Source organism: Coregonus clupeaformis, chromosome 20 (assembly GCF_020615455.1).
Source record: "Coregonus clupeaformis isolate EN_2021a chromosome 20, ASM2061545v1, whole genome shotgun sequence".
In the NCBI taxonomy this organism is placed as follows: domain Eukaryota; kingdom Metazoa; phylum Chordata; class Actinopteri; order Salmoniformes; family Salmonidae; genus Coregonus; species Coregonus clupeaformis.
In genome coordinates, this window is record NC_059211.1 from 62,223,791 (window position 1) to 62,295,879 (window position 72,089).

Consider the following 72,089-nt stretch of genomic DNA (forward strand, 5'->3'; position numbering starts at 1 on the left):
ATCAGAGGATAGCTGTTTGGCTGTCTAGGTTGGCCATCAGAGGGTAGCTGTTTGGCTGTCTAGGTTGGCCATCAGAGGGTAGCTGTTTGGCTGTCTAGGCTGGCCATCAGAGGGTAGCTGTTTGGCTGTCTAGGTTGGCCATCAGAGGGTAGCTGTTTGGCTGTCTAGGTTGGCCATCAGAGGATAGCTGTTTGGCTGTCTAGGTTGGCCATCAGAGGGTAGCTGTTTGGCTGTCTAGGTTGGCCATCAGAGGGTAGCTGTTTGGCTGTCTAGGTTGGCCATCAGAGGGTAGCTGTTTGGCTGTCTAGGTTGGCCATCAGAGGGTAGCTGTTTGGCTGTCTAGGTTGGCCATCAGAGGGTAGCTGTTTGGCTGTCTAGGTTGGCCATCAGAGGATAGCTGTTTGGCTGTCTAGGTTGGCCATCAGAGGGTAGCTGTTTGGCTGTCTAGGTTGGCCATCAGAGGGTAGCTGTTTGGCTGTCTAGGTTGGCCATCAGAGGGTAGCTGTTTGGCTGTCTAGGTTGGCCATCAGAGGATAGCTGTTTGGCTGTCTAGGTTGGCCATCAGAGGGTAGCTGTTTGGCTGTCTAGGTTGGCCATCAGAGGATAGCTGTTTGGCTGTCTAGGTTGGCCATCAGAGGGTAGCTGTTTGGCTGTCTAGGTTGGCCATCAGAGGATAGCTGTTTGGCTGTCTAGGTTGGCCATCAGAGGGTAGCTGTTTGGCTGTCTAGGCTGGCCATCAGAGGGTAGCTGTTTGGCTGTCTAGGCTGGCCATCAGAGGGTAGCTGTTTGGCTGTCTAGGTTGGCCATCAGAGGGTAGCTGTTTGGCTGTCTAGGTTGGCCATCAGAGGGTAGCTGTTTGGCTGTCTAGGCTGGCCATCAGAGGGTAGCTGTTTGGCTGTCTAGGCTGGCCATCAGAGGGTAGCTGTTTGGCTGTCTAGGCTGGCCATCAGAGGGTAGCTGTTTGGCTGTCTAGGTTGGCCATCAGAGGGTAGCTGTTTGGCTGTCTAGGCTGGCCATCAGAGGGTAGCTGTTTGGCTGTCTAGGTTGGCCATCAGAGGGTAGCTGTTTGGCTGTCTGGGTTGGCCATCAGAGGGTAGCTGTTTGGCTGTCTAGGTTGGCCATCAGAGGGTAGCTGTTTGGCTGTCTAGGCTGGCCATCAGAGGGTAGCTGTTTGGCTGTGTAGGTTGGCCATCAGAGGGTAGGTGTTTGGCTGTCTAGGCTGGCCATCAGAGGGTAGCTGTTTGGCTGTCTAGGTTGGCCATCAGAGGGTAGCTGTTTGGCTGTCTAGGCTGGCCATCAGAGGGTAGCTGTTTGGCTGTCTAGGTTGGCCATCAGAGGGTAGCTGTTTGGCTGTCTAGGTTGGCCATCAGAGGGTAGCTGTTTGGCTGTCTAGGCTGGCCATCAGAGGGTAGCTGTTTAGCTGTCTAGGCTGGCCATCAGAGGGTAGCTGTTTGGCTGTCTAGGTTGGCCATCAGAGGGTAGCTGTTTAGCTGTCTAGGCTGGCCATCAGAGGGTAGCTGTTTGGCTGTCTAGGTTGGCCATCAGAGGGTAGCTGTTTAGCTGTCTAGGCTGGCCATCAGAGGGTAGCTGTTTGGCTGTCTAGGCTGGCCATCAGAGGGTAGCTGTTTAGCTGTCTAGGTTGGCCATCAGAGGGTAGCTGTTTGGCTGTCTGGGTTGGCCATCAGAGGGTAGCTGTTTGGCTGTCTAGGTTGGCCATCAGAGGGTAGCTGTTTGGCTGTCTAGGTTGGCCATCAGAGGGTAGCTGTTTGGCTGTCTGGGTTGGCCATCAGAGGGTAGCTGTTTGGCTGTCTAGGTTGGCCATCAGAGGGTAGCTGTTTGGCTGTCTAGGTTGGCCATCAGAGGGTAGCTGTTTGGCTGTCTAGGTTGGCCATCAGAGGGTAGCTGTTTGGCTGTCTAGGTTGGCCATCAGAGGATAGCTGTTTGGCTGTCTAGGCTGGCCATCAGAGGGTAGCTGTTTGGCTGTCTAGGCTGGCCATCAGAGGGTAGCTGTTTGGCTGTCTAGGCTGGCCATCAGAGGGTAGCTGTTTGGCTGTCTAGGCTGGCCATCAGAGGGTAGCTGTTTGGCTGTCTAGGCTGGCCATCAGAGGGTAGCTGTTTGGCTGTCTAGGTTGGCCATCAGAGGGTAGCTGTTTGGCTGTCTGGGTTGGCCATCAGAGGGTAGCTGTTTGGCTGTCTAGGCTGGCCATCAGAGGGTAGCTGTTTGGCTGTCTAGGTTGGCCATCAGAGGGTAGCTGTTTGGCTGTCTAGGCTGGCCATCAGAGGGTAGCTGTTTGGCTGTCTGGGTTGTTTTGATTTTTGCTTTTGTTCCCCATGTTGTGTTTGTAATCCAGGGGTTTCCCACTTCTATGAGTGATTTGGAGTCTTCTTTATGAGCTATTGCTGTTTGGATCGGGATATTAAGAATTGTTCATTCAATTTCTTTCCAGTTTGAGTTATATTCCGGGTTACACCCACAGATCAGTGTCTGTAGGTTTGATGAGCAGTAGTAGTGTTAGTTCCTCTGTGGAGATGGGAGAACCTTCCAGAAGGACAACCGTCTCTGCAGCACTACACCAATCAGGCCTTTATGGTAGAGTGGCCAGACGGAAACCCCTCCTCAGTAAAAGGGCACGACAGCCCGCTTGGACTTTGCCAAAAGGCACGTAAAGGACTCTCAGACCATGAGAAACAAGATTCTCTGGTCTGATGAAACCAAGATTGAACTCTTACAGGGTCCTGAAAAAGGGACATTCCTTTTTTTGCTGAGTTTAGATACCGTCTTTTATTGAGGGATCTAGTCTAGATTAAACCTCATAGGAAGACAGTCTCATGGCACTTATCGCAAGAGTTGGGGTGTTAACGCTTGTGTCCTGGCTACATTTCCATTCATCCCCTCTCCTCCCCCTGTAACTATTCCCCAGGTTGTTGCTGTAAATGAGAATATGTTCTCAGTCAACTTACCTGGTAAATTTTTTTATTTTTATTTTTTTTATTTTTTATTTCACCTTTATTTAACCAGGTAAGCCAGTTGAGAACAGGTTCTCATTTACAACTGCGACCTGGCCAAGATAAAGCAAAGTAGTGCAATAAAAAAACAACACAGAGTTACATATGGGGTAAAAAACATAAAGTCAGAAATACAACAGAAAATATATATACAGTGTGTGCAAATGAAGCAAGTTATGGAGGTAAGGCAATAAATAGGCTATAGTGCAGAATAATTACAATAGTATTAACACTGGAATGCTAGATGTGCAAGAGATGATGTGCAAATAGAGATACTGGGGTGCAAAAGAGCAAAATAAATAACAATATAGGGATGAGGTAGTTGGGTGGGCTAATTTCAGATGGGCTGTGTACAGGTGCAGTGATCGGTAAGGTGCTCTGACAACTGATGCTTAAAGTTATTGAGGGAGATAAGAGTCTCCAGCTTCAGAGATTTTTGCAGTTCGTTCCAGTCATTGGCAGCAGAGAACTGGAAGGAATGGCGGCCAAAGGAGGTGTTGGCTTTGGGAATGACCAGCGAGATATACCTGCTGGAGCGCAGACTACGGGTGGGTGCTGCTATGGTGACCAATGAGCTAAGATAAGGCGGGGATTTGCCTAGCAGTGATTTATAGATGGCCTGGAGCCAGTGGGTTTGACGACGAACATGTAGTGAGGACCAGCCAACAAGAGCGTACAGGTCACAGTGGTGGGTAGTGTATGGGGCTTTGGAGACAAAACGGATGGCACTGTGATAGACTACATCCAATTTGCTGAGTAGAGTGTTGGAGGCTATTTTGTAAATGACATCGCCGAAGTCAAGGATCGGTAGGATAGTCAGTTTTACGAGGGCATGTTTGGCAGCATGAGTGAAGGAGGCTTTGTTGCGAAATAGGAAGCCGATTCTAGATTTAACTTTGGATTGGAGATTCTTTATGTGAGTCTGGACGTTGAGTTTACAGTCTAACCAGACACCTAGGTATTTGTAGTTGTCCACATACTCTAGGTCAGACCCGTCGAGAGTAGTGATTCTAGTCGGGTGGGCGGGTGCCAGCAGCGTTCGATTGAAGAGCATGCATTTAGTTTTACTAGTGTTTAAGAGCAGTTGGAGGCTACTGAAGGAGTGTTGTATGGCATTGAAGCTCGTTTGGAGGTTTGTTAACACAGTGTCCAATGAAGGGCCAGATGTATACAAAATGGTGTCGTCTGCGTAGAGGTGGATCTGAGAGTCACCAGCAGCAAGAGCGACATCATTGATATACACGGAGAAAAGTGTCGGCCCAAGAATTGAACCCTGTGGCACCCCCATAGAGACTGCCATAGGTCCAGACAAAATAAGGGTAAAATAACTACAGTTTTTTCATTCCGGTCTCTCTGTTTAACCAATACTCTTTTTGTTTGTCTTTGACAGGAGACATACCAGACTCCCACTCTGACAGTGGGAAGAGTCCTTCAGAGGATCCAGACCAAGAGACGTCCAAACCAGGAAGACAACACCACTACTGCCACTGTGGAAAGAGTTTTTGGTGGTTAGGGCACTTTAGAGACCATAAGAGAATACACATAGGGGAGAAGCCTTACCAATGCTCCCAGTGTGAAAAAAGTTTTGGCCACTTATGGAGCCTGAAATTGCATAAGAGAATACACACAGGAGAGAAGCCTTTCCACTGCTCCCTGTGTGGAAACGGTTTTACCCACTTAAGGGCCCTGAAAAGACATGAAAGGATACACACAGGAGATAAGCCTCATCACTGCTCCCAGTGTGGAAAGAGTTTTACCCTGTTAGGGAGCCTGAAACGACATGAGAGAATACACTCTGGAGAGAAGCCTCACCACTGTTCTCAGTGTGTAAAGAGTTTCAGCTGGTTAACCAGCTTGAAAATACATGAGAAAACTCATACAGGGGAGAAGCCTTTCCACTGCTCCCAGTGTGGAAAGAGATTTTCCCAGTTAGGGGACCTAAAAGGACATAAGAGAACGCACACTGGAGAGAAGCCTTACCACTGCTCCCAGTGTGGGAAGAGATTCACCCGGTCAGGAAACCTGAAAAATCATGAGCTAACACACTCTGTATATAAGCCTTATCACTGCTCCCAGTGTGTAAATAATTTTTTTTCATCAAATGCCCTGAAACAACATGAGTTAACGCACTCTGAAGAGAAACCTTTCCACTGTTCCAAGTGTGGAAAGCAGTTTTTCTTATCAGGGCACCTGAAAAGACATGAGCTAACACACTCTGTGGAGAAGCCTTTCCACTGTTCTTATTGTGAAAAAAGTTTTAAGAGTTTATGGAACATGAAAGTGCATCAGAAAAGACACACTACGGAGAAGCCTTCCACTGCTCCCCCTGTGGAATGAAATGTACATGGTTTCATCAACTGAAAGAGCATGTAGGAATCGTTATCAGTGGTCCCAGTGTGGAAAGGGATATAGTACAACACATGGGGTTAGAGACATTTGTGAAAGAAAATCTATTGAAGATAGTTTGGTTTATTTATTGTGTATAAACATTTTATGAAAACTATTTATGCGGAAAATCCTTTTACTCTCCTCCTAGAATTGTATTTAAAGGTTTGCAACTAAGATGGCGTGAGTGAACAGGTGTATGTAGTCTGCTGTCAGGTAGATGCCGAATTAAGGTCGTTTTCAACTGTTCTTTTCTATTATTTATACCGTTACATTTAATCATTTTGGTGCCTTTTACCTTTTACTATCCACATCAATTGGAACCTGTCTGTGTAAACTGGAAAACGAAATGTCCCTCATCACTCATCAACAAGGAACTGTGTGACAAACCTGTACATTCTTTTTGTGAGCAGCCGACAATAAATATGATTTTGTTGAGGACAATGTTGGGGTCATTCTCTCTATAAACCAGGATAAGAGCGTCTGCTAAATGACGTAAATGTAAATGACACATGGCAGACTGGGTACACATGGACTTAATGTTCATGAAGTTCAAGAACACACACAGTGCTCCCATTGGCTGATATTTCGACTGAGAATGTGTTCTTTTTTTATGCCACGTTAAATCAAATTGTAGAAAATCAAAGTGACTCAAAAACATTCGCATGTTTTGTACTTTTTTGTACATTAATTGAACATGGAGTGAGTAAAAGTTTGAATATAGAGTATCAGTTGAATGAAAAGTATGTCAGTTTCAATCTATCTGTTTATCTGCTCTGTAATTAATTAAATGATCATCATCGTGCGACGCAGACCAGGTGGAGAGCGCGCTGAAACAGTGAAGAAATTCTGTTCTGCTGAGTTTTGATGCAGTCTTTTCCCCCGTCAAAGTTAATACCCGGTGAGAGATTTTGTCCCGAACCCATTACGGTGTTTCAGGTGCCAAGTTTATGGTCATGTTGCAGCAGTGTGTAGGAGGGAGATTCCTAGATGTGAGAAGTGTGCAGGAGGGCATGGGACACAGGATTGTGTAGTAGCGTGTGTGTAAACTGTAGGGGTACCCCATGGTCCTGGAGATCAGAGGTGTCCGGTGAGAGAAAGGCAGGTTGTGGTTTCCAGGATCAGAGTAGTACAGAAGGTGTCCTATGCTGAGGCAGTGGAGAGAGTAGTAGAGGAAGGTGAGTACAGGGTGAGAGATCCTAAGAGGATCCCTGTGAGTCGGCCCGAGGCCATTAGAGAGTGATGGGAATAACATGGACTTCAGTGGTTGGAATTCTTAGCGTTCGTTGCCATGGTTATCAACTAACCGCAGAAATGGAACGTAAATCACAGAGAATAGCTGTGGTGGTGGCAGCTGCGGAGAAGCACTTGGGTGTATGAGATTTTACTGCACAAGCTGTGTTGAGCGATAGTGTCACTGTACCGTCACGGGTTGCGATCCACCAATAGAAAAATAAGACCTTTCCATTATGCAGCGCCTCAGACTTGTTTACGTGAGACAACACTCGCCAATGTTACGTTGACAGAAAAACTTGGTTCCTAAGCCCTTTATGGAGTGGCCACTTGCTGATGTGTTGGATAGTGATCACTCCAGTCTGCCTGTTTTGGGCAAAATTAGAATTGAGTCGATCAGAATGCACATGTATACCAACTGCAACTTGTCAATATTCCAAAACCTCTTGTGTCCCCCACGACCTGTTTTGCAACATGATTGTCTATGAAACACTGCCAGACAGACTCCCACTCTGTTAATAGATATAGTGAGAAAGTTGTAAAAACTAAATGGCACCGAAGCCAGTGACTTGATAAGCTGATTGTTGCATGGCTGCTCAATGTGTCTACCTACTTTCTAACTTAATTGACAAACAAAATTGGAACTTAGCCAACTAGTTTGACAGCTTGCAGATGATGTTGAAGTTGTAGACATGTTCTTGTTTTCAGAAATCAGTCCTGAGCACGCAGCCAGACATACCTGACTCGATAGACGGTATGCACTTACTAGTCTTTCATGCATTTTTTGTTGTTGTTTTTTAAATACTGCATTACAGACATTAACTAGATGTAAAATTGCGCAACTAAGATCTCCTCGGCAAAAACGTCTAAATTAATTACATATTTCTTGATTTATCTTAGATTAATGCCGACTATTTTGGAAGTGCAATTGTCATTTTAAAGGGTTACATCTAAGATGGCGTGATTGAACGTTGATTTGAACAGGTGTATGTAGCCTGCTAGATAGATGCCGAGTTAATATAGTTTTCAACGGTTCTTTTACCGTTCTTTATTCCAAAACCTCTTGTGTCCCCCACGACCTGTTTTGCAACATGATTGTCTATGAAACACTGCCAGACAGACTCTCACTCTGTTAATAGATATAGTGAGAAAGTTGTAAAAACTAAATGGCACCGAAGCCAGTGACCTGATAAGCTGATTGTTGTATGGCTGAGTATTCTTTTACCGTTCTTTATACCGTTACATTTCAGCCATTTTAGCTTGATCGTTGTTGTACCTTTTACCCTCCATATCAACTGGAACCAGTCTAGCCATTCTGGAAACCATGATTTACTTCACCACTCATCAACAAGGAACTGTGACACAAACCTGGACGTTCTTTAAAAGAAGTGATCATTTTACAATGTTGGAACTTTGTTTGAAGCCACATCACATGGACATGGAGAACACACACAGTGCTCCCATTGGCTGATATCTTTGACTGAGAATGTTTTTTGTTGTTGTGCCACATTAAATACAACTGTACAAAGAGTACTCCAAAAAACAATTTGTTATGTATTTTTTTTTTCATTTTAAAACATGAATTGAACATGGTGTGAGTAATTTTGTTTGAATATAGAGTGTTAGTTTGAATGAAGAGTATGTCAGTTTCAATCGATCTGTTTATCTTAAGTTGTGTCTACAAAACACTATTTGGATCAAAACATTTTTTTACCCTTAAGTGTTTAAATATAGCTGGAGTGGGCCTTTAATTATTTATTCATAAAGGTAGACCTAGGTAATATTATATGATATGTTGCAGGTACACTGGACCAAACGTTTATAAAGGTAGCCCTAGGTAATATTATATGATATGTTGCAGGTACACTGGACCAAACGTTTATAAAGGTAGCCCTAGGTAATATTATATGATATGTTGCAGGTACACTGGACCAAACGTTTATAAAGGTAGCCCTAGGTAATATTATATGATATGTTGCAGGTACACTGGACCAAACGTTTATAAAGGTAGCCCTAGGTAATATTATATGACGTTGCCTGTCGGCCTCACCATATATCAGCATTTAATTGAATTTCTTTGGGTGGCACTTAAATGTATTAATTTAAATTTAAATTTTGTTCTCCATATGAAATCCAATTGGATAAAAGCGGATTCAAAAAAATACATGTACATGCTCGCTTTAAAAAAATCTCAAGACCATTGAATATGGAGTATGTCAGTTTGAATGAAGGGTACATCATATTCAATGTACTCGTGATAAATTGTCCTTTTTTAAACTTTGGCTCTGTGTGTGTCTGTTGTTAATAAAGTGCTATTTCCATGTGATGCATAATACAGTCCCTCCAGGATTCTGTGATTGAAATCAAATCATCAAATATTTTTGCTAAATCAACAATTTCCCACATATTATCATTATTACCGCATAAAACAGTCCGATCACCGCACTGCAAAAAGAGGACTCGCAATTTTAACCAATCACAGCAATTTTTTCACCGAAAATGGTTCAATCAAGCAACACGTTGACAAACCTTTTTCCTCATCAGCGCATTTGTGAGAAATTTGACAAAATCATTGCAAATTTCCGCAAAATCTGTAGGCCCACCGCGGAGAGAACAGCAGAATGTGTAGGTCTACTGCAGAGAGAACAGCAGAATGTGTAGGTCTACTGCAGAGAGAACAGCAGAATGTATAGGTCTACTGCAGAGAGAACAGCAGAATGTGTAGGTCTACTTCAGAGAGAACAGCAGAATATGTAGGTCTACTGCAGAGAGAACAGCAGAATTGTAGGTCTACTTCAGAGAGAACAGCAGAATGTGTAGGTCTACTGCAGAGAGAACAGCAGAATGTGTAGGTCTACTTCAGAGAGAACAGCAGAATGTGTAGGTCTATTGCAGAGAGAACAGCAGAGAGAACAGCAGAATGTGTAGGTCTACTGCAGAGAGAACAGCAGAGAGAACAGCAGAATGTGTAGGTCTACTGCAGAGAGAACAGCAGGATGTGTAGGTCTACTTCAGAGAGAACAGCAGAATGTGTAGGTCTACTGCAGAGAGAACAGCAGAATGTGTAGGTCTACTGCAGAGAGAACAGCAGAGAGAACAGCAGGATGTGTAGGTCTACTGCAGAGAGAACAGCAGAATGTGTAGGTCTACTGCAGAGAGAACAGCAGAATGTGTAGGTCTACTTCAGAGAGAACAGCAGAATGTATAGGTCTACTGCAGAGAGAACAGCAGAATGTGTAGGTCTACTTCAGAGAGAACAGCAGAATGTGTAGGCCCACCACGGAGAGAACAGCAGAATGTGTAGGTCTACTGCAGAGAGAACAGCAGAGAGAACAGCAGAATGTGTAGGTCTACTGCAGAGAGAACAGCAGAATGTGTAGGCCTACTGCAGAGAGAACAGCAAAATGTGTAGGTCTACTTCAGAGAGAACAGCAGAATGTGTAGGTCTACTGCAGAGAGAACAGCAGAATGTGTAGGTCTACTGCAGAGAGAACAGCAGAATGTGTAGGTCTACTTCAGAGAGAAGAGCAGAATGTGTAGGCCTACTGCAGAGAGAACAGCAGAATGTGTAGGTCTACTTCAGAGAGAACAGCAGAATGTGTAGGCCCACCACGGAGAGAACAGCAGAATGTGTAGGTCTACTGCAGAGAGAACGGCAGAGAGAACGGCAGAGAGAACAGCAGAATGTGTAGGTCTACTGCAGAGAGAAGAGCAGAATGTGTAGGTCTACTTCAGAGAGAAGAGCAGAATGTGTAGGTCTACTGCAGAGAGAACAGCAGAATGTGTAGGTCTACTGCAGAGAGAACAGCAGAATGTGTAGGTCTACTTCAGAGAGAACAGCAGAATGTGTAGGCCCACCACGGAGAGAACAGCAGAATGTGTAGGTCTACTGCAGAGAGAACAGCAGAGAGAACAGCAGAATGTGTAGGTTTACTGCAGAGAGAACAGCAGAATGTGTAGGTCTACTTCAGAGAGAACAGCAGAATGTATAGGTCTACTGCAGAGAGAACAGCAGAATGTGTAGGTCTACTGCAGAGAGAACAGCAGAATGTGTAGGTCTACTTCAGAGAGAACAGCAGAATGTGTAGGCCCACCACGGAGAGAACAGCAGAATGTGTAGGTCTACTGCAGAGAGAACAGCAGAATGTGTAGGTCTACTGCAGAGAGAACAGCAGAGAGAACAGCAGAATGTGTAGGTCTACTGCAGAGAGAACAGCAGAATGTGTAGGTCTACTTCAGAGAGAACAGCAGAGAGAACAGCAGAATGTGTAGGTCTACTTCAGAGAGAACAGCAGAATGTGTAGGTCTATTGCAGAGAGAACAGCAGAGAGAACAGCAGAATGTGTAGGTCTACTGCAGAGAGAACAGCAGAGAGAACAGCAGAATGTGTAGGTCTACTTCAGAGAGAACAGCAGAGAGAACAGCAGAATGTGTAGGTCTACTTCAGAGAGAACAGCAGAGAGAACAGCAGGATGTGTAGGTCTACTGCAGAGATAACAGAAGAATGTGTAGGTCTACTGCAGAGAGAACAGCAGAATGTGTAGGCCTATTGCAGAGAGAACAGCATAATGTGTAGGTCTACTGCAGAGAGAACAGCAGAGAGAACAGCAGAATGTGTAGGTCTACTGCAGAGAGAACAGCAGAATGTGTAGGTCTACTGCAGAGAGAACAGCCGAGAGAACAGCAGGATGTGTAGGTCTACTGCAGAGAGAACAGCAGAATGTGTAGGTCTACTGCAGAGAGAACAGCAGAATGTGTAGGTCTACTTCAGAGAGAACAGCAGAATGTATAGGTCTACTGCAGAGAGAACAGCAGAATGTGTAGGCATACTGCAGAGAGAACAGCAGAATGTGTAGGTCTACTGCAGAGAGAACAGCAGAGAGAACAGCAGGATGTGTAGGTCTACTGCAGAGAGAACAGCAGAATGTGTAGGTCTACTGCAGAGAGAACAGCAGAATGTGTAGGTCTACTGCAGAGAGAACAGCAGAGAGAACAGCAGGATGTGTAGGTCTACTGCAGAGAGAACAGCAGAATGTGTAGGTCTACTGCAGAGAGAACAGCAGAATGTGTAGGCCCACCACGGAGAGAACAGCAGAATGTGTAGGTCTACTGCAGAGAGAACAGCAGAGAGAACAGCAGAATGTGTAGGTTTACTGCAGAGAGAACAGCAGAATGTGTAGGTCTACTTCAGAGAGAACAGCAGAATGTATAGGTCTACTGCAGAGAGAACAGCAGAATGTGTAGGTCTACTGCAGAGAGAACAGCAGAATGTGTAGGTCTACTTCAGAGAGAACAGCAGAATGTGTAGGCCCACCACGGAGAGAACAGCAGAATGTGTAGGTCTACTGCAGAGAGAACAGCAGAATGTGTAGGTCTACTGCAGAGAGAACAGCAGAGAGAACAGCAGAATGTGTAGGTCTACTGCAGAGAGAACAGCAGAATGTGTAGGTCTACTTCAGAGAGAACAGCAGAGAGAACAGCAGAATGTGTAGGTCTACTTCAGAGAGAACAGCAGAGAGAACAGCAGGATGTTTAGGTCTACTTCAGAGAGAACAGCAGAGAGAACAGCAGAATGTGTAGGTCTACTTCAGAGAGAACAGCAGAGAGAACAGCAGAGAGAACAGCAGGATGTGTAGGTCTACTTCAGAGAGAACAGCAGGGTGTGTAGGTCTACTGCAGAGAGAACAGCAGAATGTGTAGGTCTACTGCAGAGAGAACAGCAGAATGTGTAGGCCTATTGCAGAGAGAACAGCATAATGTGTAGGTCTACTGCAGAGAGAACAGCAGGATGTGTAGGTCTACTGCAGAGAGAACAGCAGAATGTGTAGGCCTACTGCAGAGAGAACAGCAGAATGTGTAGGTCTACTGCAGAGAGAACAGCATAATGTGTAGGTCTACTGCAGAGAGAACAGCAGAGAGAACAGCAGAATGTGTAGGTCTACTGCAGAGAGAACAGCAGAATGTGTAGGTCTACTGCAGAGAGAACAGCAGAATGTGTAGGCCCTAAAAATTGTCAAAAGACTCCAGCCACCCTAGTCATGGACTGTTCTCTCTGCTACCGCACGGCAAGCGTTACTGGAGAGCCAAGTCTAGGTCCCAAAGGCTTCTTAACAGCTTCTACCCCCCAAACCATAAGACTCCTGAACAGCTAATCATGGATACCCAGACTATTTGCATTGCCCCCCGTTACTAGAGTAGACTATTATTTTATTTTACTGCAGCTCTTTAATTATCTATTTTTTACTTAAGTTTTTTTTATTTTCTTAAAAACGGCATTGTTGGTTAAGGGCTTGTAAGTAAGCATTTCTTTTTTTTATTTTTTATAATATGTTTATTATTTTCCAATAAAAATAAAGTAAAAGAGACAGCAATACAAACAATGACATTCATTGTACTGTTGGATGGGATGGCCAGTTTAGAGGACAAAACAAAAGTTAACTCACACATACACAAAATAAAACAAAATCCTATTAGGTGGTACGTGTATAAGAAGACAGCATATAGTCATTACAAGCAGTGTAGTTCAGCCAAAAATAAATATTGAGTGGAGTACAGCACAGAGTAGCAGCAGATCGTCAGCCCAGTTATGAAGCGGGACTAGACCATTTATCCAGTATCGGCTGCCATATTTTGTAAAACAATGGACTTCTATTGGAGGTGTTGTATCGAATCTTTTCCATATGGATTACATTCCCTAAATCCCGTAACCACATTTCAAAGGTAGGTACAGTCTCCAATTTCCAAAATTGCAATATGAGCCTTTTGGCTAATAGAGTACAAAGAGAGACAGCTTTCCCCTCCTGGTTATTCCCATCAACTGTACCAAACAGAGCGATCAATGGGTCTGGGGCTAGAACTCTATCAAAGGCCTTAGATAAGTAATCAAAAATGAGAGCCCAGTAAGCCTGTAATTTAGGGCATGTCCAGAATAAGTGGGACAACGTCCCCTCCTCCTGCTTGCACCTCTCACACAGTGGTGAGGTGTCCGGGAATATTTTATGCAGTTTTACTTTTGAGTAGTGTAACCTGTGTATCACCTTAAACTGTACAAGGTTGTGTCTGGCATTCACTGAACTGTGGTTTATATTCCTGAGAGCTTCTATCCAGTCCTCATTTGAGATTTCTGAACCAAGTTCTTGTTCCCAAGCCCTTTTAATGGTGTCTGTGGATACCTCTATGTGGGCCTGTAGCACATCATACAGTCTGGAGACCGACCCTTTTGAATGGGGTTTGACAAGGATCAAGCTATCTAATGTAGGACTATTTGGCTTCATGCCATACTGTGGGATGTGTGTCCTTAAGAAATTCCTGATTTGGAGGTATCTGAAAAAATGTGTTGTTGGCATGTTGAACTTTGCCTGTAGTTGTTGAAATGAAGCTAACTGACCATCTATGTATAGATTACCAATTGTTGTGAGCCCCTTCTCCCTCCACTGTGAAAACACCACATCATCCATTGCAGGGTGGAAAGCATGATTCCGGCTAATCGGGCTGTCTATGTACACAGTGGGTATGTTAAGAAAATCCCTAATCTGTTTCCAGATCCTAAGAGTATGACAAATGACTGGATTGGAGTCATAAGTGGCTTTTTTCACATATGATGGGCTATTAACGAGTGCAGGGAGTGAGGAACGTTGACAGGAGGCCTGCTCAATCAAAAGCCATGAAGGCATATCCTTCCGTCTCATCTCAGGTAAACTTTCCCTCCAGAAAGACACAATGTTCAGATTAGCAGCCCAATAATACAGTTTGAAGTGAGGAAGGCCAAAGCCCCCCTCTATCTTGTACTTGCATAAATGCTTCTTTGCAATTCTGGCTGCCTTGTTATCCCATAAAAATGGAGTTACTATTGAATCCAGTTTCTTAAAATAGCTTTGTGGTATGAAATTGGGTAGACATTGGAAGAGGTAAAGAAACCTGGGTAGGACAACCATTTTAATAGCGTTTATACGACCAACCAAGGAAATAGGCAGAGTTTTCCAGAAATCTATATTTTGTTTAAGCTGATATATTTTCATGTCCCAATTCACTTTCAATAGCTGGTCAAGGTCTCTTGTCACTACAATGCCAAGGCTTGTGAACTTGTCCCTCACTGTTCTAAGCGGGGTAGATTGCAGAAATTGCATATCCACAGGCCGTGATATTGGCATCATCTCACTTTTTTGCCAGTTTATCTTGTAGCCAGAGAAGGAGCCGAATGTGTTTATCAAGTTAAGTAATGGTGGAATAGACGTTTTAGGCTTGGACAAAAACAAAAGAACATCGTCTGCATATAGGGAAATGTTGTGCTGTGTGTCTTTTATTTTAACAGAAGCTATATCGGCACATGCCCGAATGCGCGTAGCAAGGGGTTCCATGGCTATAGCGAAGAGAGCAGGCGAAATAGGGCACCCCTGTCGGCACCCCTTGAACAGGCGGAATGACTGCGACATTTCCTGATTGGTCACCACGGACGCCATTGGGTGTGCATAAATAATTCTTATCCAATTAATAAATTCCTTTCCAAATCCGAAATGCTCCAGAACCGACATCATATACTTCCACTCAATCTGATCAAACGCCTTCTCTGCATCAAGAGCTACAGTGGGGCAAAAAAGTATTTAGTCAGCCACCAATTGTGCAAGTTCTCCCACTTAAAAAGATGAGAGAGGCCTGTAATTTTCATCATAGGTACACGTCAACTATGACAGACAAAATGAGAAAAGAAATTCCAGAAAATCACATTGTAGGATTTTTTATGAATTTATTTGCAAATTATGGTGGAAAATAAGTATTTGGTCAATAACAAAAGTTTCTCAATACTTTGTTATATACCCTTTGTTGGCAATGACACAGGTCAAACGTTTTCTGTAAGTCTTCACAAGGTTTTCACACACTGTTGCTGGTATTTTGGCCCATTCCTCCATGCAGATCTCCTCTAGAGCAGTGATGTTTTGGGGCTGTCGCTGGGCAACACGGATTTTCAACTCCCTCCAAAGATTTTCTATGGGGTTGAGATCTGGAGACTGGCTAGGCCACTCCAGGACCTTGAAATGCTTCTTACGAAGCCACTCCTTCGTTGCCCGGGCGGTGTGTTTGGGATCATTGTCATGCTGAAAGACCCAGCCACGTTTCATCTTCAATGCCCTTGCTGATGGAAGGAGGTTTTCACTCAAAATCTCACGATACATGGCCCCATTCATTCTTTCCTTTACACGGATCAGTCGTCCTGGTCCCTTTGCAGAAAAACAGCCCCAAAGCATGATGTTTCCACACCCATGCTTCACAGTAGGTATGGTGTTCTTTGGATGCAACTCAGCATTCTTTGTACTCCAAACACGACGAGTTGAGTTTTTACCAAAAAGTTCTATTTTGGTTTCATCTGACCATATGACATTCTCCCAATCCTCTTCTGGATCATCCAAATGCACTCTAGCAAACTTCAGACGGGCCTGGACATGTACTGGCTTAAGCAGGGGGACACAGCAGGATTTGAGTCCCTGGCGGCGTAGTGTGTTACTGATGGTAGGCTTTGTTACTTTGGTCCCAGCTCTCTGCAGGTCATTCACTAGGTCCCCCCGTGTGGTTCTGGGATTTTTGCTCACCGTTCTTGTGATCATTTTGACCCCACGGGGTGAGATCTTGCGTGGAGCCCCAGATCGAGGGAGATTATCAGTGGTCTTGTATGTCTTCCATTTCCTAATAATTGCTCCCACAGTTGATTTCTTCAAACCAAGCTGCTTACCTATTGCAGATTCAGTCTTCCCAGCCTGGTGCAGGTCTACAATTTTGTTTCTGGTGTCCTTTGACAGCTCTTTGGTCTTGGCCATAGTGGAGTTTGGAGTGTGACTGTTTGAGGTTGTGGACAGGTGTCTTTTATACTGATAACAAGTTCAAACAGGTGCCATTAATACAGGTAACGAGGGGAGGACAGAGGAGCCTCTTAAAGAAGAAGTTACAGGTCTGTGAGAGCCAGAAATCTTGCTCGTTTGTAGGTGACCAAATACTTATTTTCCACCATAATTTGCAAATAAATTCATTAAAAATCCTACAATGTGATTTTCTGGATTTTTTTTTCTCAATTTGTCTGTCATAGTTGACGTGTACCTATGATGAAAATTACAGGCATCTCTCATCTTTTTAAGTGGGAGAACTTGCACAATTGGTGGCTGACTAAATACTTTTTTTCCCCACTGTATTACCACTGCCTCAACTTTATGATCATGATACATTACGTTGAAAAGGCGTCTCAAATTGTAGTATATATGTCGGCCCGGGATAAAACCTGTCTGGTCAGGGTGTATGATGTCGGAAATATATTTTTTCAATCGGTTTGCCAATATCTTTGTCAACACCTTGTTTTCTATGGGGAGTAACGACACGGGGCGATACGACGACATCTCCATGGAATCTCTATCTTTTTTCAAGATCAGGGCTATTGTAGCCTCATACAGTGTTTGCGGGAGTTTGGTATTTTCTTTGGATTGTTGAAACATTCGCAGCATAAGTGGAGATAGACTAGCGCAGTACTTCTTATAGAATTCTATTACATATCCATCGGGCCCAGGGGCCTTGCTGTTTGGAAATTGTGCTATCGCTGTGTTAATTTCATCTAAGGTTATCCCTGCATCGAGTGCGGCAGCTGCCCCCTGTCTAGTTTAGGAAGTTCACAATCAGCGAGAAAGCGTTCCATAGTTTGTGGATCAGTAGCATCGCATTTTGATTGGTATAGCTCTGAGTAAAACTGTGCAAAGCATTTATTAATGTCCTGCGGATCTGTTACTATTTTACCCTTCTTGTCTTTTATTTTGTGAATAGCTCTAGATGCTTGTACATGCCTTAGCTGTCTTGCTAATAATTTATGTGGTTTGTCCCCCAGTTCAAAATAACTTTGTTGCGTTCTAGCAAGTAAAGAGCCCACCCGTTTCGAAAGGATGGTATTGTATTCATACTTTAACTTTGTGATCTTCTCAAGGACTGTATACGAGGAATTTGTCCTAAAAACGTTCTCCTGTTCCCCTAACTCTCTTTCAATTTCTCTCAGCCTAGTATTGGCACGTTTCTTCCTCTCTGATGTATAAGAAATAATGTAACCTCTAATCACAGCCTTTAGAGATTCCCAAAGGGTGGAGTCGTCAACATCCCCCGTGTCGTTAGTACTGAGGAAAAAGGCAATCTGCTCCTCCAAATACTGACAAAAAGCCTCATCTTTCAACAGGTATGCGTCTAAGCGCCACGGTCGCCGACCTGTCGACATATTGTCGAGTTTCAGCACCATGGACAGAGGAGAGTGGTCCGTAATTAGAATGGGGTGATAGGTAACCGACTCAGCTGCTGAGATTAGTTTGGAGTCCAACAAAAAATAGTCAATTCTGGAATATGATTTATGAACTGATGAGAAGAAAGAATAATCCCTGTCTGTTGGGTGCGTCAGTCTCCAAATATCGACAATGTTAAGGTTTGTCATCAATGTATTTAGACAGACACTGGCATTTGATTGTTGAAGTGACCTTGATAGCTGTTTATCTAAAAGAGGGTCTAACGTACAGTTAAAGTCACCTCCAACAATAACACTTGTATCCGAGATATTTGGTATGGCCTTAAATACCCTTTGAAAAAATAATGGATCATCGAAGTTGGGTCCATATAAATTGACCAAGGTTATTGGTTTTGAATTCAGTGTACCAGCCACAATAATATACCGACCATTAGGATCTGAAATCGAGGTTGAGTAAACAAAAGGAATGTTTTTCCTTATCAGGATTGCTACCCCTCTCGCTTTTGCATCAAAGTTAGACTGGTATATCTGACCGATCCAGCCGACTCGTAGCTTGGCCTGCGCGGGGCGTTTAATATGAGTTTCTTGAAGAAGCACTATGTCAGCACCCAGTGATTTAAGATGAGAAAAAACCTTAGCTCGTTTCACGACATGCCCTAATCCATTACAGTTCCAGCTGACTATCTTTATTCCACCTGGTCTACTCTGTGCTCGGTCACTATGTGGCATTTCTTATTTTAAAGCAAATTGCTGCTGTCATACAAAACCCAGAAGAAAAACGTCCCGCCGTGCGGGAGCTTGTCATGCCACCTGTACTAATAAACGTGAACATAAAACACAGACCCCAACCCCCTCCCGTCCCTTTACTGAGTGACTTCCCCAAACGAAGCACTCCTTGGCTAACACACAAACGTTAGGGTGTCTAGACATAAAGCTTGAACTAACTCGTCGTCTATAGATGCTCCGCATATAAACTAATATTAAATAACACTTAACTTAACTCTCATGTTAGGGGGTGAGTGGCGCTAAAACATGACATGCCAAACAATGCTATATTAGCCACAACATCTCACCTATCCTATAAGTCCCAATTTCTGATCTTCTGATCGAAAAGACATAGGCCGGAAATTCAATTCACACACATTCCTGGCCTGTATTTGGCCATTTAGCCTGCTGGCACAGCCGTTCTGTATCCTCAGCCGGGGAGCTTGCTTGTCAAGAACAGATCTGCCTCTTTTGCGTTGTCAAACGTACGTGTTGATCCCTCGACTGTCACCTTAAACCGGGCTGGGAAGAGGAATCCATATCGGATGTTGGCCGCCCTGCATTTGTTGCGTACCTCATCATACTCTTTCCGTTGGTTCCTCACCTCCAAGGTAAGATCTGGGTAGAAAGACACCCTGGCTCCGTTGTAGTTAAGGGGGAACTTTTGACTAGCCAGCTTGAGGATGAGATCCCTGGTGTGGGGATAGTGCAGCCTTACAATGAATGGCCTTGGTGGCCCGCCCTTGGCCGGCTTCGTTGCCTGTGCTCTGTGTGCGCGGTCGATCAGGATGGCCGTTTTGAAGTGTTCACTCCCCAGCAATGCCGGTATCAGCTCCGAGACAAATTCAGTGGGTTTCCCTTTCTCCGTGTCCTCCTGGATCCCACATATTCGGATGTTCTGGCGTCTTGAATGCGACTCGAGCATTTCCAGTCGGGCCTTCAGGGTTTTGTTGTCATTTTTGAACGTTGCGCACTGTTTCTCTATGTCCTGTAGCCTGGCCTCGTGATCGATTGTCGTCTGCTCAACCTCGTGCACCCTTCCCTTAGTTGCCTTCACAGTTTCGGCCAAAGTCCCAATACTCTTTGAGATATCAGCCAACCTTGTGTCCACCTTCTTGCTTAGTGCGTTTATGGCAGCCAGTATGTCACTTTGAGTAGGATCTGTGGGGAACTCTTGGAAGCTAGCCTCTTCAGCTAGCTCCTCGTGGGTCGGCGACGTTGAAATTGGTTCGTTGTCTATCTCATTCCAATTATCTTGTTTAGCGCCCCCTTTTTTGTTGCCTTTTCCCTTTGTCATATTTGTTTGAAGTTATAGGTTGTGAGAGGTTAAGATAAATATTAATTTGTTTCAAAATTGAGCGGAGCTCTAGCAATGCACGTCTACTCCATAGCACGCTCTCTAGCGCCCCCCGACCGTAAGTAAGCATTTCACCGTAAGGTCTACACCTGTTGTATTCAGCGCATGTGGCAAACAACATTTTGATTTGATTTGATTTGAAAGGGGGGAGTTGCGTAGAGACCCTGGTTTGTAAGTGCCGATATCCACTCTGCCACATGAGCATGTTTTTGTGGCACAGTCGATGGTGCGCAGGGCTACTGGTCAGAAAGTTGAGGGTTCAAGCTGCACTCTCTGCCCTGTTTCATTACACTGAATCTCCCACAACTGCTCAATTGGGTTGAGACGGCCATAGCATATGGGTTACATCGTTTTCATGCTCATCAAACCATTCAGAGACCACTGGTGTCCTGTGGATGGGGGCGTTGTCATCCTGGAAGAGACCACACCCATCAGGATAGAAATGATTCCCCATAGGTTGAAGGTGTTCATTCAGAATGGCTGTGTATTAATTGGCATTTATCTTGCCCTCTAAGGCAAAATGCACCCCACATCATAACAAAGCTGCCAGAACCATTAAGAACGTAACCGTTTCCTATATTTTGGCAGTTACCTGTACATTCATATTCAGGTCTAGTTTGTGTAGAGGAAAGTATTGGCCGTAAGAAAAGAGAAAACATATTTGCTAATTTGGAATTATTTGTTATGAAATTGTTTGTTAAAACTGCGTTACCCACTCCAGTCAGCAGGTGGCGATGTGAGTATTTTAGGTCTTGCTTTACGTATAATCTAGTGGACTGGACGCTTCTTCAACAACAACATGGCTACTTATTCAACCGTCTCAGTAGCTTGCTAGCCAACATAAAACAGAAATATTGAAGCTCTTTCCACCATTTTTTTGTGTAGCTACATGAATCTCAGCGTTTAAAACCACATTCTGTTAACGTATCTATTGTTGATTTAAACGTAGTTTTCTTGCTGCATTTTCTGATTTGTTAAGATTGATAGTGAGCATAACAATAGGCTAGTCGCTAATGCTAACTAGCCAGTTAGCTAACATCCCTGACGATGAGCTCGCAGAGCTACTTCCCCCGGGCCACTTATAAAGAAGAGGAGGCCTGCTGGACAGAGAAAGAAGCTCTGGGGCTGAACATTGTCGTAAAAGAAGAAGAGGAGGATATTACAGTGAAAGAAGAAGAGGAGGATATTACAGTGAAAGAAGAAGAGGATGTTATAGTGAAAGAAGAGGAAGACCATTTTAAAGAGGAAGAGGAGGCTATCTCAATAAAAGAGAAGGAGGAAGACGTTTTGAGAGTGAAAGAGGAGGAGGAAGAAGGAGAGGAGGAGACTGAAGATCTGATTAACACCAGTGAGTACTGTCTTAAAAACAGGTATTCTACTGAAGTTCTACACTTAAATATGGGTTCAGTACGAGAGAAGTGTTCAACGTTTAATTAAACGGAAACGGCACAGTATTGAATGGCAAATTGAAATTTTGCCATTCTAAATGGTCACACCCATATTCATCTAATCAGGCCACACCCACCACACAGGAGCAAAAAAAGAACAGTGTGCATCGTTTTGGAGAAACGTCTCGTTCGAAACTGTAACGCCACGTAGCAAACGTTGAAGCGAACTGAACGCACCACAGAACCAATATAAATTGTTAAAGGTGCAATCTGCCGTTGGTACATGCATTTTGGGAATTTTTAATGAACGACATAAATGCCGAAAAGAGCATAGGTCAACTATTGTACCCTATCAGAACCCGAAATATAAGTTTTACTGCTCAAATGTAAACACCAAATTGTAAACAAAGACTAATAGACTAAAAAGATTATTCAAAACTGGTATTAAGCTGAGGGATGTCAAATTCATAGACAGAGATATGGATGCAAGGCCCAACCTTGCCAGAAGATTCCGACCCTACCGTTACGCTTCTTTACAATGAGCTGCACTAGGGTCGGAACGCAATCATGGTTACATCAAGGCACGAGGTATGGGTCGGAAAAACGTACCTCAATGCAGGGATGAGATGGCTGCTGTGGCTCCTGCTGGCTAGTATGAGGACGAAAGGGCAGTTTTTTCAAACTATCATTATTTCAGTCTTCTCCATGTAGCAGTGAGGATAAAGGTGACATTTTGGATTACAGTGGCATATCCCATCCCTGCATTGAGGTAAGTTTTCCTACCCCTATCACGTGCCGGCTGCACCTAATATTTATCCATTAGGTCTAATACATGTATCCTATACTGACTAGTCTATTTATCCATTAGGTCTAATAAATGTATCCTATACTGACTAGTCTATTTATCCATTAGGTCTAATAAATGTATCCTATACTGACTAGTCTATTTATCCATTAGGTCTAATAAATGTATCCTATACTGACTAGTCTATTTATCCATTAGGTCTAATAAATGTATCCTATACTGACTAGTCTATTTATCCATTAGGTCTAATAAATGTATCCTATACTGACTAGTCTATTTATCCATTAGGTCTAATACATGTATCCTATACTGACTAGTCTATTTATCCATTAGGTCTAATAAATGTATCCTATACTGACTAGTCTATTTATCCATTAGGTCTAATACATGTATCCTATACTGACTAGTCTATTTATCCATTAGGTCTAATACATGTATCCTATACTGACTAGTCTATTTATCCATTAGGTCTAATAAATGTATCCTATACTGACTAGTCTATTTATCCATTAGGTCTAATAAATGTATCCTATACTGACTAGTCTATTTATCCATTAGGTCTAATAAATGTATCCTATACTGACTAGTCTATTTATCCATTAGGTCTAATAAATGTATCCTATACTGACTAGTCTATTTATCCATTAGGTCTAATAAATGTATCCTATACTGACTAGTCTATTTATCCATTAGGTCTAATAAATGTATCCTATACTGACTAGTCTATTTATCCATTAGGTCTAATAAATGTATCCTATACTGACTAGTCTATTTATCCATTAGGTCTAATAAATGTATCCTATACTGACTAGTCTATTTATCCATTAGGTCTAATAAATGTATCCTATACTGACTAGTCTATTTATCCATTAGGTCTAATACATGTATCCTATACTGACTAGTCTATTTATCCATTAGGTCTAATAAATGTATCCTATACTGACTAGTCTATTTATCCATTAGGTCTAATAAATGTATCCTATACTGACTAGTCTATTTATCCATTAGGTCTAATAAATGTATCCTATACTGACTAGTCTATTTATCCATTAGGTCTAATAAATGTATCCTATACTGACTAGTCTATTTATCCATTAGGTCTAATAAATGCATAACAACACTAAGTTTAATAGTGTTTTTATTAGCCTCCAAAGCACTACAGCCACTCTGTGATGGACACACTCTGATCTTTTATTCAATTCCAATGTGTTTTATTTCCTGGGAGGGAACTGAATGGAACATCCAAGACACATGACACCATAGAACACTAAACCATGTAGGCTAAAGTATAAAAGATTAGAAGCATTCTATGCCATCACAGGGTATATACATACTGGATATATACACATCAACATTACACACTTCAATAGTGAAGGAGTTTGATGGATGTGGGTACACAACTAGAAGCTGCTGTCTTAGATCTGAATGGGAGAGCTGTATACCTGCACCCAGAGGGTAGGGGTCTATACTGGTCAGTCAGTGTGTTGTATCCCTGCACCCAGAGGGTAGGGGTCTATACTGGTCAGTCAGTGTGTTGTATACCTGCACCCAGAGGGTAGGGGTCTATACTGGTCAGTCAGTGTGTTGTATACCTGCACCCAGAGGGTAGGGGTCTATACTGGTCAGTCAGTGTGTGTTGTATCCCTGCACCCAGAGGGTAGGGGTCTATACTGGTCAGTCAGTGTGTTGTATACCTGCACCCAGAGGGTAGGGGTCTGTACTGGTCAGTCAGTGTGTTGTATACCTGCACCCAGAGGGTAGGGGTCTATACTGGTCAGTCAGTGTGTTGTATCCCTGCACCCAGAGGGTAGGGGTCTATACTGGTCAGTCAGTGTGTTGTATACCCAGAGGGTAGGGGTCTATACTGGTCAGTCAGTGTGTTGTATACCCAGAGGGTAGGGGTCTGTACTGGTCAGTCAGTGTGTTGTATACCTGCGCCCAGAGGGTAGGGGTCTATACTGGTCAGTCAGTGTGTTGTATCCCTGCACCCAGAGGGTAGGGGTCTATACTGGTCAGTCAGTGTGTTGTATACCCAGAGGGTAGGGGTCTATACTGGTCAGTCAGTGTGTTGTATCCCTGCACCCAGAGGGTAGGGGTCTATACTGGTCAGTCAGTGTGTTGTATCCCTGCGCCCAGAGGGTATGGGTCTATTATGGTCAGTCAGTGTGTTGTATACCTGCACCCAGAGGGTAGGGGTCTATACTGGTCAGTCAGTGTGTTGTATACCTGCACCCAGAGGGTAGGGGTCTATACTGGTCAGTCAGTGTGTGTTGTATCCCTGCACCCAGAGGGTAGGGGTCTATACTGGTCAGTCAGTGTGTTGTATACCCAGAGGGTAGGGGTCTATACTGGTCAGTCAGTGTGTTATATACCCAGAGGGTAGGGGTCTATACTGGTCAGTCAGTGTGTTGTATCCCTGCGCCCAGAGGGTAGGGGTCTATACTGGTCAGTCAGTGTGTTGTATCCCTGCACCCAGAGGGTAGGGGTCTATACTGGTCAGTCAGTGTGTTGTATACCCAGAGGGTAGGGGTCTATACTGGTCAGTCAGTGTGTTGTATACCCAGAGGGTAGGGGTCTATACTGGTCAGTCAGTGTGTTGTATACCTGCACCCAGAGGGTAGGGGTCTATACTGGTCAGTCAGTGTGTTGTATCCCTGCACCCAGAGGGTAGGGGTCTATACTGGTCAGTCAGTGTGTTGTATACCTGCACCCAGAGGGTAGGGGTCTGTACTGGTCAGTCAGTGTGTTGTATCCCTGCACCCAGAGGGTAGGGGTCTATACTGGTCAGTCAGTGTGTTGTATACCCAGAGGGTAGGGGTCTATACTGGTCAGTCAGTGTGTTGTATCCCTGCGCCCAGAGGGTAGGGGTCTATACTGGTCAGTCAGTGTGTTGTATCCCTGCACCCAGAGGGTAGGGGTCTATACTGGTCAGTCAGTGTGTTGTATCCCTGCGCCCAGAGGGTAGGGGTCTATACTGGTCAGTCAGTGTGTTGTATACCTGCACCCAGAGGGTAGGGGTCTATACTGGTCAGTCAGTGTGTTGTATACCTGCGCCCAGAGGGTAGGGGTCTATACTGGTCAGTCAGTGTGTTGTATCCCTGCACCCAGAGGGTAGGGGTCTATACTGGTCAGTCAGTGTGTTGTATACCCAGAGGGTAGGGGTCTGTACTGGTCAGTCAGTGTGTTGTATCCCTGCGCCCAGAGGGTAGGGGTCTGTACTGGTCAGTCAGTGTGTTGTATCCCTGCGCCCAGAGGGTAGGGGTCTGTACTGGTCAGTCAGTGTTGTAAACCTGCACCCAGAGGGTAGGGGTCTATACTGGTCAGTCAGTGTGTTGTATACCTGCACCCAGAGGGTAGGGGTCTATACTGGTCAGTCAGTGTGTTGTATACCTGCACCCAGAGGGTAGGGGTCTGTACTGGTCAGTCAGTGTGTTGTATACCTGCACCCAGAGGGTAGGGGTCTATACTGGTCAGTCAGTGTGTGTTGTATACCTGCACCCAGAGGGTAGGGGTCTGTACTGGTCAGTCAGTGTGTTGTATACCTGCACCCAGAGGGTAGGGGTCTATACTGGTCAGTCAGTGTGTTGTATCCCTGCACCCAGAGGGTAGGGGTCTATACTGGTCAGTCAGTGTGTGTTTTAAAGGCTAGTTTAACACCCTTCTTCCTCGTTCGTTTTTTGAAAAATTTATAACATTCTTGGAGGATTGATTGCAGTACATTACACGTCCTCAGTTTCCATAGAAAGAACAGGCGTTGTTGACGTTTTTGAGTGAACGTGTTCAGTGTTTCTTTTTGAAGGAGCGCTTGTTGTCCATGATGGTTCCGAAGGTATTTGTAGTCCTCCACCCGCTCATTGATCTGTCCATTAATCTCCAGCGCTGGGATGGTAGGTTGGTCTAATCTCCAGCGCTGGGATGGTAGGTTGGTCTAATCTCCAGCGCTGGGATGGTAGGTTGGTCTAATTTCCAGCGCTGGGATGGTAGGTTGGTCTAATCTCCAGCGCTGGGATGGTAGGTTGGTCTAATCTCCAGCGCTGGGATGGCAGGTTGGTCTAATCTCCAGCGCTGGGATGGTAGGTTGGTCTAATCTCCAGCGCTGGGATGGTAGGTTGGTCTAATCTCCAGCGCTGGGATGGTAGGTTGGTCTAATCTCCAGCGCTGGGATGGTAGGTTGGTCTAATCTCCAGCGCTGGGATGGTAGGTTGGTCTAATCTCCAGCGCTGGGATGGCAGGTTGGTCTAATCTCCAGCGCTGGGATGGCAGGTTGGTCTAATCTCCAGCGCTGGGATGGCAGGTTGGTCTAATCTCCAGCGCTGGGATGGCAGGTTGGTCTAATCTCCAGCGCTGGGATGGCAGGTTGGTCTAATCTCCAGCGCTGGGATGGCAGGTTGGTCTAATCTCCAGCGCTGGGATGGTAGGTTGGTCTAATCTCCAGCGCTGGGATGGTAGGTTGGTCTAATCTCCAGCGCTGGGATGGTAGGTTGGTCTAATCTCCAGCGCTGGGATGGTAGGTTGGTCTAATCTCCAGCGCTGGGATGGTAGGTTGGTCTAATCTCCAGCGCTGGGATGGTAGGTTGGTCTAATCTCCAGCGCTGGGATGGCAGGTTGGTCTAATCTCCAGCGCTGGGATGGCAGGTTGGTCTAATCTCCAGCGCTGGGATGGCAGGTTGGTCTAATCTCCAGCGCTGGGATGGCAGGTTGGTCTAATCTCCAGCGCTGGGATGGCAGGTTGGTCTAATCTCCAGCGCTGGGATGGCAGGTTGGTCTAATCTCCAGCGCTGGGATGGCAGGTTGGTCTAATCTCCAGCGCTGGGATGGCAGGTTGGTCTAATCTCCAGCGCTGGGATGGTAGGTTGGTCTAATCTCCAGCGCTGGGATGGCAGGTTGGTCTAATCTCCAGCGCTGGGATGGTAGGTTGGTCTAATCTCCAGCGCTGGGATGGTAGGTTGGTCTAATCTCCAGCGCTGGGATGGCAGGTTGGTCTAATCTCCAGCGCTGGGATGGTAGGTTGGTCTCTTCTGAAGTCATGACCGGGTCTTTGCGGTCTTGGTAGTTCTAGCTACACCTGTCAGTTTCAGCCTGGAGGAGTCCCTCTGAGTTGCCTGCTGTGTCCATTTCAGCCTGGAGGAGTCCCTCGGAGTTGCCTGCTGTGTCCATTTCAGCCTGGAGGAGTCCCTCTGAGTTGCCTGCTGTGTCCATTTCAGCCTGGAGGAGTCCCTCGGAGTTGCCTTCTGTGTCCATTTCAGCCTGGAGGAGCCCCTCGGAGTTGCCTGCTGTGTCCATAATAACTGAACATCATCTCTGTGTCTGAGCTCCTACAGGGTGAATAACACAGGCCAGATGACAGAGCCTTGTGGTGTTCCTGTACAGATGGTTCTGGAAGAAGCTGCAGTGACCGTTGAATCTGACCAGCTGGTGTCTATTTGTCAGGAAGGAGAGGACCCAGAGAATCAGATGTGGCTCGACATTCATGGTCTGGAGCTTTTGACCCATTCATTGAGACTGGGCTGTGTTAAAGTTACAAATACCGCCCTGACGTATGTGTCGGGCTCCAGGTGGGTGTGGGCACAGTGCAGTAGGGATAGGACTGCATCATCGACACCCCTGTGCTGCTTGTAAGCAAACTGGATAAGAGTATACCTTTTGTAGTTGGGGGGAATCAGCCTTTCAGAGCTCGTCATCACCAAAGATGTTTAAAGCTCCAGGGCGGTTGTCATTGTTGCAGGATGGGTTGCTCTTTTTAGGTACTGGCCTTTATAGTGGAGGATTTCCATATTGCTGGGATGGAGTGTTCTCTCAGAGAGTAGTTAAACAGTTAACAGAAAACACCTGCCAGTTGCTTATGGTTAACCTTTAGTAGGAGATACTAATGTTGTCTGGCCCAGGGGCTTATGGTTAACCTTTAGTAGGAGACACTAATGTTGTCTGGCCCAGGGGCTTATGGTTAACCTTTAGTAGGAGACACTAATGTTGTCTGGCCCAGGGGCTTATGGTTAACCTTTAGTAGGAGATACTAATGTTGTCTGGCCCAGGGGCTTATGGTTAACCTTTAGTAGGAGATACTAATGTTGTCTGGCCCAGGGGCTTATGGTTAACCTTTAGTAGGAGACCACTAATGTTGTCTGGCCCAGGGGCTTTGTTTTGTCCTTTTAAGTACAGCTTCCACATCTTTTGGTTGCTGCTCAAACTGTGTTAACATGTGACATGTTTAGAGTCCTATCAAATCAGTTATCTTTTTTGCCTGATTTGGTTTTAGTTTTTTTCAGGTTTTCGATCTCTCAAAATCACACTTTAAAAAAAATAAAAAAAGATAACCAACACAATTGGATGTTCTAAGTCCACAACAATGCTTAAACCGCATCAGGAGACCACTGTTGAGGTCTGGGAAAATGTAAGAAATGTAGAGTTTTGGGTGTAGTTACCCTTTAATGCAGGTGCATCACCAGGAAGAGACCTGGGTGACGAGGACAAACATCCATAAACTGGCACAGGGAGGTGTTTGTTGGTGTTTGTTACCATGGTAACAAACTACCTGAATTGATGTGATAAAGGATAGAGAGGATATGTTTAGAACATTAACCGCTGTTGTTTTATTATCCTTTAAACTACTACTGTTAGTTTTATGGTTGCAGCCATCTATTATCCCATTAACAATCACCCAAACTTATTTCATTTCAAACTTCACATTTCTCTAGTGTAGTGAATGATATCAGCAACAGGTCTGTGATAAGTGGTCGGTGTGGTCAGTGGCGTTTAGTTTAGCGTCCCAGCTCTGTTGTTTGGCTAGCGATGTTTCTGTAGCGCTCATGTGATTTGCAGAATTTGCTAAACAAAATGGCCACAGGATTGATGCAAATAATCATGATATCATTCTGCCAGGTAGGCGTAGGCTACTTTGTAGTTAACATTTAATTGAGAATGTTTTTGGGAAAAGCCTTTCCATCTCTACCAGAAGGTTTTCGTTAGGATCATCGCTAACGGCTACACAAAGTGGAGACATGCACGCGCACCGCACACACACACACACAGACAGACAGGGGCATTCCACTGCCGATTCAGAAAGTAGAAATTCTAATCACTGATGCATTTTGTTCACGGCTTACGATTTAACTTGGGCCAATTAATTAATGTTCTACTAAGTTCAATACATTTAGTTGATTTTGAATATTGTTGAATTCCGTTTTAATGTCTGGATATTAATGTCTGGATTCCGTGATTCAGGGCCCTACATGTTAGATAGGTCAGAGATCAGCTCCTCCCTTTCAATTGCAAAGTCATACAATAAAAACTGTTAAGATTCTCTGTCAATAGTATTTTGCTTTGGAGCAGCGGGCAGTTAAGGTGTTGTAAAGACCTGCCACTGTTTTTACACCCCTCCAAGCATCTCTGGGTTGAGATTGAGGGATCTAGTCATAGAAACTATGTTTTATCCTTTCATTCAGGTCTGTCTTTGGCAGGAGAAAGATCAGACTCTCGCTCTGACAGCGGGAAGAATCTTTCAGGAGAACCAGATCCAGAAACGGCCAAACCAGCGAGACGACACAACTGCGCCCAGTGTGGAAAGACATTTATCCAGTTATCGCATCTGAAAGAGCACGAGAGAATACACACAGGTGAAAAGCCTTACCACTGCTCCCAGTGTGAAAAGAGTTTTACCCAGTTAAATATGCTGAAACGACATGAAATAATACACACAGGAGCGAAGCCTCACCAATGCTCCCAGTGTGGAAATAGTTTTACCCAGCTATGGAACCTGACAGTGCATGAGAGGGCACACACAGAGAAGCCTTACCACTGCTCCCAGTGCGGAAAGAGTTTTAGCTGGTTAGGGAGCCTGAAAGTACACGAGAAAACGCACACAGGGGAGAAGCCTTACCACTGTCCTCAGTGCGAAAAGAGATTTTCCCAGTTAGAGCAACTGAAAAAACACAAGAGAACGCACACTGGAGAGAAGCCTTACCACTGCTCCCAGTGTGGGAAGAGTTTTACCCTCCTAAGAAATCTGAAAAACCATGAGCTAATACACTCTCTATATAAGCCTTACCTCTGCTCGCAGTGTGGAAAAACATTTTTCTCATCAGATTCCCTGAAAAAACATGAGCTAACTCACTCTGTAGAGAAGCCTTTCCACTGCTCACAGTGTCGAAAGACATTTTTGTCATTAGGGCCCCTGAAACAACATGAGAGGACGCACTCAGGAGAGAAACCCTATCATTGCTCTAAGTGTGGAAAGAGTTTTACTTCATCGAATTCCCTGAAAAAACATACAATAATACACTCAGGAGTGAAACCCTACCACTGTTCCCAGTGCAAAAAAAGTTTTGCCCACTCGTGGCACCTGAAATATCATGAGAGGACTCACACAGAAGCAAAATCGTATCATTGCTCCCAGTGTGTAAAGAGTTTTACCATGTCAACATACCTGAAAAAACATGAACTAACACACTCTGTAGAAAAGCCTTTCCACTGTTCGCATTGTGAAAAGAGTTTTAAGAATTTAAGGAACCTGAAAGTGCACGAGCAAAGACACGCATGTTCTTTGGGCCTTTCCACTGCTCCCTCTGTGGAGGAAAATGTACCTGGTTTCAGCAACTGAAAAATCATGAAAGAATCCACACTGGATAGAAGCCTTACCAGTACTCCAGGATAGAAGCCTTACCAGTACTCCTTGGGTGAAAAGAGATATACCATAAAAATGTAAACGCAGAGTCTCAAATAGCTGCCTGTCCCTTTTAATAGCCGGGCAACAGAACACATTTCAGCAAATAAACACCTGTTTCAAATCAACGCTGGGTCTAAAGGAATTGTTAATGAGGTTACTATGAATTGTTTTACTAGGTTTAATGTTTGATTTGTTACATTAAATAATTCTGTAATGACTTGGAAAAAATGATGGCAATCATTTGTTTTTATCACCAGTAAGAAACTGCTAGCCATTGGCTGCTAACAGCTGAGAACTGCTCGCTTACTGGCAAGCACAAAAACAGTCAAAACATCGGGAGTACAGACCCCCAGAAATGGACTGATCGCCCTCTAGTGGCGAAAGTAAGAACTGTCAAGAATGCACAGTCAAAGAGGAGAATAATTATTCTGTCAAGGAAAATATGTTTTTTTCCCCCAAAATAAAGGCATATATATCAAGGAAATAGACATCTGTCTCAAATAGAAGCCTGTCTCTAATAAGACCTTGTTGTGTTCAGTGATTTAAGCAAATAAAGACCTGGGCTATTAATTGAAGTTTTACAGGAATACATCACAGGGATTTAAAATTCACAAAGTGCTCCCAGAATTTTTACTGAGAATATGTTTTTGTTTATGCCACATAAAACAAGTTTTTAAAAGTGTACTCATACAAATGCATTTTTGTTTTTTATTTTTTTAAACATGAATTGAACATGGAGTGAGTGAGTCTGTTTGAATATAGAGTATCAGTTTGAATGAAGAGTATGTCAGTTTAAATGTTTCAGCCTATCTGCTCTGTGATTAAATGATCATTTTCAAACTCTGTCTTTGTGCATTTTCTGTATGTGTATGTTAATCAAGTGCAATATTCATGTGATATCTCCCGAGTGGCGCAGTGGTCTAAGGCACTGCATCGCAGTGCTAGCTGTGCCACTAGAGATCCTGGTTCGAATCCAGGCTCTGTCGTAGCCGGCCGTGACCGGGAGACCCATGGGGCGGCACACAATTGGCCCAGCGTCGTCCAGGGTAGGGGAGGGAATGGCCGGCAGGGATGTAGCTCAGTTGGTAGAGCATGGCGTTTGCAACGCCAGGGTTGTGGGTTCGATTCCCACGGGGGGCCAGTATGAAAAAAAATATATATAATGTATGCACTCACTAACTGTAAGTCGCTCTGGATAAGAGCGTCTGCTAAATGACTAAAATGTAAATGTAAATGTATATGATGGGACTTGTCAGGATAGTGTTTGTGGACTTTAGCTTAGCGTTCAACAACACCATCCTAGAATTGTTGCAGGTTGGTGGAGCACTGACTTCCTCACAGACAGGACACTACGCTGTGAAAACACCTTGCAGACCAATCCCCCAAGGTGATGAGTCCAAGTACCGAGGAGAGGTTGACCGTCAGGTGGCCAGGTGCAGTCGCAACAACCTGGAACTCAACGCCGTCAAAACCGTGAAGATGGTGGTTGACTTCAGGAAAACGTCCCCCACTATCTCCCCCCCTCGAGATTGATGGCTCAGCCGTCAGCACGGCTGAATTGTTCAAATTCCTGGGGACCATCATCTCCCACAGTTGTTCAAATTCCTGGGGACCATCATCTCCCACAGTTGTTCAAATTCCTGGGGACCATCATCTCCCACAGTTGTTCAAATTCCTGGGGACCATCATCTCCCACAGTTGTTCAAATTCCTGGGGCCCATCATCTCCCACAGTTGTTCAAATTCCTGGGGACCATCATCTCCCACAGTTGTTCAAATTCCTGGGGGCCCATCTCCCACAGTTGTTCAAATTCCTGGGGACCATCATCTCCCACAAGCTCAAGTGGAAGGAATACATCACAGTGGTGATCTAGTACATTCTCTGATGGCCTTCTATCAGCTGATGATGGGGGGGGGGTGGGAGTATATTTTGTTCTCTAGGCCAATGACATTAGAGGGCACCATCACACCAACTCCTTCAATGCCTTACTCCTTGAAGTCTGCAGTTGTGTCTAAAAAAACAAACACTTTTTTGATCAAAGCATGTTTTTTTTTACCCTTAAATGTTCAAATATAGCTGGAGTGCACCTTTAATTATTATGTTTTAGTTATAAAGGTAGACCTAGGTAATATTATAACGACACACATTCATAAATGTTTGGTCCAGTGTATCAATGCCTGTCTGCCATCACTCAGCTTTCTATTGAATTTATTTGGGTCGAGAGCTTCAAATCACTGTTGCTAGGTAACACGCTGAGATTCATGGGAAGAAGCTGCCAAGGGAACTGATTTGCTCAAATTAAAGTTCCTCTGTGTCCAAATCACTAAGAATTTAAAATGGTCCACACACAGTTGTGAAGAAGGTGCGACAGCATTGACCAGTAGAATGGCCCGTACGGAAGAGCTCAGTGACTTTCAACGTGGCACCGTCATAGGATGCCACCTTTCCAACAAGTCAGTTCGTCAACTTTCTGACCTGCTAGAGCTGCCCCAGTCAACTGTAAGTGCTGTTATTGTGAAGTGGAAACGTCTAGGAGTAACAACGGCTCAGCCGCGAAGTGGTTGTCCACACAAGCTCACCGAACGGGACCGCCCAGTGCTGGAGCGCGTAGCGTGTATAAAAATCGACTGTCCTCGGCTGCAACACTCACTACCGAGTTCCAAACTGCCTCTGGAAGCAACGTCAGCACAATAACTGTTCGTTGGGAGCTTCATGAAATGGGTTTCCATGGCCGAGCAGCTGCACGCAAGCCTAAGATTGCCAAGCATCGGCTGAAGGGGTGTAAAGCTCGCCGCCATTGGACTCTGGAGCAGTGGAAACACGTTCTCTGGAGTGATGAATCACGCTTCACCATCTGGCAGTCCAACGGACTAATCTGGGTTTGGCGGATGCCAGGAGAATGCTACCTGCCCCAATGCATAGTGTCAACTGTAAAGTATGGTGGAGGAGGAATAATGGTCTGGGGCTGTTTTTCATGGTTCGGGCTAGGTCCATTAGTTCCAGTGAAGGGAAATCTTAACGCTACAGCATACAATGACATTCTAGACGATTCTGTGCTTCCAACTTTGTGGCAACAGAGCCTTTCCTGTTTCAGCAAGACAATGCCCCCTGGAACTGACCCTGTATATAGTATGGTATTGAACTGACCCTGTATATAGTATGGTATTGAACTGACCCTGTATATAGTATGGTATTGGAACTGACCCTGTATATAGTACGGTATTGAACTGACCCTGTATATAGTATGGTATTGAACTGACCCTGTATATAGTATGGTATTGAACTGACCCTGTATATAGTATGGTATTGGAACTGACCCTGTATATAGTACGGTATTGAACTGACCCTGTATATAGTATGGTATTGAACTGACCCTGTATATAGTATGGTATTGAACTGACCCTGTATATAGTATGGTATTGAACTGACCCTGGAACTGACCCTGTATATAGTATGCTAATGAACTGACCCTGTATATAGTATGGTATTGAACTGACCCTGGAACTGACCCTGTATATAGTATGCTAATGAACTGACCCTGTATATAGTATGCTAATGAACTGACCCTGTATATAGTATGCTAACTTACTTATTGTGTTCTTCTTATTTTTCATATCTGGTGTGTTTTTGTTCTACCTTGACATTTTTAGTACTATATTGTTATTGATTACTGCATTGTTGGGGTTAGAGCTAGCAGGAAAGGCATTTCACTGTACTTGTGCACGTGACATTAAAACTTGAAACCAATACAACAAGATCTACAATGTGTATTCCCAGAGGATATCACTTAAAAGTATTCAATATAACACTTTTTTCAAAGTGGCTTACTTTTGGAAGAGAGAGAGGTGGAGGGCTGGAAAATTAGAAGGTTTTGAGAGGAAGAGAGAGAGGTGGAGGACTGGGAAATTAGAAGGTTTTGAGAGTAGGAGATATGTACCAGTACAGTAAATATATGCACTCACTAACTGTAAGTTGCTCTGGATAAGAGTGTCTGCTAAATGACTAAAATCTAAATGTACAGTGAGATAGGCAAGCAAGTGATATAATAATAATAATAATATGCCATTTAGCAGACGCTTTTATCCATACATTTTTGTGTATGGGTTGTCCCGGGGATCGAACCCACTACCTTGGCGTTACAAGCGCCGTGCTCTACCAGCTGAGCTACAGAGGACCACGTAAGATTGGGATTTTCTCGCATGGAATAGCCTTAATTTCTCAGAACAAGAATAGACACGAGTTTCAGAAGAAAGTTATTTGTTTCTGGCCATTTTGAGCCTGTAATCGAACCCACAATTGCTGATGCTCCAGATACTCATCTAGTCTCAAGAAGGCCAGTTTTATTGCTTCTTTAATCAGCACAACAGTTTTCAGCTGTACTAACATAATTGCAAAAGGGTTTTCTAATGATCAATTAGCCTTTTAAAATTATAAACTTGGATTAGCAAACACAACGTGCCATTGGAACACAGGACTGATGGTTGCTGATAATGGGCCTCTGTACGCCTATGTAGATATTCCATTAAAAATCAGCCATTTCCAGTAACAATAGCCCTTTACAACATTAACAATATCTACACTGTATTTATGACCAATTTGATGTTATTTTAATGGACAAAAAAATTGCTTTTCTTTTGAAAAACAGGACATTTCTAAGTGACCCCAAACTTTTGAACGGTAGTGTATGTTTCAGTAAGATTGGATTTTTAGCGTTTATAGCAATGGTTATTAATTGTACTGCAGGGATGGAACGCAAATCGAAGAAAATTGAGGTTGTGGTGGCAGCTGCAGAGAGGTATTTGGGTGTGGTGGCAGCTGCAGAGAGGTATTTGGGGTGTGGTGGCAGCTGCAGAGAGGTATTTGGGTGTGGTGGCAGCTGCAGAGAGGTGTTTGGGTGTGGTGGCAGCTGCAGAGAGGTTTTTGGGTGTGGTGGCAGCTGCAGAGAGGTATTTGGGTGTGGTGGCAGCTGCAGAGAGATATTTGGGTGTGGTGGCAGCTGCAGAGAGGTTTTTGGGTGTGGTGGCAGCTGCAGAGAGGTATTTGGGTGTGGTGGCAGCTGCAGAGAGGTATTTGGGTGTGGTGGCAGCTGCAGAGAGGTATTTGGGTGTGCGAGACTTGACATCAGAAGAGTTACAGGGAGTGTTAAGTGGTGATGTCCCATCATTTCAGATTGAGGGCATGAGGTAGGAGAGAGTGTATTTAAACAGTGGAGAAGGGTGGGGTTAATTATTAGCTGTAGTGTTGAAGGTGTGAGTGTAGTGTTAGATGGTAGGATATTTATTTGCTTTGTTTTATTTTCTTTTTCAAGGAAAGATAAGGGAGTTGTACTCCAGTCTAGTAGGTGGCGGTAATGCAACAAATTGGATGCCAACCGCCGTTAAACCTCGAAGAAGAAGAAGAACAAGGAACTTCCGTAGCTTGCTAAAAAACAAAACAAAACATAGTTGAAGTATCGAGACGTATGTTAGTTACTGTGTTTTAAACACTCATATGTCTACGTGTTAACACGTTTTATTTCACATTCAGCTAGCGTTGTTTTTCTGCGGCTAACGTTATAGCTATCTTGCTGGTTAATGTATGTTCCTATAGCACCAGTAACAGTGGCTAAAGCTAGCTAATGAACGAACGACAGAGAGTAGGTGAACGTCTTATAACATTTTATAGATTAAGTTGAGGATTCATTTTAGCTACTTTGCCATGTGGGTAAAAAACGGTTGGTGACCGCACAGTGCTGTGTGCTATATTGACCTAACTAACATCCCCGACCATGAGCTCACTAAGCTACTCCCCCGCTGCGAAAGAAGAGGAGGCCTGCTGGACGGAGAAAGGGGGTCTGGGGTTGAACATTGTCGTAAAAGAGGACGAAGAGGGTGCAGTTTTTGGGGTAAAGGTGGAGCGCAATGTCACAGTGAAAGAAGAGGAGGAAGAAGCTTTCAGACTGGACAAGGATGCAGAGGAGGCTATCACATTGAAGGAGGAGGATTTTATAGTGAAAGAAGAGAAAGAACCTTTTAGAGTGAAAGAGGAAGAGGAGGCTATCTCAATAAAAGAGAAGGCAGAAGACGTTTTGGGAGTGAAAGAGGAGGAGGAGACTGGAGATCCGATTAACACCAGTGAGTATTGGCTTAAAAGCAGGGGCACAGACTTGTCTGCAGTTGTTTGAACCAAAATGTTTTTTTTTTAAGGGGCATTCTACTGAAGTTATACACTTGAATATGAGGTTCTGTACTGTAGGAATTGTTTAATCTAATAGTCCACCAAATAACAATAACACATCACAATACGGTGCAGAGCGTTCGATTTGGCTGCTGGTGGGCAAGGAGACCTGCAGCTCCGCTAAAACCATTGACAGCTACGCGCTTGTTAAATAAATGTTATAACTATTTGGTTTTAATATCATCGCCATTGAAGAACATAATCAGAACTACACATTTCCGATTATTCCACATTTATCTCTATCAGAGTTATACAGCAAGTAACTGCATGTTATTTTTTAATGATCAGTAAACATCAATTGAACATGTAATTTACATTGAAGTCATTTAGCAGACGGTCTTATCCAGAGCAATTAGGATTATGTGCCTTGCTCAAGGGTTACAGATTTTTCACCTAGTTGGCTCGGGGATTCGAACCAGCAACCTTTCGGTTACAGGCCCAGCGCTCTGAACCGCTATGCTACCTGCCACCCTTTCAGAGACGTGTGGGTATTTTATTCATGTGGCATGTAGCTAGCTAGCTAGCGAAGCGAACAACGTGTCATTTAGCTTGATTCATCAGCCATTAGGCTTCTGGAAAGAGCTTGACATCGGCAAATCCTCCTGATAAAGTTGTTAGTCGGACCAACAATCATCAACGCTATAGGTGTCAAGCAAATCAAACAATATTTGGATATAGCCAACTAGTTTAAACCCTGAAAGTTAGCTTGTTAACTAGCCAAATTGACGTGAGCTGTTATTAGCTAGCTAGCCAATTTGACGTGGTCCATCAATCAATGTAGCCTATTTGTCTGTCAGCAGCAATCATGATCAAACACTTAAAAACAATGTTGAAAAGGGGATTATGTTAGCTAACTTCGCTAGGTAGGCCTACGTTGGTTGGAGAAAAAAGTACATTAGATCTACTTACCACCATGTTTAGCCAACTGTACAAAGTTTCTACCTTTTTTAGCTTGCAAAGTAACACTATCAGCTAACAGTACATCGAACAAATGCGACCTTCTGCTGCTTGACAGGCAGAGCCTGGGGATGGGGAAATTAACCTGAACCACTCATACGTGTCAGGTATAGTTCACTTTTATTTTATATCACTCAAATATACAATTGATGGTGGCCAATATCGAGAGATATCTTAAGGCTACCGTCACTTATCTGAAATGACATGATGAATTGATGTTTACTGATAATGAAAAGCATGCAGTTACATGCTGTGTAACTCTGATGATAAAAGGTAAATGTGCACAATGGTTTTGCATGGAATAATCGGAAATGTGTAGTTCTGACTGTGCTCTTCAAGGAGGTGATATTACAACCAAATAGTTAACGTTAATTTAACGATCAATTGAAAACAGCGCGCAGTTGTCAATAGCTTTTAGCGCAGCAGGCAAATCGAACGCTCGGCACCTTACTGTGACGTTTTATTGATAAAGACCTATAGGGGAGAGTGGGCTTAGTTGAGCCACCCCTTGTTTCTACGAAAGCATACACAACATTTTATAATTTTACCAAATATTTAGGAAGAGATCATCATTTCATGGAGTCTGTGAAGGAAGAAACCGCATGGATTTTCACCAAGTCAAATTAATTTGTGTTAAAGCAGTGGTCACCAACCGGTCCATCTTCAACGTATTCCTAGTCCATCACCAAACATTGCTGTAGAAAACTCAATGATAAAGACTTGCGCTGCTTTAAAAAAAATATATACATTTGTGTTGCGCTGTTGGCGGTAGGTGCACTTGACTCAGAAGACCTGCGCACCGGGTAAGCAAAATGTTCCCATTTTGAACCATTTCATTTGTCCGAATAGACAAACTCCGCCTACCCGGCGGACGCTGCACTGGCCAATCGGATTGCTCAAATCACCGTGCCTACCTAAAGCTTCCGTGAGATTATATAACTTTTAAAACCATGACCAGAGAGAGACTGTCAAAGAATACAGCAAAGAGCTGCTGTTTTCCTGAGTGAGTCCATGTTTAAGTTTTTCTTCTTCACTGTCAACACTGTTTTATTCAGCGCTGTCAACACTGTTTTATTAATCACTATTACAAAATGCGTTTCTCCCTAATTCCACTCGCGCTGCAGCTGCAATGAATGCGTAGCCAAGTTATCAATATCCCTGCGTTTTTATTATTATTAGCGTTGTCTATTTTATTGAGGAATATTTCACTTTCTCTGGTCATAGGAACAACATGAGTCTGTGGAAGACGGTGTCCACTCTGGTCTCACTGGAGGAAAGGATGATGGAGACTTCCGACTTCAGTGCGTTCAAGACAACTGGGAACTCGGAAATCTCAGACTTCCGACTTCAGTGCGTTCAAGACAACTGGGAACTCGGAAATCTCAGACTTCCGACTTCAGTGCGTTCAAGACAACTGGGAACTCGGAAATCTCAGACTTCCGACTTCAGTGCGTTCAAGACAACTGGGAACTCGGAAATCTCAACTTCGACTTCAGTGTAAAAACTGGGAACTCGGAAATCTCAGACTTCCGACTTCAGTGCGTTCAAGACAACTGGGAACTCGGAAATCTCAGACTTCCGACTTCAGTGCGTTCAAGACAACTGCTCCCCCCCGGATTTGGACTTGTTAGCAGTGCATTCACTCACCACTCTGTCCAGCGGCAAACTCCGCCCACAACAAACTACCTCATGCATCATCATCATCTACCTCATCATGACCTACAGTGGCAAGTGGCAGAGAGACGGCGCTGACAGGGTTTAATTAATTTATTTATTTATACATCCCTCGATTCCTGCCTTGTCTACAGATACCACCCCCACCCCCCACCCACATTTTTTTTAAATAAACGGACTCAGAGAATGAGTGTACAACTGGTAAATAGTTGCTGATATTTCAGTCAGATGTCTGGCTAGCTAGGTAGCTCAAGGGCTTTACACTGTTAGCCAGGTAGCTAGCTATAAATCAAATGTATTTAAAAAGCCCTTTTTACATCAGCAGATGTCACAAAGTGCTTATACAGAAACCCAGCCTAAAACCCCAAACAGCAAGCAATGCAGATGTAGAAGCACGATGGATAGGAAAAACTCCCTAGACATGCAGGAACCTAGGAAGAACCAGGCTCTGAAGGGTGGCCAGTCCTCTTCTAGCTGTGCCAGAGTACATGGCCATTAAGGCCAGATCGTTCTTCAAGATGTTCATAGATGACCAGAAGGGCCAAATAATAATCACCAGTGGTTGTAGAGGGTGCAACAGGTCAGTACCTCAGGAGTAAATGTCAGTTGGCTTTTCATAGCCGAGCATTCAGAGGTCGAGACAGCAGGTGCGGTAGAGAGAGCGAGACAGTTGAAAACAGCAGATCTGGGACAAGGTATCACGTCCGGTGAACAGGTCAGGGTTCCATAGCCACAGGCAGAAGAGTGGAAACTGGATCAGCAGCACGACCAGGTGGACTGGGGACAACCAGGAGTCATCAGGCCAGGTAGTCCTGAGGCACGGTCTTAGGGCTCAGGTCCTCTGGGAGGGGAGAGAGCGATCGGAGAATTAGAGGGAGCATACTTAAGTTCACACAGGACACCAGATAGGACAGACTGACCCTAGCCCCCCTGCATATCAACTATTGCAGCATAGATACTGGAGGCTGAGACAGGGGAGGTCAGGGGACACTGTGGCCCTGTCCGACGATACCCCCAGACAGGGCCAACCAGGCAGGATGTAACTGCACCCACACCACTAGAGGGATATCAACAGACCACCAACTTACTACCCTGAGACAAGGCTGAGTATAGCCCACAAACATCTCCTTCACTTTTTTTTGTTGGGACCTAGAACTAGCATCTCTGTTTTGTCTGTTTTTAAAATTAAAACATTTGCTGCCATCCATTCCTTATGTCTGAAACACATGCTTCCTGGGTAGGCAATTTCGGGCTTCACCATGTTTCATCAAAATGTACAGCTTGTGTGTCGTCCACATAGCAATGAAATTTGACATTGTGTTTTTGAATGACATCCCCAAGAGGTAGAATATATAGTGAAAACAATAGTGGTCCTAAAACGGAACATTGAGGAACACCGAAACCTACAATTGATTTGTCAGAGGACAAACCATCCACAGAGACAAACTGATATCTTTCCGACAGATAAGATCTAAACCAGGCAAGAACTTGTCTGTGTAGACCAGTTAGGTTTTCCAATCTCTCCAAAATAATGTGGTGATCGATGGTGTCAAAAGCATCGAGGACAGATGCAGAGCCTTGGTCTGACGCTATTAAAAGTTAATCTACCACCTTCACGAGTGCGGTCTCAGTACTATGATGGTGTCTAAAACCGGACTGGAGTGTTTCGTATATACATTATTTGTCTTCAGGAAGGCAGTGAGTTGCTGCGCAACAGCTTTTTCAAATAAAATTGAGAGGAATGGGAAATTCTCTATAGGCCGGTAGTTGAAAAAAATAATCTGGGTCAAGGTTTGGCTTTTTCAAGAGAGGCTTTATTACTGTCACTTTTAGTGAGTTTGGTTCACATCCGGAGGATAGAGAAACGTTTATTATGTTCAACATAGGAGGGCCAAGCACAGGAAGTAGCTCTTTCAGTAGAGATATAACTAGCTGACTAGGAGGAAGTTAGAAGCTAACGTTGAACGGAGCCTGACCTCAGCAGGAGCAGTTGACTGAAATTAAGATGGCAATAGATTATAAATTCTCATAACAAAATATCTTTGCTTAATGGAAAGTAGTGAGACAGACAGTGATGAGTCAGGCTGCAATGGAGGAGGCAAAGGAGATACACAGAGAGAGGAAGCATTGAAGCAAGCAGGGAGAGGGGTTAGTATACACTGGTTCCCAAACTTGGGGTCGTGGGACCCATGTGGGGTCCCCTAAAATGTAAATAGGGTCCCCTGAGAGAATCTTTAATCTTATCAAACACTTTAATAACTTGGTTTTTCTTCAAATGTGTAGAATACAACATTTTAGAGTCACCTAAGGGCCCTTTTACACTGTCAGAATTCACTCTCTTGGGACAGCCTGTGGGACATAACATTTAAGTGAAATATAAAGAAAATGTAAATATAAATACAATTTCATATTATTATCATGCACACTGAACAAAAAATATAAACGCAACAACTTCAAAGACCTTATTGAGTTTCAGTTCCATATAAGGAAATCAGTCAACATCATCAGTACTGACTTACCACTCATGTATGTAGTCAAACACGTATTATTGAGGAGAACTTGTAAGGTAGTGATGAATAGTACTTTTTGTTTTTTCAAGAGGTTGTGGTGATATACTGCCATCTGGTGGCGACTAGAAACAATTGCATAATAGGAACTATTAGCCTATAAAGTACCAGAACCACTCTGCAATTTATATCTAGTCTGATAGGTCAAGGAGTTTTGGATGATGGTTACTGGTCAGCCAAATGACAGCGGGCAGCATATTAACCTTTCGAATAGCAACAAGAAATACAACATTTGGTGGTCGGATCCGAACCGAGTGAGGGAAGTAGCAGGGGAACGCGACCTGACAGACGTTTGAGCAGGGGAACGCGACCTGACAGACGTCTGAGCAGGGGAACGCGACCTGAGAGACGTCTGAGCAGGGGAACGCGACCTGAGAGACGTCTGAGCAGGGGAACGCGACCTGACAGACGTCTGAGCAGGGGAACGCGACCTGAGAGACGGTCTGAGCAGGGGAACGACCTGAGAGACGGTCTGAGCAGGGGAACGCGACCTGACAGACGTTTGAGCAGGGGAACGCGACCTGACAGACGTTTGAGCAGGGGAACGCGACCTGACAGACGTCTGAGCAGGGGAACGCGACCTGACAGACGTCTGAGCAGGGGAACGCGACCTGACAGAGACGCGGGGTGCAGACAACAGCAGAGGGAGACAGGGACAGTAGCAACCAAGCAGACTCGCACTGGTTAGACAAACTTCTAGTTTCCATATGCTATTCATCATCCCATCTGATTGCGTAGTACCGGTCTTGACTGCATCAAACCAAGTAGAGAAGCTAGCTAGCAAGTAGCTAGCTAGGCTAATTGAAGCAACATGCGTTGATTAGACAAACTTCTAGCTTCCATATGCTATTTATCATCCCATCTGATTGCGTAGTACCGGTCTTGACTGCATCAAACCGAGTAGAGAAGCTAGCTAGCAAGTAGCTAGCTAGGCTAATTGAAGCAACATGCGTTTTCTACACGTCCTTCTAATTAGAAATAACAATGACTCCATTCAGATTATTAAGTAGCAGCCTACCTGCTGTCTCTATCCTTCTCCTTTAACTTTTAATTCCCTCATTTTAATTCCATCTTCCATTGATTAGAATTATCTCCTAACTTGCTTTCCACACGGAGAGGATCTATGACTGTAGTGTGCCGCTTAGATGACTTGTGATTGGCCAACAACAAGCCACTCGTGAAAAGCAAGAACAGAAACAAATTCTATCATTTTGTCTCTTTCTCTACTGCAGCAGATTCGCATTCAGGTCACATGTTGTTTATCTAAAAGCGATTATGCCGGTTATTTATTAGGGTTATTTATTAGGGTTATTTATATGACGTCTTCATCCATAACTGTCTGTTATACGGTAATTGTGCCATAACTGTCTGTTATACGGTAATTGTGCCATAACTGTCTGTTATACGGTAATTGTGCCATAACTGTCTGTTATACGGTAATTGTGCCATAACTGTCTGTTATACGGTAATTGTGCCATAACTGTCTGTTATACGGTAATTGTGCCATAACTGTCTGTTATACGGTAATTGTGCCATAACTGTCTGTTATACGGTAATTGTGCCATAACTGTCTGTTATACGGTAATTGTGCCATAACTGTCTGTTATACGGTAATTGTGCCAGCCCTATTTGGCGGTTTCATTTAGGTCTCTCTGTTTAAACAAATACTCTGTCTTTGGCAGGAGAGAGACCAGACGCTCACAGCAGGAAGAGTCCTTCAGGGGAACCAGACCCAGAGACGCCTAAACCAGCAAGACGACACCACTGCACCCAGTGTGGAAAGGGTTTTAGCCAGTTAAGGTCCCTGAAAAAACATGAAGGAATACACACAGGAGGGAGGAAGAGCTACCACTGTGCCCAGTGTGGGAAGAGATTCACTTCGTTAGGGTATCTGAAAAAGCATGAGAGAACTCACACAGGAGAGAAGCGTTTCCACTGTTCCCAGTGTGGAAAGAATTTTACCAGGTTAGGGAGCCTGAAAATTCATGAGAAAACACACACAGGGGAGAAGCCTTACCACTGCTCTCAGTGCGGAAAGAGATTTTCCCAGTTAGGAGATCTGAAAAAACATAAGAGAACGCACACTGGAGAGAAGCCTTACCACTGCTCCCAGTGTGGGAAGAGATTTACCCAGCAAGGAAACTTGAAAAATCACGAACTAATACACAATGTAGAGAAGCCTTTTCACTGCTCCCAGTGTGGAAAAACCTTTTTCTCATCAGATTCCCTGAAAAAACATCAGCTAACACACTCTGTAGAAAAGCCTTTCCACTGCTCCCAGTGTGGAAAGACATTTTTCTCATTAGGGCCACTAACACGACATGAGAGGACACACACAGGTGAGAAACCCTACCATTGCTCTCAATGTGGAAAGAGTTTTACCCAATCGGGGGACCTGAAATATCATGCGAGGACACACTCTGTAGAGAAGCCTTTCCACTGTTCCCAGTGTGGAAAGACATTTTTCTCATCAGGGCATCTGAAAAAACATGAGCGAACACACTCTGTAGAGAAGGCTCCCCTGTTCTCATTGTGAAAATACTTTTAAGAATTTAGGGAACCTGAAAGTACATGAGCAAAGACATACACTACATGACCAACAGTATGTGGACACCTGCTCGTCGAGCATCTCATTCCAAAATGATGGGCATTAATATGGAGTTTGTCCACCCTTTGCTGCTATAACGTCCTCCACTCTTCTGGGAAGGCTTTCCACTAGATGTTGGAACATTGCTGCGGGGACTTGCTTCCATTCAGCCATAAAAGCATTAGTGACCCAAACTGTTGCCACAAAGTTTGAAGCACAGAATCGTCTAGAATGTCATTGTATCACTGGAACTAAGGGACCATGAAAAACAGCCCCAGAACATTATTCCTCCTCCACCAAACTTTACAGTTGGCACTATACATTCGGGCAGGTAGCGTTCTCCTGGCATCCGCCAAACCCAGATTCATCAGTGATGAAGCGTGATTCATCACTCCAGAGAATGCGTTTCCACTGCTCCAGTCAATTGGCGGCGAGCTTTACACCACTCCAGCCGACGCTTGGTATTGCGCATGGTGATCTTAGGCTTGTGTGCGGCTGTTCGGCCATGGAAACCCATTTCATGACGTGTACGACAGCATGTTCCAGTTCCCGCCAATGTCCAGCAACTTTGGGATGCTCTGGATCGACACCGTGTTCTAGTTCCGGTCAATAACCATCAACTGCACACAGCCACTGAAGAGGAGTAGTACAACATTCCACAGGCCACAATCAACAGCCTGATCAACTCTATCCGAAGGAGATGTGTCGCGCTGCATGAGGCAAATGGTGGTCACACCAGATACTGACTGGTTTTCTGATCAACGCCCCTACCTTTAAAAAAAAAAAAAAGGTATCTGTGACCAACAGATGTATATCTGTATTCCCAGTCGTAAAATCCATAGATTAGGGAGTAATGCATTTATTTCAATTGACTGATTTCCTTATATGAACTGTAACTCAGTGAAATCTTTGAAATTGTTGCGTTTATATTTTTGTTCAGTGTATAGCACTCTTAGTCTACACCTGTTGTTTATGAAGCATGTGACAAATACAGTTTGGTTTGAATTCGCAAAAAAAACATGATTACTTGTCTCTGAAATGAAACCATCAAGTGATAGATTTTAAACAAATTCAAGTCTGTAATTGAACAACCCCCATGCCATGATTAGATAGAGAAACAACAACATCTCTTTCATAAGTTCTTTAAACAACAAAATCTAATTTACCAACATTTCTGAAAATGTATATATACAGTGGGGAAAAAAAGTATTTAGTCAGCCACCAATTGTGCAAGTTCTCCCACTTAAAAAGATGAGAGAGGCCTGTAATTTTCATCATAGGTACACGTCAACTATGACAAACAAATTGAGAAAAAAAAATCCAGAAAATCACATTGTAGGATTTTTAATAAATTTATTAGCAAATTATGGTGGAAAATAAGTATTTGGTCACCTACAAACAAGCACGATTTCTGGCTCTCACAGACCTGTAACTTCTTCTTTAAGAGGCTCCTCTGTCCTCCACTCGTTACCTGTATTCAGTGGCGGCTCCTGAAAAAATTCTCAGGAGGGGCAATTTTTCTGATGATTTAGGTGACCTACACACATTTTAAAAAAGATATGTCCAGCAACAACATGAAGACAGGGGCAGCATATAAGTCAATACCAGAAGCATTTATTGACTGATCTGGGGAGATGGATTCCAGTTTCTGTGACAGATTATAAATAATCTCTGATGCCTTTGTTATATTAGCTTTTGGTTGAATGTACTGTCGTAGTAAATATATAATGTTATAGCTTGGTCTGACTAAAATCTTGTGCATGACCCATTTTGTGTTGGGCGTTTGTTTTCAATCAATGCTGTTCCTATCCTATAACAATGGACAAAAGAGTCCTATCTTGTCAGCCTTGTCAGCAGGTGGCCAAGGACAACACCCACGCCATAGGTCTCTCAGTTCTTCCAACTCACGAGTTCTTGCTCTGAGGACACACACACACACACACACACACACACACATCATCACTGATAACACACACACACACACACATCATCACTGTTAAACACACACACACACACACACAAAAATCCCCTCTCTTTAGGCTGAACATTTGAAGACAGAGAACCCGACTCAGAGCCAATGCAACAGTGGAGGGGACCTCGCCCAACTCATCAGGACCAATCAGAAGATCAGAACTACTAGATTCAACCTACATCATTTATTGTATAAAATGTCTGCACACAATGTTTTCGGGGCTCTCTTCAGATAGCTCCCTAAGAGTTTGACGAACGAGTCCGTGCACGCGATTCCAGATATCTTTACCTCTGAATAAACTGCCTTTATTATACCATATCCACCCTGTCCAAAGTCTCTACTTGGTCTCAGTTCTCCAGTAAACTTGTGATTATCAACAGTACACAACGGTAACAAACAATTGGGGGAACTCACGGGGCAGATAGTAAGGTCGCAGTGACACAGAAAGCAGTTCAATGTCGGGGTACAGAGTCGCTCTCTTACCAGGATCGATTTTCCCTGTGACTGTCAGATCGCGGTCCGCTCTGACCAGGGTGAAGCCGGCCGGCTCCACTTCTCTGTCCGGGACTCTGTCATCCAGCCAAGTCTCCCAGCTGTATTGGATTCCGCTGCCAGCAGCGTTTTCATTATTTAGTCCGTTCGTAGCGGGTATGTACACGATCAACAAGATCAGTCCAAAACCCACCACTGGAAATCCATGGTTGGCAGAATGTTTGTAAACTAAGTGTACAAATTAAAAACATAAAATAACGCCACTAAGTGTACAAATTAAAAACATAAGATAACGCCACACTGCAGGTCGCAACAGAGACGCTGCTAGCCGCTATTTTCTTAGTTACGTTCATGGTTACGTCACGTATGACGAAAGCGCGTAAGTGCAAGCCCACAGACACCCATAGAGATTGTATTGAAAGCTTTGAAATTTGAAAAAAATAGATTTTACATGACAGGCTATGAGAGACTTCTGGGCGATTTTCAACCTGACTGAAATCGCCCCAAAAACGGGCGGGGCCATTTGAAGCACGACTTTAGCCTGATTTGACATTTAGTGGCAGTCAGATCAGATTAGAACACTGATAACTACTGTTGCCGTGATATAGTTGATTAGAAAAAAAATCCCTTCCTTTTCCCGTTTGGCAGTGCGTCGCCCATATCGCCCTATTGAACAGGCCGTCCCTGCCTGTATTAATGGCACCTGTTTGAACTTGTTATCAGTATAAAAGACACCTGTCCACAACCTCAAACAGTCACACTCCAAACTCCACTATGGCCAAGACCAAAGAGCTGTCAAAGGACACCAGAAACAAAATTGTAGACTTGCACCAAGCTGGGAAGACTGAATCTGCAATAGGTAAGCAGCTTGGTTTGAAGAAATCAACTGTGGGAGAAATTATTAGGAAATGGAAGACATACAAGACCACTGATAATCTCCCTCGATCTGGGGCTCCACGCAAGATCTCACCCCGTGGGGTCAAAATGATCACAAGAACGGTGAGCAAAAATCCCAGAACCACACGGGGGGACCTAGTGAATGACCTGCAGAGAGCTGGGACCAAAGTAACAAAGCCTACCATCAGTAACACACTACGCCGCCAGGGACTCAAATCCTGCAGGGCCAGACGTGTCCCACTGCTTAAGCCAGTACATGTCCAGGCCCGTCTGAAGTTTGCTAGAGTGCATTTGGATGATCCAGAAGAGGATTGGGAGAATGTCATATGGTCAGATGAAACCAAAATAGAACTTTTTGGTAAAAACTCAACTCGTCGTGTTTGGAGGACAAAGAATGCTGAGTTGCATCCAAGGAACACCATACCTACTGTGAAGCATGGGGGTGGAAACATCATGCTTTGGGGCTGTTTTTCTGCAAAGGGACCAGGACGACTGATCTGTGTAAAGGAAAGAATGAATGGGGCCAAGTATCATGAGATTTTGAGTGAAAACCTCCTTCCATCAGCAAGGGCATTGAAGATGAAACGTGGCTGGGTCTTTCAGCATGACAATGATCCCAAACACACCGCCCGGGCAACGAAGGAAAGGCTTCGTAAGAAGCATTTCAAGGTCCTGGAGTGGCCTAGCCAGTCTCCAGATCTCAACCCCATAGAAAATCTTTGGAGGGAGTTGAAAGTCCGTGTTGCCCAGCGATAGCCCCAAAACATCACTGCTCTAGAGGAGATCTGCATGGAGGAATGGGCCAAAATACCAGCAACAGTGTGTGAAAACCTTGTGAAGACTTACAGAAAACGTTTGACCTGTGTCATTGCCAACAAAGGGTATATAACAAAGTATTGAGAAACTTTTGTTATTGACCAAATACTTATTTTCCACCAATAATTTGCAAATAAATTCATAAAAAATCCTACAATGTGATTTTCTGTAAAAAAAAATCTCATTTTGTCTGTCATAGTTGACGTGTACCTATGATGAAAATTACAGGCCTCTCTCATCTTTTTAAGTAGGAGAACTTGCACAATTGGTGGCTGACTAAATACTTTTTTTCTCCACTGTAGCTTTTTGGAAAGAAACCCTTCACATGAGGGAGGGAAATAAACGGTTGCTGATTGGTTGAATACCAGGGGCGCGACGAGATGGTTGGAGTTGTCAACAAATCACATGACAGAAATATGATGGCAAGTTTTCAAACTACCGATCGTTTTTTGTTGTTGTTGAAGATATGTAAAGTGATCTGTGCACTTGAACAACAGCATAAATACACCTATTTCACTTTTTCAAAAAAAAAAAAAAATATTGAACATATTGGTTAATCTGTTTTAGGGTTTCTGACAGGATGATCAGAAGCGGGTCTGGGTCAATTAAAGTCTCCAGAACTTCAGAGAGGATCCTAAAGATTCCACACCAATAACCATGCAGGTTAGAGCACAGCAGTGGAGTAGTGTACCCTCTGCAGCATGACATTTATCACACATAGGGGAGGTATCAGGAAATATCCTATGCAGTTTAGTTTTGGAATAGTGTAATCTGTGTAATCACATTTTAGTCATTCAGCAGACGCTCTTATCCAGAGCGACTTACAGTTAGTGAGTGCATAAATTTTTCATACTGGCCCCCCCCCCGTGGGAATCGAACCCACAACCCCTGGCGTTGCAAGCGCCATGCTCTACCAACTGAGCTACAGGAGGCCCTGTATGAGACGATGTCTGGAGTTAATGGAGCAGGTGTGGATATACTCCAAGCTATCTTGCCAGTCTGCCACAGAGATGTCAACGTCTAGCACTTCCTCCCATTTCGTCTTAATGGCGTCTGTAGAAGGTGAAGCCAGCAGACTGAAAAGCGTCATATAGACGAGATATCAGTTTGCCTGAGGTGGGACACATTTTTGATGCATCCGTCAAACATGGAAGGTTTAGCATTTCCAAATGTAGGAAGATGTTTTCTAAACATAGTCTCTAATCGGTATGTATCTGAAAAAAAGTTACTTCTGGGAAGATTCATAGGCTTCCCTCAGCAAATCAAAGGAGGCAAAATTGTATGTTTGCCTTGAGTTTTTGCATCAGAGAGGGGAAATTATCTTTAAATAGAGAGGAGTATTGTTTGGTAACTACAATTCCGAGATAGGAAAATGTATCTGAAGATAACTTAAATGGAAGAAATTCTAACCAAGAGGGGTTTTGCAAACGTATGGGCATTAATTCGCTCTTGTTGGTTAGTGAGTATTCTGGCACAGGGGTTCCTATATAGAAGCTGGATCCATTTTATGAACCCATCTCCAATATTACATTTCTGTAGGACCTTAAATAGATACAGTGCCTTGCAAAAGTATTCATCCCCCTTGTCGTTTTTCCTATTTTGTTGCATTACAACCTGTAATTTAAATTGACTTTTATTTGGATTTCATGTAATGGACATATACAAAATAGTCCAAATTGGTGAAGTGAAATGAAAAAAATAACTTGTTTCAAAAAATGATAGAAAATAAATAACAGAAAAGTGGTGCGGGCATATGTATTCACCCCCTTTGCTATGAAGCCCCTAAATAAGATCTGGTGCAACCAATTACCTTCAGAAGTCACATAATTAGTTAAATAAAGTCCACCTGTGTGCAATCTAAGTGTCACATGATCTGTCACATGATCTCAGTATATATACACCTGTTCTGAAAGGCCCCAGAGTCTGCAACACCACCAAGCAAGTGGCACCATGAAGACCAATGAGCTCTCCAAACAGGTCAGGGATAAAGTTGTGGAGAAGTACAGATCAGGGTTGGGTTATAAAAAAATATCTGAAACTTTGAACATCCCACGGAGCACCATTAAATCCATTATTAAAAAATTTAAAGAATATGGCACCACAACAAACCTGCCAAGAGAGGGCCGCCCACCAAAACTCATGGACCAGGCAAGGAGGTCATTAATCAGAGAGGCAACAAAGAGACCAAAGATAACCCTGAAGGAGCTGCAAAGCTCCACAGCGGAGATTGGAGTATGTGTCCATAGGACCACTTTAAGCCGTACTCTCCACAGAGCTTGGCTTTACAGAAGAGTGGCCAGAAAAAATGTGGGAGACTCCCCAAACATATGGAAGAAGGTACCAAACATATGGAAGAAGGTACTGGCTTTTTGGCCATCAAGGAAAACACTATGTCTGGCCAAACCCAACACCTCTCATCACCCCGAGAACACCATCCCCACAGTGAAGCATGGTGGTGGCAGCATCATGCTTTGGGGATGTGTTTCATCGGCAGGGACTGGGAAACTGGTCAGAATTGAAGGAATGATGGATGGCGCTAAATACAGGGAAATTCTTGAGGGAAACCTTCATTCTTCCAGAGATTTGAGACTGGGACGGAGGTTCACCTTCCAGCAGGACAATGACCCTAAGCATACTGCTAAAGCAACACATGAGTGGTTTAAGGGGAAACATTTAAATGTCTTGGAATGGCCTAGCCAAAGCCCAGACCTCAATCCAATTGAGAATCAGTGGTATGACTTAAAGATTGCTGTACACCAGCGGAACCCATCCAACTTGAAGGAGCTGGAGCAGTTTTGCCTTGAAGAATGGGCAAAAATCCCAGTGGCTAAGATGTGGCCAAGTTTATAGAGACATACGCCAAGAGACTTGCAGCTGTAATTGCTGTAACCGCTTTTCTGTTATTTATTTATTGTAAATAATCCGGGTGGCCATTTGATTAATTGTTCAGCAGTCTTATGGCTTTGGGGGTAGAAGCTGTTAAGGAGCCTTTTGGATCTGGACTTGCTTGCCGCTCTCCGGAACTGCTTGCCGTGAAGCTGTTAAGTGGTAGACAAACGCCACACACACAGGTAGAGCCCTATCTGGCCACGGCAAAGTGGGCACACCAACACTCACCTATATAGCCCATATGCCACTGGGTGAGAGAAGTTTTCATTGTTTTTAGGCAGAATTATATAAGGTTTAATTATGTGTTGTTGCCGGTAACGTCTTGGTCCATTTTTAGTTAGTTGGTCGTTTAGCAGACGCTCTTATCCAGAGCGACTTACAGGAGCAATTAGGGTTAAGTACCTTGCTCAAGGGCAGATTTGTCACCTAGTCGGCTTGGGGATTCGAACCACCAACACTCTTAACAACTAGGCTACCTGCCACCCGATTTATTTCTGGAATATGCCGCCGTCGTCAATCTGTCTCCTAATCCTGCCTAATGGCCAGGTCAGCCTTGGAGGAAAGTATTGGCTGTAAGAAGTAAGAGAACATAGCATCTGGTTGTTTTTAAATTACTTCTTATGACGTTGTTTGTCAGAATAAGCAATGTAATGAATATTTTTCCAGTCTGCGTTACCCACTCCAGTCAGCAGATGGCGATGTGAGTCTTTCAGGTGATGCTTCTTGCGTGACGTATAATCTAGTGGACGGGACGGGAGGCTTCAACTGCTACAACAGGATTGGATTCAACCTCCTCGGTAGTTTGCTAGGAAACATAAAACCGAAACATTTAAGCGAGTTAGACGAATCTTGTGTATATGAATCTGTGTTTTTAACATTCTGTTTACATATTTACTAGTTAACAAACGTAATTTGCTTGTTAAATGACATTTTTCAATTTGTTTAATTGATACTGAGTCTGGCACTATTCTAGTCGCTAACTAGCTAGCTAACATCCCCGACCATGAGCTCACAAAGCTACTCTCCTCCTGCTAAAGAAGACGAGGTCTGCTGGACGGAGAAAGAAGCTCTGGGGCTGAACATTATCATAAAAGAAGAAGAGGAGGATATTCCAGTGAAAGGAGAGGAAGAACCTTTTGGAGTGAAAGTGGAAGAGGAGGAGGTAGAACCGTTTAGAATGAAAAAGGAGGAAGAGGAGGCTATCGCATTGAAAGAAGAAGAAGAGGATGTTACAGTGAAAGAAGAGGAAGAACCTTTTGGAGTGAAAGAGGGAGAGGAGGCCATCTCAATAAAAGAGGAGGAGGAAGACGTTTTGGGAGTGAAAGAGGAGGAGGAGACTGAAGAGGAGGAAACTGAGGAGGAGGAGGAGACTGAAGATCCGATTAACACCAGTGAGTATCGTCTTAAAAACAGGGGCATAGACTCTGCACTTGTTGAACTAATGTGTGTTTTTTAAAGGGGCATTCTACTGAAGTTCTACACTTCAATATGTTGTTCAGTACTGTATAAATTGTTGAAGACTTTTAAATTAACGATATATAGGCCTAGCCTAGCCCGTTCATAGAGGCTAACTAGCCTACCTTTGGTGCCTATTGACGACAGTATCTTTTTTACCGAGGGAGTTTTCTTAAGAGCACCTATGCTCGGTCTGAACGTTACCACGCATCGCTTGCTGTACGGTTTTGGAAACGTAAGGAACGTATATTCCATATCAGCAAGAAATACTTAAAAAAAATAAATACAAATAAATTAAGTGTTTTCAGGAGTTAGACCTAACCCAACCATAGACCCCTTTGTTAATGACCTAATTTATTAATAAGACTGGTCTAATGACATTACATAGCGAATGCATTCGAGATAACTCACGCCTAAATCTCTATCTGTGTAGCAGCACTTGTTCCACTTTAGAATGAATATCTATAGTCGCACTGCTCGCGGGCGTCTTCGTGGCCAGGGGCTGAAATACAACTCGGTTCCATTTGTGACGCTTGATGCTCTGGAAGTCCCGCCTCTCCCATCTCCTCATTGGTTTTTAGGAGCATCTACCCACGTGGGTGATTGAAAGATGAACTGAGGTCCACACTCCAGTCCAGTTGGTGGTGGTAATGCACCTTAAAGTTGGTTGCCAACCGCCATATGAAGTCAGAAGAAGAAGGCTGAAGGAGGAGAGATTACTAGAAAATAAATGTTTACTGTTTTATCTGTGGATTAATTGTCGGAGTAGAGGACCTTGTGCAGTTCAGGTAAAATAACAACCAAATGTTTATATCCCAGGACAAATTAGCTAGCAACAGCAAGCTAGCTAGCTAAATTGCCATAAATGTTTAATGCTTTTCGATCTGTCATGAAATTAATATAATTGGTTCAGAGTTTGTTTTGATATTTCAACCTGCGTGTCCTGATCGCGTCTGGTGTGGGTTGGGGGGGGACAAAATCAACTTGCACGTGAGGTCTGGGTAGCATATAAGGCACTGCATCTCAGTGCTTGAGGCGTCACTACAGACCCAGGCTGTATCACAACCGGCCGTGAGTCCCATAGGGCGGCGCACAATTGGCCCAGCGTCGTCCGGGTTTGGCTGGTGTAGGCCGTCATTGTAAATAAGAATTTGTTCTTAACTGACTTGCCTAGTTAAATAAAGGTTAAAGCGCTGCCCAGGAAATAATTACATCCTATTGTTAGATACTAGATTTGCAAGATAACTTATTGATGTGGAACTGACTCACTCCCTCTCCGATTGTCCTAGAGTGTGACTTCCTCCCCATGGGTTATTGCAGCCGGTGTTGCCAGCACTGCCACTAGCTGGGTACCAGCGGAATCCCCACCGGCTAGGTACGAGGTCGTCAAGGTTCTCATTAACAGCTTTGAGAAAATCCTTGTATATTATGCTCACCCATCCAGGGGGCTTTGGCTTTTGACCAACCCTGCTCGCTCTTGAGTGGGCAGTGCTGCTTTAGTGGACCTCTGACTGCGTTCATCTTTCTGTCTCGGCTGCGTAGGCTACTTGCGCTAGGCCTATAAAACGGATAAGCACTTCTCCTTAGTGGGTGGGTCGCTCAGGTGGGCGTCTAGGGTATAGGGTTTTTATAGATTTTATTTTAATTTGACCTTTATTTAACTAGGCAAGTCAGTTAAGAACAAATTCTTATTTACAATGACGGCCTACACCGGCCAAACCCGGACGACGCTGGGCCAATTGTGTGCCGCCCTATGGGACTCCCAATAACGGCCGGTTGTGATACAGCCTGGAATCGAACCAGGGGGTCTGTAGTGACGCCTCAAGCGCTGAGATGCAGTGCCTTAGACCACTGCGCCACTCGGTTGGCACCGTTCCATCATAATAGGACAAAAAATAAACAAACTATATATATACAGTGGGGAGAACAAGTATTTGATACACTGCCGATTTTGCAGGTTTTCCTACTTACAAAGCATGCAGAGGTCTGTAATTTGTATCATAGGTACACTTCAACTGTGAGAGACGGAATCTAAAACAAAAATCCTGAAAATCACATTGTATGATTTTAAAGTAATTAATTAGCATTTTATTGCATGACATAAGTATTTGATACATCAGAAAAGCAGAACTTAATATTTGGTACAGAAACCTTTGTTTGCAATTACAGAGATCATACGTTTCCTGTAGGTCTTGACCAGGTTTGCACACACTGCAGCAGGGATTTTGGCCCACTCCTCCATACAGACGTTCTCCAGATCCTTCAGGTTTCGGGGCTGTAGCTGGGCAATACGGACTTTCAGCTCCCTCCAAAGATTTTCTATTGGGTTCAGGTCTGGAGACTGGCTAGGCCTCTCCAGGACCTTGAGATGCTTCTTACGGAGCCACTCCTTAGTTGCCCTGGCTGTGTGTTTCGGGTCGTTGTCATGCTGGAAGACCCAGCCACGACCCATCTTCAATGCTCTTACTGAGGGAAGGAGGTTGTTGGCCAAGATCTCGCGATACATGGACCCATCCATCCTCCCCTCAATACGGTGCAGTTGTCCTGTCCCCTTTGCAGAAAAGCATCCCCAAAGAATGATGTTTCCACCTCCATGCTTCACGGTTGGGATGGTGTTCTTGGGGTTGTACTCATCCTTCTTCTTCCTCCAAACACGGCGAGTGGAGTTTAGACCAAAAAGCTCTATTTTTGTCTCATCAGACCACATGACCTTCTCCCATTCCTCCTCTGGATCATCCAGATGGTCATTGGCAAACTTCAGATGGGCCTGGACATGCGCTGGCTTGAGCAGGGGGACCTTGCGTGCGCTGCAGAATTTTAATCCATGACGGCGTAGTGTGTTACTAATGGTTTTCTTTGAGACTGTGGTCCCAGCTCTCTTCAGGTCATTGACCAGGTCCTGCCGTGTAGTTCTGGGCTGATCCCTCACCTTCCTCATGATCATTGATGCCCCACGAGGTGAGATCTTGCATGGAGCCCCAGACCGAGGGTGATTGACCATCATCTTGAACTTCTTCTATTTTCTAATAATTGCACCAACAATTGTTGACTTCTCACCAAGCTGCTTGCCTATTGTCCTGTAGCCCATCCCAGCCTTGTGCAGGTCTACAATTTTATCCCTGATGTCCTTACACAGCTCTCTGGTCTTGGCCATTGGGGAGAGGTTGGAGTCTGTTTGATTGAGTGTGTGGACAGGTGTCTTTTATACAGGTAACGAGTTCAAACAGGTACAGTTAATACAGGTAATGAGTGGAGAACAGGAGGGCTTCTTAAAGAAAAACTAACAGGTCTGTGAGAGCCATAATTCTTACTGGTTGGGAGGTGATCAAATACTTATGTCATGCAATAAAATGCAAATGAATTACTTAAAAATCATACAATGTGATTTTCTGGATTTTTGTTTTAGATTCCGTCTCTCACTGTTGAAGTGTACCTATGATACAAATTACAGGCCTCTACATGCTTTGTAAGTAGGAAAACCTGCGAAATCGGCAGTGTATCAAATACCTGTTCTCCCCACTGTATATATATATATTTTTTTCCAAATATATGTTCCATCTCTGCGCAAAAGTGAAGAGACTCGCTCTGTCACAACGCAGACAAACACAAAACACAAACTCGCAGCCAAACATGGTCTTTGGCAATTGCATAATTTTTTCTTACTCATTCATCACACTGTTACAAACACACCGCATCTTCCAACACACCCGCACTCGCCACACATATTGTCACGTGAATTTCTATCTAATTCAACCTAAGCTTGAATCATTACCAGAGGTTGTAAAGCTCTGGTTTTAATCATCAATGATTCAAGGTCCACAATCCACAAGTAATTATCGGTAAATTTATTCAAGGAGAGCTCTCCTGCAAATGACACAAACAGACGATTTTATACCTCCTGGACTTGACTCCTCCCACCTTTAGGTGACTTTTCTAAACAGTTTCCGCCTTCCCCCTTGAATGGTTAGTACCGCCCCCTCTGTTAGTGGGTTGACACTACATGATAATTCTAACATTTATACTGTGTTTGGGGTGAAACACTTTAGTCATTATTCTTAAAATCCAAATTAATCTAACACATATACACTGCATTCGGAAAGTATTCAGACCCCTTGAATCTTTGAAAATGTGTTACGTTACAGCCTTATTCTAAAATTGATTAAGTAGGTTTTTTTCCCCTCATCAATCTACAAACAATACCCCATAATGGAAAAAAACTGAGATATCACATTTACTTAACTATTCAGTCCCTTTACTCAGTACTTTGTTGAAGCACCTTTGGCAGCGATTACAGCCTCGAGTCTTCCTGGTTATGACACTACATGCTTGGCACACCTGTATTTGGGGAGTTTCTCCCATTCTTCTCTGCAGATCCTCTCAAGCTCTGTCAGGTTGGCTGGGGAGCGTCGCTGCACAGCTCTTTTCAGGTCTCTTCAGAGATGTTCGATCGGGTTCAAGTACGGGCTCTGGCTGGGCCACTCAAGGACATTCAGAGACTTGTCCCGAAGCCACTCCTGCGTTATCTTGGCTGTGTGCTTAGGGTCGTTGTCCTGTTAGGTGAGCCTTCGCCCCAGTCTGAGGTCCTGAGTGCTCTGGAGCAAGTTTTCATCAAGGATCTCTCTGTACTTTGCTCCGTTCATCTTTCCCTCGATCCTGACCAGTCTCCTGGTCCCTGCCACTGAAAAACATCCCCACAGCATGTTGCTGCCACCACTATGCTTCAACGTAGGGATGGTGCCAGGTTTCTTCCAGATGTGACGCTTGGCATTCAGGCCAAAGAGTTCAATCTTGGTTTCATCAGACCAGAGAATCTTGTTTCTCATGGTCTGAGAGTCCTTTACGTGCCTTTTGGCAAAGTCCAAGCGGGCTGTCGTGCCCTTTTACTGAGGAGTGGTTTCCGTCTGGCCACTCTACCATAAAGGCCTGATTGGTGTAGTGCTGCAGAGACGGTTGTCCTTCTGGAAGGTTCTCCCATCTCCACAGAGGAACTAACACTACTACTGCTCATCAAACCTACAGACACTGATCCCGGAATATAACTCAAACTGGAAAGAAATGGAATGAACAATTCTTAATATCCCGATCCAAACAGCAATAGCTCATAAAGAAGACTCCAAATCACTCATAGAAGTGGGAAACCCCTGGATTACAAACACAACATGGGGAACAAAAGCAAAAATCTAAACAACCCAGACAGCCAAACAGCTACCCTCTGATGGCCAACCTAGACAGCCAAACAGCTACCCTCTGATGGCCAGCCTAGACAGCCAAACAGCTGCCCTCTGATGGCCAACCTAGACAGCCAAACAGCTACCCTCTGATGGCCAACCTAGACAGCCAAACAGCTACCCTCTGATGGCCAGCCTAGACAGCCAAACAGCTACCCTCTGATGGCCAGCCTAGACAGCCAAACAGCTACCCTCTGATGGCCAGCCTAGACAGCCAAACAGCTACCCTCTGATGGCCAACCTAGACAGCCAAACAGCTACCCTCTGATGGCCAACCTAGACAGCCAAACAGCTACCCTCTGATGGCCAACCTAGACAGCCAAACAGCTACCCTCTGATGGCCAACCTAGACAGCCAAACAGCTACCCTCTGATGGCCAACCTAGACAGCCAAACAGCTACCCTCTGATGGCCAACCTAGACAGCCAAACAGCTACCCTCTGATGGCCAACCTAGACAGCCAAACAGCTACCCTCTGATGGCCAACCTAGACAGCCAAACAGCTACCCTCTGATGGCCAACCTAGACAGCCAAACAGCTACCCTCTGATGGCCAACCTAGACAGCCAACCAGCTACCCTCTGATGGCCAACCTAGACAGCCAAACAGCTACCCTCTGATGGCCAGCCTAGACAGCCAAACAGCTACCCTCTGATGGCCAACCTAGACAGCCAAACAGCTACCCTCTGATGGCCAACCTAGACAGCCAAACAGCTACCCTCTGATGGCCAGCCTAGACAGCCAAACAGCTACCCTCTGATGGCCAACCTAGACAGCCAAACAGCTACCCTCTGATGGCCAGCCTAGACAGCCAAACAGCTACCCTCTGATGGCCAGCCTAGACAGCCAAACAGCTACCCTCTGATGGCCAGCCTAGACAGCCAAACAGCTACCCTCTGATGGCCAACCTAGACAGCCAAACAGCTACCCTCTGATGGCCAACCTAGACAGCCAAACAGCTACCCTCTGATGGCCAACCTAGACAGCCAAACAGCTACCCTCTGATGGCCAACCTAGACAGCCAAACAGCTACCCTCTGATGGCCAACCTAGACAGCCAAACAGCTACCCTCTGATGGCCAGCCTAGACAGCCAAACAGCTACCCTCTGATGGCCAACCTAGACAGCCAAACAGCTACCCTCTGATGGCCAGCCTAGACAGCCAAACAGCTACCCTCTGATGGCCAACCTAGACAGCCAAACAGCTACCCTCTGATGGCCAACCTAGACAGCCAAACAGCTACCCTCTGATGGCCAACCTAGACAGCCAAACAGCTACCCTCTGATGGCCAACCTAGACAGCCAAACAGCTACCCTCTGATGGCCAACCTAGACAGCCAAACAGCTACCCTCTGATGGCCAACCTAGACAGCCAAACAGCTACCCTCTGATGGCCAGCCTAGACAGCCAAACAGCTACCCTCTGATGGCCAGCCTAGACAGCCAAACAGCTACCCTCTGATGGCCAACCTAGACAGCCAAACAGCTACCCTCTGATGGCCAACCCAGACAGCCAAACAGCTACCCTCTGATGGCCAACCCAGACAGCCAAACAGCTACCCTCTGATGGCCAACCTAGACAGCCAAACAGCTACCCTCTGATGGCCAACCTAGACAGCCAAACAGCTACCCTCTGATGGCCAGCCTAGACAGCCAAACAGCTACCCTCTGATGGCCAACCTAGACAGCCAAACAGCTACCCTCTGATGGCCAACCTAGACAGCCAACCAGCTACCCTCTGATGGCCAGCCTAGACAGCCAAACAGCTACCCTCTGATGGCCAGCCTAGACAGCCAACCAGCTACCCTCTGATGGCCAACCTAGACAGCCAAACAGCTACCCTCTGATGTTCAACCTAGACAGCCAACCAGCTACCCTCTGATGGCCAGCCTAGACAGCCAAACAGCTACCCTCTGATGGCCAACCTAGACAGCCAAACAGCTACCCTCTGATGGCCAACCTAGACAGCCAAACAGCTACCCTCTGATGGCCAACCTAGACAGCCAAACAGCTACCCTCTGATGGCCAGCCTAGACAGCCAAACAGCTACCCTCTGATGGCCAACCTAGACAGCCAAACAGCTATCCTCTGATGGCCAACCTAGACAGCCAAACAGCTACCCTCTGATGGCCAACCTAGACAGCCAAACAGCTACCCTCTGATGGCCAACCTAGACAGCCAAACAGCTACCCTCTGATGGCCAACCTAGACAGCCAAACAGCTACCCTCTGATGGCCAACCTAGACAGCCAAACAGCTATCCTCTGATGGCCAACCTAGACAGCCAAACAGCTATCCTCTGATGGCCAACCTAGACAGCCAAACAGCTACCCTCTGATGGCCAACCTAGACAGCCAAACAGCTACCCTCTGATGGCCAACCTAGACAGCCAAACAGCTACCCTCTGATGGCCAACCTAGACAGCCAAACAGCTACCCTCTGATGGCCAACCTAGACAGCCAAACAGCTACCCTCTGATGGCCAGCCTAGACAGCCAAACAGCTACCCTCTGATGGCCAACCTAGACAGCCAAACAGCTACCCTCTGATGGCCAGCCTAGACAGCCAAACAGCTATCCTCTGATGGCCAACCTAGACAGCCAAACAGCTACCCTCTGATGGCCAACCTAGACAGCCAACCAGCTACCCTCTGATGGCCAACCTAGACAGCCAAACAGCTACCCTCTGATGGCCAACCTAGACAGCCAAACAGCTACCCTCTGATGGCCAACCTAGACAGCCAAACAGCTACCCTCTGATGGCCAGCCTAGACAGCCAAACAGCTACCCTCTGATGGCCAACCTAGACAGCCAAACAGCTACCCTCTGATGGCCAGCCTAGACAGCCAAACAGCTACCCTCTGATGGCCAGCCTAGACAGCCAAACAGCTACCCTCTGATGGCCAGCCTAGACAGCCAAACAGCTACCCTCTGATGGCCAGCCTAGACAGCCAAACAGCTACCCTCTGATGGCCAGCCTAGACAGCCAAACAGCTACCCTCTGATGGCCAACCTAGACAGCCAAACAGCTACCCTCTGATGGCCAGCCTAGACAGCCAAACAGCTACCCTCTGATGGCCAACCTAGACAGCCAAACAGCTACCCTCTGATGGCCAACCTAGACAGCCAAACAGCTACCCTCTGATGGCCAACCTAGACAGCCAAACAGCTACCCTCTGATGGCCAACCTAGACAGCCAAACAGCTACCCTCTGATGGCCAACCTAGACAGCCAAACAGCTACCCTCTGATGGCCAACCTAGACAGCCAAACAGCTACCCTCTGATGGCCAACCTAGACAGCCAAACAGCTACCCTCTGATGGCCAACCTAGACAGCCAAACAGCTACCCTCTGATGGCCAACCTAGACAGCCAAACAGCTACCCTCTGATGGCCAGCCTAGACAGCCAAACAGCTACCCTCTGATGGCCAACCTAGACAGCCAAACAGCTATCCTCTGATGGCCAACCTAGACAGCCAAACAGCTACCCTCTGATGGCCAACCTAGACAGCCAAACAGCTACCCTCTGACGGCCAACCTAGACAGCCAAACAGCTACCCTCTGACGGCCAACCTAGACAGCCAAACAGCTACCCTCTGACGGCCAACCTAGACAGCCAAACAGCTACCCTCTGACGGCCAACCTAGACAGCCAAACAGCTATCCTCTGATGGCCAACCTAGACAGCCAAACAGCTACCCTCTGATGGCCAACCTAGACAGCCAAACAGCTACCCTCTGATGGCCAACCTAGACAGCCAACCAGCTACCCTCTGATGGCCAACCTAGACAGCCAAACAGCTACCCTCTGATGGCCAACCTAGACAGCCAAACAGCTACCCTCTGATGGCCAACCTAGACAGCCAAACAGCTACCCTCTGATGGCCAGCCTAGACAGCCAAACAGCTACCCTCTGATGGCCAGCCTAGACAGCCAAACAGCTACCCTCTGATGGCCAACCTAGACAGCCAAACAGCTACCCTCTGATGGCCAGCCTAGACAGCCAAACAGCTACCCTCTGATGGCCAACCTAGACAGCCAAACAGCTACCCTCTGATGGCCAACCTAGACAGCCAAACAGCTACCCTCTGATGGCCAGCCTAGACAGCCAAACAGCTACCCTCTGATGGCCAACCTAGACAGCCAAACAGCTACCCTCTGATGGCCAGCCTAGACAGCCAAACAGCTACCCTCTGATGGCCAACCTAGACAGCCAAACAGCTACCCTCTGATGGCCAACCTAGACAGCCAAACAGCTACCCTCTGATGGCCAGCCTAGACAGCCAAACAGCTACCCTCTGATGGCCAACCTAGACAGCCAAACAGCTACCCTCTGATGGCCAACCTAGACAGCCAAACAGCTACCCTCTGATGGCCAGCCTAGACAGCCAAACAGCTACCCTCTGATGGCCAACCTAGACAGCCAAACAGCTACCCTCTGATGGCCAACCTAGACAGCCAAACAGCTACCCTCTGATGGCCAGCCTAGACAGCCAAACAGCTACCCTCTGATGGCCAGCCTAGACAGCCAAACAGCTACCCTCTGATGGCCAGCCTAGACAGCCAAACAGCTACCCTCTGATGGACAGCATTTGACACAAACTGGCCAAACAAGACCCATCCAGAAGAAGAAGCCTGAAGGAGGAGAGATTACTAGAAAACACATTTGTACTGTTTTATCTTTAGCCGACTATCTTCCAACTAGCTAACGTTAGCCATCCAACAATCGTCTGATATAGTTAGCTAGCTAGCTAGAGATTATATTAAGATATTTATTTCCAGCTGGTCTGAGAAACGGATAACCTACTGGAGAATTCTGGACCAAGGGAAGATTTCACTGTACCACAAATTACATACAAACTAGACAACAGCGAGGCCTTCAGATACCTCCAACTACAACAACAACTTCAAATTACATACCAGCTAGACAACAGAGAGGCCTTCAGATACCTCCAACTACAACAACAACCTCAAATTACATACCAGCTAGACAACAGAGAGGCCTTCAGATACCTCCAACTAAACGCCAAAAGAAACGTCTCTTTTTCAGGACCCTGTCTTTCAAAGATAATTCGTAAAAATCAAAATAACTTCACAGATCTTCATTGTAAAGGGTTTAAACACTGTTTCCCCATGCTTGTTCAATGAACCATAAACAATTAATGAACATGCACCTGTGGAACGGTCGTTAAGACACTTATAGCTTACAGAAGGTAGGCAATTAAGGTCACAGTTATGAAAACTTAGGACACTAAAGAGGCCTTTCTACTGACTCTGAAAAACACCAGAAGAAAGATGCCCAGGGTCCCTGCTCATCTGCGTGAACGTGCCTTAGGCATGCTGCAAGGAGGCATGAGGACTGCAGATGTGGCCAGGGCAATAAATTGCAATGTCCGTACTGTGAGACACCTAAGACAGCGCTACAGGGAGACAGGACAGACAGCAGACCTGTCATTATGGGGTAACTGCCCCTTTAAGAAACCCACTGATGTTTTCAGTGACATCACTACGAGCATTTTGTCTTTCTTCAATGAAGGCTGAAGCAGTGTCTAGTTGCAGAGTAAGTATTTACACTTATGTTTCATAATTTTCATCATATTATGTGTGTAGTTGGATGTTGTCAAGCTTAACATGTCCACTCTGTCATAGTGAAATATCAATTGATAGAAAAACCTATCAGAACTTTGAAATATATTTGTAAAACAGAACACAGTCAGCTTGCTAACTGTAGTATGTTGCTAAGTGAAGGTCCACCATGTGCTCATTAAATGCTAACATTAGCCAAAAATGTCCACCCTGTCATTGTCCACCCTGTCAGCAAACCTTCCATGACAGGCTGGACATGGTTCATGACAGGAAGGACATGTGCATAGTTTAGGCCACATACTGATAATGTTACACATATTACAACAGCTATTACACACATTTTATAACAGTACATGCTATACATAGTAAGAATGGACAATATGGACAATTTTTTTGGCGATATCGGTATCAGCAAACCTAGTTTGATAATGCAAGCCCAGTTTACCGGGACTGCCAATTAAAAGTGTGTAAGGGAACATTTTGAATCGTCTTTTTCAAGGAATGAGATCAAAAGGAGCTGAGATAGCAAGGAGATATCGGGAACGTCGTGATGCTGACCCAGACAGAAGAAGAAAGTACCTTGAGAAAGAAAGGGTCAAATGGAAAAAAGACAGAGAGACTGGAAAGAAGAAGGGTGTCAATGAGCTCAGTGAGAGAGAGAAGAGGGCAAAAATAAAGAAATGGAGAGAGGCAAAAAGTCGAGCCAGAAACAGGTCCAGTGCTTTGCTACAGTCAGAGACACCACCCAACTCCCCTGCTGAAACTCCTGAAAATCAGCATGAGCCAGGGCCCTCCAGGTTAGATCATTGGAAGTTTAGCTGATGAGACTATTAGAAAGTTTAGATTTATTTGAAGGACAATTATCAACTGTTTATGTCGCCATAAAATGACATATTGATAACTAACTTGCTAAAAAAAAATCCTTACAAATATTTTGTGTTTTGTGTGGAACAGCAACTGCAGAACTGAGCCATGTCTCTGCAGAAAGGGAGAGACTGTTTGGAGATGCGTCCAAGTGATCTTTCTGTAATATTCTGTTTTTTCAAATCAACTGTTCTCCACTTAAAAAACATTTTTCTTCTTGTTCTACAGTTGAATGTTTGACTTTCACTGTGCAGAATGATGTACAGAGTTTAACGCTAGAAGGCCACATTAATGTCTCATTTTGGGCATCTTTATTCAGTGGCTGCATGCAGGTAGAGTGGATCAAAAACAGTCTGTTCAACTTGTAATTTCCCCCTACATGGGAAAAGGCATTTTTTACATCATTTTCTTGCATTGTTCCTTGCATTTATGAGGCCATTCAATGACATTTCACAACGTGTCCACCCTGTCATGCCCAGGGTCCACCCTGTCATGTCACTGTCCACCCTGTTATTTTCATGTTCTATGAAAATAAACAAATTATTTTCACAAGTTAGCAAAATCTTTTGTGTGATTCCTTTATAAACAAATGAGGGCCAAATAGTATTGTTTGAAAGTTTGACCAGATATCTTTTTTGTTAGATTTTATTTAGAAAAGAAAGTGCAACTCTCGCATATTTTATAGAGAAACAAATAGTTTGCCATAATTTCATTATTATCCAAATACTTTTCCCATAAACTAAAATATATTGTTGAGAAAGTGACTAAATAGTTTTCTGAAAATGTACGTTTTATAATCACTATGTAATTACAATGTATTTATTCTGCTTTGAAATTGTCCATGACAGGGTGGACATATTTTGCTGTTTGCATGTAAATTGTCTGCTTGCAGTTAATTTATAAAAAGTGTGGGAGCTTGACCAATATGCATTTCTAACAGCATAACATATACTTAATACAATGAATATGAAGTTCAATGGAAAATCTCAGCTTTTTGGGGGGAAATTGGGAAGTCTCAAAGGCACCTTATGGTGATATTGACCCGCCTAAGACAGTGCTACAGGGAGACAGGATGGACAACTGATCGTCCTCACAGTGGCAGACCACGTGTAACAACACCTGCACAGGATCGGTACATCCGAACATCACACCTGCGGGACAGGTACAGGATGGCAACAACAACTGCCCAAGTTACACCAGGAACGCACAATCCCTCCATCATTGCTCAGACTGTCCGCAATAGGCTGAGAGAGGCTGGACTGAGGGCTTGTAGGCCTGTTGTAAGGCAGGTCCTCACCAGACATCACCGGCAACAACGTCGCCTATGGGCACAAACCCACCGTCGCTGGACCAGACAGGACTGGCAAAAAGTGCTCTTCACTGACGAGTCGTGGTTTTGTCGGATTCGCATTTATCGTCGAAGGAATTAACGTTACACCGAGGCCTTGTACTCTGGAGCGGGATCGATTTGGAGGTGGAGGGTCCGTCATGGTCTGGGGCGGTGTGTCACAGCATCATCGGACTGAGCTTGTTGTCATTGCAGGCAATCTCAACGCTGTGCGTTACAGGGAAGACATCCTCCTCCCTCATGTGGTACCCTTCCTGCAGGCTCATTCTGACATGACCCTCCAGCATGACAGTGCCACCAGCCATACTGCTCATTCTGTGTGTGATTTCCTGCAAGACAGGAATGTCAGTGTTCTGCCATGGCCAGCGACGAGCCCGGATCTCAATCCCATTGAGCACGTCTGGGACCTGTTGGATCGGAGGGTGAGGGCTAGGGCCATTCCCCCCAGAAATGTCAGGGAATTTGCAGGTGCCTTGGTGGAAGAGTGGGGTAACATCTCACAGCAAGAACTGGCAAATCTGGGGCAGTCCATGAGGAGGAGATGCACTGCAGTACTTAATGCAGCTGGTGGCCACACCAGATATTGACTGTTACTTTTGATTTTGACCCCCCTTTGTTCAGGGACACATTATTCAATTTCTGTTGGTCACATGTCTGTGGAACTTGTTCAGTTTATGTCTCAGTTGTTGAATCTTGTTATGTTCATACAAATATTTACACATGTTAAGTTTGCTGAAAATAAACGCAGTTGACAACTACAACCTCAAATTACATACCAGCTAGACAACGAGGCCTTCAGATACAGTGAGGGGAAAAAAGTATTTGATCCCCTGCTGATTTTGTACGTTTGCCCACTGACAAAGAAATTATCAGTCTATAATTTTAATGGTAGGTTTATTTGAACAGTGAGAGACAGAATAACAACAATAAAATCCAGAAAAATGCATGTCAAAAATGTTATAAATTGATTTGCATTTTAATGAGGGAAATAAGTATTTGACCCCCTCTCAATAAGAAAGATTTCTGGCTCCCAGGTGTCTTTTATACAGGTAACGAGCTGAGATTCGGAGCACACTCTTAAATGGAGTGCTCCTAATCTCAGTTTGTTACCTGTATAAAAGACACCTGTCCACAGAAGCAATCAATCTATCAGATTCCAAACTCTCCACCATGGCCAAGACCAAAGAGCTCTCCAAGGATGTCAGGGACAAGATTGTAGACCTACACAAGGCTGGAATGTGCTACAAGACCATCGCCAAGCAGCTTGGTGAGAAGGTGACAACAGTTGGTGTGATTATTCGCAAATGGAAGAAACACAAAAGAACTGTCAATCTCCCTCGGCCTGGGGCTCCATGCAAGATCTCAACTCGTGGAGTTGCAATGATCATGAGAACGGTGAGGAATCAGCCCAGAACTACACGGGAGGATCTTGTCAATGATCTCAAGGCAGCTGGGACCATAGTCACCAAGAAAACAATTGGTAACACACTACGCCGTGGAGGACTGAAATCCTGCAGTGCCCGCAAGGTCCCCCTGCTCAAGAAAGCACATATACAGGCCCGTCTGAAGTTTGCCAATGAACATCTGAATGATTCAGAGGAGAACTGGGTGAATGTGTTGTGGTCAGATGAGACCAAAATCGAGCTCTTTGGCATCAACTCAACTCGCCGTGTTTGGAGGAGGAGGAATGCTGCCCCAAGAACACCATCGACACCATAAAACATGGAGGTGGAAACATTATGCTTTGGGGGTGTTTTTCTGCTAAGGGGACAGGACAACTTCACCGCATCAAAGGGACGATGGACTGGGCCATGTACCATCAAATCTTGGGTGAGAACCTCCTTCCCTCAGCCAGGGCATTGAAAATGGGTCGTGGATGGGTATTCCAGCATGACAATGACCCAAAACACACGGCCAAGGCAACAAAGGAGTGGCTCAAGAAGAAGCACATTAAGGTCCTGGAGTGGCCTAGCCAGTCTCCAGACCTTAATCCCATAGAAAATCTGTGGAGGGAGCTGAAGGTTCAAGTTGCCAAACGTCAGCCTCGAAACCTTAATGACTTGGAGAAGATCTGCAAAGAGGAGAGGAACAAAATCCCTCCTGAGATGGGTGCAAACCTGGTGGCCAACTACAAGAAACGTCTGACCTCTGATTGCCAACAAGGGTTTTGCCACCAAGTACTAAGTCATGTTTTGCAGAGGGGTCAAATACTTATTTCCCTCATTTAAAATGCAAATCAATTTATAATATTTTTTACATGTGTTTTTCTGGATGTTTTGGTTGTTATTCTGTCTCTCACTGTTCAAATAAACCTACCAGTAAAATTATAGACTGATCATGTCTTTGTCAGTGGGCAAACGTACAAAATCAGCAGGGGATCAAATACTTTTTCCCCTCACTGTACTTACAACAACAACCTCAAAAATAATCAACATTCTCATTGATTCCTACAAAGGGAAATCTAAATCTAAATTAATCTCTAGAATCTACAATGGGACTAGCATCCTCCAGTGATGACAGTACCCATTACAATATCACAGAAGAATGGGACTAGCATCCTCCAGTGATGACAGTACCCATTACATTATCACAGAAGAATGGGACTAGCATCCTCCAGTGATGACAGTACCCATTACATTATCACAGAAGAATGGGACTAGCATCCTCCAGTGATGACAGTACCCATTACATTATCACAGAAGAATGGGACTAGCATCCTCCAGTGATGACAGTACCCATTACAATATCACAGAAGAATGGGACTAGCATCCTCCAGTGATGACAGTACCCATTACAATATCACAGAAGAATGGGACTAGCATCCTCCAGTGATGACAGTACCCATTACAATATCACAGAAGAATGGGACTAGCATCCTCCAGTGATGACAGTGCCCATTACACTGGATAATAAATAATAAGCAGTACCCAAACTCAACATCCTGCCCACACCACCACAAACTCAACATCCTGCCCACACCACCACAAACTCAACATCCTGCCCACACCACCACAAACTCAACATCCTGTCCACACCACCACAAACTCAACATCCTGCCCACACCACCACAAACTCAACATCCTGCCCACACCACCACAAACTCAACATCCTGCCCACACCACCACAAACTCAACATCCTGCCCACATCACCACAAACTCAACATCCTGCCCACACCACCACAAACTCAACATCCTGCCCACACCACCACAAACTCAACATCCTGCCCACACCACCACAAACTCAACATCCTGCCCACACCACCACAAATTCAACATCCTGCCCACACCACCACAAACTCAACATCCTGCCCACACCACCACAAACTCAACATCCTGCCCACACCACCACAAACTCAACATCCTGCCCACACCACCACAAACTCAACATCCTGCCCACACCACCACAAACTCAACATCCTGCCCACACCACCACAAACTCAACATCCTGCCCACACCACCACAAACTCAACATCCTGTCCACACCACCACAAACTCAACATCCTGCCCACACCACCACAAACTCAACATCCTGCCCACACCACCACAAACTCAACATCCTGCCCACACCACCACAAACTCAACATCCTGCCCACACCACCACAAACTCAACATCCTGTCCAAACCACCACAAACTCCACAAACTCAACATCCTGTCCACACCACCACAAACTCAACATCCTGTCCACACCACCACAAACTCAACATCCTGCCCACACCACCACAAACTCAACATCCTGTCCACACCACCACAAAATCAACATCCTGGAAATAATTCTGCTGGAAACACTGTACCCTTTTTTAGAACCCCACAACTTCAGTCAAAATATTCCACAAAAAACACATGCTGGAGAAACTGTGGACAATCAGTCTGTGAATGGTTGGCTTCTATCTGGACATGCCACAAAATACAACCACCTTGGACAGTCATAATCTCGGAACTCCAAAATTGTTTTAAAGTGGACATCCTAAATAACATAATATATCCTGGAATTACTCCAGAAACACTCAACAACATGGACAAACTGCTGTATAATATTATTAGCCGCAAGACTGAAAACAATATCAAGACACTATCACCTCAAAAACCTCCTGGACTGGACCAACAACATCCACATCCATCACCTCAAATACCTCCTGGACTGGACCAACAACATCCATCACCTCCAATACCTCCTGGACTGGACCAACAACATCCATCACCTCCAATAACTCCTGGACTGGACCAACAACACCAACATCCATCACCTCAAATACCTCCTGGACTGGACCAACAACATCCATCACCTCAAATACCTCCTGGACTGGACCAACAACATCCATCATCTCCTGGACTGGACCAACATCATCAACAACATGATATGGAAAAAAATAACAGTAACAATTTGCTTGAAACTGGACCCCTTTTGTAAATTCCTTGACAAAATGGACGTCGTATATTAACCAAAAAAACAATGGAACCTGTCCAAGCAACAGACCACAGATTACAGAACAATGAAACACATAAAGGATGCACATGGGCAGAGGGAAAACGCACCAGGGTGAAGATGGAGGACCTCCCATTATTATCCTAGTCAAATTAGATCTTCAAATAAATTTAATATTTGTATTTTATTAAATAATAATGTAGTCACCTCCCCCTTCCAAAAAAGGGAAATTTATATTATTTTATAGTAATGCTCAGAGAAAAATATTTAGTTTAAGAAGTTTAAAAATATATATTTAAAAGATTGGGGTTATTATTGTGTGCCCAATAGAAATGAATGGTAAATAATGTAATGTGTTGTTTAGGACTCTAAAAACTTCTACAGTAATGTGGATGCTACCATGATTACAGATAAACCTCCTGTTAGCATGTCTGGGCACTAGGATCTGTGGTCCTCTGTACCTCAATTGGTAGAGCATGGCGCTTGTAACGCCAGGGTAGTGGGTTCGATCCCCGGGACCACCCATACGTAAAAATGTATGCACGCATGACTGTAAGTCGCTTTGGATAAAAGCGTCTGCTAAATGGCATATTGTTATTATTATTATTATTATTATTATTATTATTATCTCTGTCCCTCTGTAACGTTCATTCACTCATCATTATTCACTATTCATTCAGGATTATCAGTACTCATGGAAGCATCCACATCAAATTAAATTACATTTGACATTTTTTGTCATTTAGCAGACGCTCTTATCCAGAGCGACTTACAGTTAGTGAGTGCATACATTCTTTTATTTTTTTATCATACTGGCCCCCCTCGTTCGTGGGAATCAAACCCAACAACCCTGGCGTTGCAAGCGCCATGCTCTACCCACTGAGCTACATCCCTGCCGGCCATTCCCTCCCCCTACCGACGCTGGGCCAGTTGTGCGCCGCCCCATTGGGTAAATGTGTATTTGTCACATGCTTTGTAAACAACAAGTGTAGACTAACAGTGAAATGCTGACTTAAAGGCCCGTCCCAACAACGCAGAGAGAAATGAAAAATAGAGAGATAATAGAAAAGTTAAACACGTTAAAAATAAATACACAACGAGTAAAGATCACTTGGCACACGAGGTACCAGAGTTTATGTGCCGGGGGGTACGAGGTCATTTAGATATATGTACATATAACCAGGAATAAAGGGACCGATGATAAACCGTAACAGCGGCGTATGTGATGAGTCAAAAAAGTTGGCGCAAAAAAGGGTCAATGCAGATGG

The 72,089-nt window shown here is 44.6% G+C and overlaps 3 protein-coding genes across 3 annotated transcripts in view; all 3 read left to right on the top strand.

Annotated features, from left to right (window-relative positions):
• The window catches only part of LOC121534247 (zinc finger protein 239), a 14,246-nt gene extending 6,094 nt beyond the window's left edge, over window positions 1–8,152 (top strand). Inside the window, exon 3 of the mRNA XM_045205838.1 lies at window positions 4,397–8,152. Within this exon, the coding sequence (XP_045061773.1) occupies window positions 4,397–5,343 (947 nt within the window). The 3' untranslated portion in view covers window positions 5,344–8,152. The remainder of the gene's footprint in view (window positions 1–4,396) is intronic.
• A 13,165-nt stretch (window positions 8,153–21,317) lies between these two features.
• LOC123481446 (zinc finger protein 2 homolog) lies at window positions 21,318–31,701 on the top strand (the record flags this gene model as incomplete). The annotated part of the gene is made up of 2 exons (XM_045205664.1): window positions 21,318–21,351; window positions 29,639–31,701. Coding segments are annotated over 2 exons (1,188 nt in total), but the record flags the coding sequence as incomplete, so codon positions are not given.
• Window positions 31,702–36,265: 4,564 nt separating this feature from the next.
• Window positions 36,266–44,922, top strand: LOC121534253 (zinc finger protein 135-like). Its single transcript, XM_041840872.2, has 2 exons — window positions 36,266–36,971; window positions 43,955–44,922. Exons 1-2 carry the CDS (start codon window positions 36,626–36,628, stop codon window positions 44,806–44,808), a joined length of 1,200 nt encoding a protein of 399 aa, XP_041696806.2. The 5' UTR covers window positions 36,266–36,625; the 3' UTR covers window positions 44,809–44,922.
• The last annotated feature ends 27,167 nt before the right edge of the window (window positions 44,923–72,089 follow it).

Excerpts from the sequence above, each read along its gene's own strand:
- LOC121534253 (XM_041840872.2), top strand. The coding sequence starts at position 36,626 with ATGAGCTCACTAAGCTACTCCCCCGCTGCGAAAGAAGAGGAGGCCTGC. Across the intron at positions 36,972-43,954 it reads TGGAGATCCGATTAACACCA|GAGAGAGACCAGACGCTCAC; the intron begins GTGAGTATTGGC and ends TGTCTTTGGCAG.